We start from the raw sequence: 70,330 nt of genomic DNA on the forward strand, positions 1-70,330 counted from the left end.
TAATCTCCCATAGAAGGATTAGTTCCTCATGGCTTTCATAAACAACACGGAATAAACGGAAGAATTAATCATAATGAATAAATTAAAGTAGAGAGTTTAAGAAAAGTCTGATTGATATTGATAATAAGTTCGAATCCACAAGAGTTTATCTCATTTACAAATCAGATCTCTTCAAATAAAACAAAGACAAATAAACTAAACTCTAGAAAACCTAAAAAAAAAAACCCTAAATCTAAAGAAAGAATCAAGCTTTAAGTTTGATTGTGCAGACCAAAACGCCGCTGCTGTATTTAATTTTCATCCCAAGGTCGATGTCGCCACACTCCAAGACTTGTGTTAAGAAATTGAAGTCAGTGTACTCCTCCTTGGGGTGTCTTCAGGGGTATGTCACGACATCCAAGGCAGTTTCGTTCTCTCTCCATTCTATTATCTATGTTACGACATCGACTCTTTCGTATTGCGATATAGCATCCAGTATCGATCTCAAATGCCTTATAATTGTCTCATGCACACTTACGAATGACGTTAGCTCTCACTTAGGCCTCATTCGGCCCTTAAGGCCAACATAAAACTAAAGAAACTTAACTAAACTGTAACAGAAATGCTTGTATTCAAGCTCTTTATGTGTGAAAACTAGTTTAATTTACTACACCGAATTACGACATATCAAGCTACTGATTTCATATTGCAAAATCGATCAACTTCACATCCTTGTTCTTTGTGTTAGAGGATTGAACACAATACATGTTCACAAAGTGAGAGCATTTCATCAAATGCCTAAAAATGAAAACCAGTATTAAATATTGTTGTCTTGAAATTCATGTTGTATAGCATATATAACATTTTTGAAATCCAACTTCAAAGCCAAAAATTCAAAGCTTGATGCAAAACCTTTGAAGCACTGAAAACTTTCATGCAAATAATTCTAGGATTGAAAATTGAGGTCCTGCATTACCAAGTTAAAGAAATCGTGTAAAATTTTGGGTTAATTCAATTTTTGTTTTATTTTTTTCATTTTGGTATCTTTTTTTTTAATTTCACTTTTTTTTTTTCATTTTTATCGAAAAAGGAACTTTTAATTTTAAGAATCAAGACTAAATTGATAAAAGGTGTAAAGTTGAGGAATTTCTTGAATTTTTTTATAATTAAGACCAAACTGATAAAATTTGTAAACATTGGGGGCTAAATTTATTATTATGCCAATAAAAAAATCATGTTAGTATTCCGTTAGTAATTTAACGAATGAATGACCAAAATATTAAATGTCAATAACATAAGTGACTAAAACAATTATTTTAAACTTGAATAATTAAAACGAAGCACACTAACAATTGAGTGACTACTTGTGAAGTTTACATTATTATATTTTACAATGTTATTTTTGAGCTATGTTTTCATTGCTTATATTGATGGTTTTGTTTTTGTTTTTTGTAAAAAGTTTTATTTAAGAAAAGAATACTTAAGTACATATCATTAGAAGTAACTACAAACAATCGGTGCATAAATATAATAAATGATGCATACAATACATAAAACACTATAAGTTTATGCGCAAATATTACCGTATGTAGAAAATCTCTAATAAATGAGAAAAACAAATTGAGAATAACCACAAGATTGGAAAAAATCAAAATAATCTAGAGATGCATCACCTTAATCAATTTGTTAATATTTACATCTTAGTCTTGCCATCATCAAAAACTCTAAGAGACCCATTATATCATATATAGAAAAAGTCAAGTCTCAAATAGTTTATCTTTTTCTACATCTTAAAGTCTAATTTTACGAATACTCTCATGATGAGGTTCTTTGAGCTCCCAATAAATATGATAGCGTTACTTTCACAACTAGAACTAAAACCATCACCACCTTCAGTGAAAATTGAAAACATATTGAACTAAAATCATCACAACTTTAAAAAAATTAGAGTGCACTGAAACTAAAATCGTAACAATTTTTTTTTTTTTTAAATAATGGAGTGAAACTAAAAACTAAACAAAATTGTTGAAATAGCGGTGATGGGTAACTAGCCGGAGGTGGGTGTGGCTGCCGGCAAGACCAAGTTATTAACTTTAAATTAAGAAAAAGAAAGGTGGTAGTGGTAGGCCATTTTGTTTTATTTGCTTTCATTTATTTCATGCCTCCATAGTGGACTTTGTTTTTATATGTTGATTCATCTGCTTGATTTTGCAGCAAGTCAAGAACGTAAAAGGAGAAAAACAGAATAGGGCTAGCCCCACTTCCCTTTAAATTAAGAAAAAGAAAGGTGGTAGTTGTAGGCATAGTGGACTTTGTTTTTATGTGTTGGCTGATTATTCAATTGGTTAATTAATGGAAAAATGAAATTGCTTGAAACTTGCAATCTCAAAATTTATATAAATATTCATGATATAATCAATAGTACAAAGCTTTTCCTCCTTTCTTTTAAATATATAGTCGTACATGTTATTTATATGTACATCATAGGTAATTTTAATATAACATTATTATTTTTTATTTTGTGTACTTCAATTAAGATAATTACTTGAATTGATCATTGTTATTAGAAATTTTATTAATTTATTAATGGATTGTTTGCATGACATTTGTTTTACTTTCAACTAAAGTTTTGATATTTCCTATCTACCACATACCCCAAGTTCATGTTCCTAAGCCGAAACAAGAACACTCTAATCGTAAAGACATTACCCATCAGAAGCCAACTTTGACTATCATTAATTCTAGAATGAAGCAAGAAAAAGTAGAATGGTATTGTATAGTATCTGACCTTGACTAGAGGTGCAGTAACAAGAAACACTAGTAGCCAAGAAATACACCAATATCTAGATTAGAGGTTATTATGCTCGGATTGAATCCTAATAAAATTTTAAATCTATTTTTTAAATATAAATTTAGTCTGAAAAATGAATTTTAAATTTTACTTGAGTTGATTCAAATAAAAATGTTAAAACCCAAACTCAACTCGGCTTCCCATATTAAACATTTTTATATTATTATTTTCATATAAAAATAATTTTAAAAATATAACATATCAAATTCACTAAAAATATTAAAATAAATGTTTTCCATTAAATTAAAATAAATATTTATACTTAAATAACACTAAAATAGATATAATGTAACAAGTAAATGCCTCTAAAATAGTAACAAAATTAACAATAAAACAAAAATTATACAATATCCAAACAATAATAATAAAATAGTAACAATATAATAGCAAAATAACAACAAAACAGTGACAATAAAAGCATCATTTTTTTTTTACAAATTCAGCCCAAGCCGAAACAAGCTAACCGAGGTCGAGACCGTTTAGAAAATGAACCTTATTTTTTGCTCAAACGCATTTTTCGAATATATATTTTTTTCAAACTCTCTATTTTTTAGACAGATAGTTATAATCTAAGAGCAAGTGATACTATATATAAAACAGAGCAACTTAAGCAAATGCAGTAAATTTTTATATTTTAGTAAATCAAATATTTTAGCACATTATAAAAATTTTGCCCTTAAGTTGATTTTAAAACAAAAAGAGACGGAGCGTTTACTATTGACATTGAGACAAATTTAAAATAAAATAAAATTATAGTTAAAAGTATCTTTTATAATAAAAGTTGAATTATATTGTCTTTTATTAAAAAATAAAAAAATATAGCATAAGTGATACAATTATGTAATATGATTATTTTATCAACCACGTCAAATTTTAACAATATAAATAAATACAATTTTTAATAAAAGATAATTTACTCTTTTATCTAAAACATAAAAATTAGATAAATTTTTAATTAAATGAAAAAATATATAATCTTACTCTTACTAAAAAAATTTCCTTGGTATTTTTACCTTGTTTTGTGCGAAAATAATGCTACACTTATAAAAATTGATCGTGCTTGCCTCATGAGATTGCACACCTGTCCACCTTTCAACCCAAAAATCATGTCACCTGCTGCTAAATTGTGGTTAGCATCACAAATCCACAAATGATGAAAGAGTACCGATCGCATAAGATCATGACTAATCTATCCATTCTCCAAAAACTGACCAATCCAATTGAAACCCAACCAAAACTACTCAGTTCAATTTGATTGGTCATTTCGGTTTCTTACTCATGTTGGGTTGAGTCCAATAATGGTAAAAAGGATTAACAAAAACATAAAACCAAACTGAATGAACCAAAATTGATTGGTTTCTATCAAGCTTATTCGGTAAACCCACATTTTGTTCATCCCTAAACAATATCTCCAAAAAGGAATTGTAAGAGCTTAAAATGATTCATTCATGGTGAAATATGCAGAAATGAAGCATAAAGCATTCAAATATCTAAAACCAATATTTTTCTCAAATGCACAATGCAACTAGTTATCCGTCATATAATGCTACCACACCAAGGCATGTGGTCTCTGGTGGTGTTCGAGCATTAAGACCGGCAGATGCCGATGCTGCTCGGAGACCATGGCGCAGAGGTGCCCAATGGACAGCACTTAAAAAAGACCTTTTTACAACTCCCAAATCACCTTAGAACTATAGCTTTTCATAAATAAGATGAATCCCACAATTTAACCAGCCCTTGTAAACTTGGTAGCGAATGCTAGGATCGGGCAACAGCTACTTATTCATTGCCTTGCATGGAGGGAATGATCATATGCTGTCCTTGTGCCTGCATTATTAATAGAAAACTGAATCATTGAAATACGATAGGTTGCAACAGATCAACCTGCTACCAAAAATGAAAAACCAGGACAGTTTTTTCTTTCTTTTCCGGCATTTAGAGATAGATTAGCAAAAATAGACCAGACAGGTTTCAAGAGAGAACAAGGAGAAATAGTCCTTTCACAGCTAAAATTTTCAACAATTTTTGGTGAAAAACCTTTATCTTTTTGCACGGAGGATATATATCATGGAGACTACAAACTACTTCGTTGCCATTACAATGAAAAAACTTTTGCCCTATGTTATCCAAACATATGAAAGAACATAGAAAAAAATTGAGTATACTCATGTTAAATACACGATCCTGAATCCCAGACTCTCAGAAACATATCTTGTTGCAAATGCTAATATGTACATCTATTATTTTACTAACTAGATAACATATTGAAAATAGCATAAGTTTGAGCTCTTGACTACCATCGTGTTTTTTAATTTTGAAACAGCCCTTTCATCCAACTCAGGCAACGAGCAACATTTTCCCTATTACATAAGCAAAAGATACCATAAATCGTTTTCCTTCAAGAGATATGCTGATAATCTATAGGCTATAGGGCTATGGTACTTAAACTTGGGTGTAAGAATTGGATATGGGCATATTTCTGACACAGGTATATTCTTTTTCATTTCTTTCCCAAGTTATTTCCTTTTATTTGGGGAGTTTTTACAAGAACATATCCTCAGACCTATGTTTGGAAATGTGATGGACACCAATGTCATATATGAGTACTTCAGGAGAAATGAAGACTCAGAGCAACATAGCTACAGAATATCCTATACTAATCAGCACAGCTAAAAATAGGGTGTACTCTGGAATCTGCATAATATCCTGCCATTACAAATAAGCATTTCTTTTCAAAGCTATACAATTGACAACATCGTGTTTATACATAGGCCAGCAACTAGACAGAACACTAATGAAATTGGATATGGCTAAGTATTGATGATCTCTCTTATCACTCTGTAATGCTATTAATTGTTGCAACTAGCATGGGTTTAGGATGGGCTTGGCTTGCATGTAGCTAGCTTTTGTATATACCTAATACCTAAACGTAGAAACATGCACCATACATGCAAATGCAACATATGGACGTAATATCTAAAAATCTTTTACATAATTTTGCTATGAATACATTTTCCTCAAGTCTTCTTTATACCGGATTTATCAAATTTGATTGCTCTTTTTCTTACAAGACCATCATTATATTAGCTCCTAATTTGGCTAGACAGGGTGTCACACAAAGCAGTGGGAAGTAATAGCCTCACATGCCCTTGAAAGTGTGTAAAAGGAGTCTTAGCTGCTGGATGAACTTTTGCTGTCCCATATTGCAATCAAGACAGCAGAAAAAATGAAGGGAAACAGGGAAGACAAATGGGGTTGATAGCTTTGCAAAAGGCTTCCCAATCCAACTATCTAATTTACTTAGAACTAGATGTAAGTGTGCTGCACGAGTATGTGTTTATCATAGGCACTTCTAATTTTTCTAGAAATTTTCATATATTTGGCAGGCTCTAATAGGGTTGCATCCCATACCCAGGTCTGGAAATGCTCTGGAGACAGGTACTTAAAAAAACATGAAAAGTCGGAACAACAATACAAGCTGTTAATTCTTGAGTGATTAAAGATGGAACACTTTAGAATCAAAGGGTCAGTCAAATTGCGTATTGGCATAAAATGTGATCTACAATGTTTGATTAAATGACAGTAAAATTGAAGTAATCATACGTGCAAAATCATGCATGGAAATAGTTATCCAATCAGTTGATTTTAATAAAAACTATAATATTGTAATCCTATCATTCATCCATTTATCATTTAATGTACAAGTACTCGATCCACAATGGAGAAGAAAGTTTCCTAAAATAATCAAGATACTGGTGTGAAATGCTTTACCTAATCCAACCCTTTATTCATTCATCAAAGAGAACTCAGTGTGGTTATTGAAATCAAATCAATTTCACACTTTTTAGAATAGGAAACCAGGTGACTAGGAGCGAAGACCCACAAGAGAAAAATTCAATTTGTAAAATAAAGGTTAAAATGAGAGATAACCTTGAACCCCAAAGATACTTTACTCAAACTAGTGAAATTGTTGGAAAAAATAAATTGCATGGTGCTAAGGTAACCAAAATAAAATGGAGGACTTGAGGCACAGACGACAAAAATATTCAACTCTACCAGTACAATCTAGTGCTAATCAAAGCCTGATAAGTGAAAATGTTTACAACGAATTTAATGAGCAGTGAAACATTCAATAATGCATTCTTAAAGGAAAGATACATACATATGTATATACATAAACAACAAATGAACAACCTTGTAGAGAAAATAAAAAATAAGATAGACAGGGAAAAAGAGAGAATTACTTGGGAATTAATGTAGTTCAATGACCCCTGGATTGAAAACTGCAGAATTTATTTGCCGCCAATGCAAAAGAATATCGTAATGTCAGTTGAGGAGTTCACAAAATGGAAAAAGAAATGCCAGGTATATAAAAATTTTAGTGCAGAAATAATAATATGTACTGTTCCGACATTTCATATTTCTTGAAGTACTGATGTACAACACACATCCAACACATATCCAGACACGGTTATAGGTATCTGACTGTCTAAGGGCCTCGAATACATGGAAAAAACTTTGAAAAATTTTAATATACCCAATTTAGACTCATACCCATACCCGACATTCATAGCTGAGTCTTAGTAACAAAGACAAGAATCTAAACAAATCTTTGTTTCACCTGTGGATTTTGGGCAGGAAGAGCTCCAGCTGCGTCTCTTTTAAAAGATCCATCACCACCACGGGCTGATCCCTTGGTGTCCCCCTGTCAATTAGAAAGTTTGCAGTTAATGTTTACATTTGACATTGGAGACACTATCCAAGTAAACTACAAGAAAGTATATTAGTGGTGAACAAAAGAGCATAATTACCTCCAACTGTGCATCATGTTCATTCCGAATATAGCAGTCCCGGGATAAAGGCAAAAACGAAAGAAATAGTCAGATCAAATTAATAAAGACTATGAAAATGTCAGGAATCGAACATCAAGTTTTGGAGTTCTAAATCATGTCAATTGAGACTTAAGCCTAGTTTAATATTGTTGTTAAAAATACTTGTTTTAAGAAAGTTTGGGCTTACAAATGTGGTTTAGAAATTTTAAAGGGTTTGACATTGTATTGAAAAAGTGCAGTGAAAAATCTAAGAGTAGAAAAAATGTTTAAAATAATCAAAAGTTGAAAATGTGAGGATAATAAACTTATTTTGTCCAAAAGTCAGCTTCCAGACCACAAAAACTCCATTTTCTTGGCTTTTTTATTTGGGTTATCAAATTATGATTTGAACCACAGAAGCCAAATACTTTTACTCATTTAGCATTGTGTTTGCGGTGAAATGCAGTATTTAAGGTAAACTGGGCCTAATGATTCGCAAGACAATGATGATAAACATAAAATTTTAACTCCTAATTATGATAAATTGACAAATTGGATCAATTGAAAAGTACGTCAAAAGTTAGAGCTACAAGCTAAGAAAATCAAGCAGAAAGTGAAGTAAATAAACAAATAGGTCAAAAGTCAAGGCCCGCTTACCTCCCTGTATCTGGCAAGATATATTTTAAGTGGCTCGATATAGTCTTCGAATCCTAATGTTGCCATTGCCCACAACAAGTCATCTCCATTAATTGTCTTCCTTTTCTCTTTTTGACATTTATCACTTGCCCTACAAAACAAACAGCCAGAACCAAGTTCACAAAACTTAACCTGAATTCTGACAAAAAGAATATTAACATAAAGAAACCTAAATTTCCATTAACACTAAAATTGAACACCAAACAGAATAGTCATTAACATAAAAAACATCAACAAGCAAACAAATGAGCTTTCACACCAGGCACAACGAATTTCTTGTTCACAGTAGAGAAGGAAAAAAAGGCTCATTAAAAGGCAAAAACCCATCATTCTAAACATAAGCCTTGTCCAACCCAGAAATCAACAAAAGTTGGAATTAAGAACAAGGATCCTACTTTCTCACATAAACTAAAAATTCCCTTGAAAACAAAACTAAAGAACAGCAACAAGCATCCAGCTTTCAAAAACACCAGAAAATTAGTATGTCAGAAACAAAAGGCAATGTCTCAGTCACATCAGCCACGTCATGGAACACCAAATTCACAATTTACAATTCATATAAAACATAACCAAGTTTCACAAATTACTGAGAAACAGTAAAAATGAAATAAGCACCAATATAAACCACCGTTTGTCAAAGAATCTCTAGCTCGTACAAAAAGGGCTCAGAATACATCATAAGGTTGTGTTTGAGAATTTAGAATTCAAATTTTACATTCATGATTATTTTTTCAAATTCATTGATTTGTTGAATGTTTATTTAGTGATGAATTTGAAATACATATGGATATTTGCAAATCTGAAATTCATGTTTTATACCTTCCAAATATATAAGCATATCGAATCATAACTAATCTATACATAATGTAGGCATTTCATTGTCACAATTTATATATATAACAAACGAAATCCAAATCCAAATTATGAATTCATGTTTCCGGACATAATATAATTTTATAATCCAAAATCCTATGACCCTACTTTATAGACACCAAAATCGCATCCAAGTAAAATAAACTCTAATCAAGTCACTCCCAACTTTAGTAATTTCCTAAAAAGTCACCAAATGTTGCAATCTAAAACACATAATCTACTTTCTCATACATGCTAAACTATGTTGCTCCGACTCTTCATTTTTCTTTAAGTATCATGTCCAAAGTATATCCAAACATGGACATAGAAATACGATCTTTCAAGGCCCTCCAAATACATGAAAACCTTGGGAAATTGAAATTAAACATACACATACCCAAGTACAACACTAACCCCATGTGCGAGTAACATATATGCTAAACATCACATTTGAAACAGAACTCTGAGTCTCAAAATGACATCCCCATAATTTTAAAATCATCAAATTCTCAGTTAAACAATTTGAAGAAACATAAAAAATTCCCAAAAGAAATCAATAAAACCAAGATTAGAACTTAACATACTCGCTAGTGATGAAGCTGATGAACTCGGAAACACATTCTTGAACAGTATCTTTAGCATCCTTAGCAATTTTCCCATTAGAAGGCAATGCTTTCTTCATGATTCTACTTATATTAGCAATTGGGAGGTAACGATCTTGTTCCCTCACAGTTGACTGAGGACTGCTGTGCTCTCCTCCGCTCTCATGGCTCCCTCCTGCCGGACTAGTTGGCCCTCCTCCCATACCATCCGCCATGTCCCCAGAAAACCTAAATCACAACTAAAATTCACCAGAAAAACAAAAACCCATTAATGGTTTCTCAATCTTTTTACAAATAAAGAGATACCCAGACGCATATATGCTTAAAGAAACATCAATCCATCCATACAAATAGGAACATGTCAAGCCATATATACAAAAATCTCAAATTCAACCAAAAAAACAAAAACTATTTATCAGTATTTTAACAAATTTATACCCAACTGCAAATCTACTTAAACACACATAACCACCTGCGTAGATCCATTCATACATAGAAATACAATCATGCCATACATAAAAAAAAAAATCTCAAAACTTCCAGCTTAAAAAAAAAAAAAAAAGCGAACTGCAATTATTAAATGGTTTATCAGTATTTAACAAACAATGAGGCGCCAAGATGCAAATATGTCAATCACAAATTAAAAAATTTAAAAAAAAGGCATAGGTGCTCGTATACATGCATACATGCATACATACATACATACATACATACATACATACACACATACATGCATAAAAAGCATGCCAGTTACTGATTTTTCATTATTTTCAAAAATAAATCCAGACGCAGATGCCTAAGAGATACATACATACATACATACAACATTTAGGGGTTTTGAAGAAACAGGAGAGAGGAAAACCTGAAGGGAAAGGAAATAGAGAAGAAAAAAAAGAAGGGATTTCCCTCTTATTTGGCGCGAGAGGATTTGATTGGTTAAATTATTTGTTTTATTTGGTGCAAGGAATGAAAGAGAGATCTGACGATGGAGAAGAAAGGAATGATAGAAAAAAAAAAAATGAAAATTTGAGAGAGATTTTTTCTCTTTGTCGTTGAAGCAAAGTTTTAATTTTTTTAATTTTTTACGGCATCTGTATTCTAAACCATCTCTAATACACATATATTGTTTCATTTAATAATAAATGAATGTTCTTTTAATTAATTTTAAAAATAAAATATAAAAATTTACAGTGATTTACCAATTTTATTGAAATTTTAAATTATCTTATTATTTTAACTTTTTAATTTTAGTTTGGTAGTGACCTTTTAAAAATTTAAATATTACATTTTAAAAAGAATTGTCTTGTAGATTTAATAATTTATCTATTTATTAATTTTAATGTAAAAATAATATATTATAAAAAAATCGAATGGTTATTATAAATATTTGTTATCTGATAATTAAATATTTAAAAAATTTAAATTTTAAAATCTAAAATCTAACTTCATTATCTAACTTTATCATCCGGTAATTAAATAATTAAATGTATATTAAAATTATTTTAAAATCAAATTATGTAGTTCAATTAGAAATAATTAGATTATCACCAACAAATAATTAAATATAATGGTAAGGTATATTGTTCTCCTAATTGAAGAATCTAAGTTTCAACTTTAAAAATAACATTATTAACAAAAGTAGTCACGAACTCGAATATAGACCCTAAAACGGACATGAAGAATATAAAAGAAAATTTAAATTATTTACATGTTTTACTTTATTTTCCTATTACTTGATCATGCCTTTCTTTTTCTTTTTTTTTTCTTTCTTATAATAAAATTGTTGTAACACTTTTTTAGTTGTTCTGCTTGGGATGATGTTTCTGTTGGGGTTTGATTTTGCTTGGATTGATCTTGTGGAGATTGTCTCCTACTTAGAGGTGATCATGGGTCGGGCCTAGCCGGGTTCGGGCCAAGCTTAGGAAAAAATTTTGGCCTGGTCTATTTTTTAATAAACACAAAAAAATTGTTTTAAAAATAAAAAATAAAAAAGGTAATTTAAAAATATTTTAAAATTAAAAAATAAAAAATATATATTTATTATATTCAGGCCGGGTCGGGCCCGGGCCAAAAAAGTGGTGCCCGAGACCCGGCCTGTTTTCTAAACGGGCCTCTTTTTTTGCCCAAACTCATATTTCGGGTCTATATTTTTACCTGAACCCTCCCATATTTCGAGCAGACCATCGGGCCGGGCGGCCCATGATCACCTCTACCTACTCAATGGTTGTTAACGGTAACTCGTATGATAATATGTTCGTACGTGTGGAATTCGATAGAGCTGTTTATTGTCTCTTTACTTGTTCTTCCTTTGTAGCCAATCTTTCTTTATTGCTTCATAGCGCTCACGTTTTAGGTACGTTTATTGGTGTTAAGGTTAGTCGAGGTGATCCATCTATTTACCTATCTTTTTCTTGCGGATGACAATATAATTTTTAGGGAGGTTCCAGTTCAGGGTGTGATTCATATTTCGGATATTTTGCGTGAATATGGCTTGCTTTAAGTAGTTTATTAATTTTGACAACTTGCTCTTTTTTACTCTAATGTGTCTCTCAAGAATCAATAGGTTGTTTTATAAATTTTATATGTTCGTATGATTTTGAATTTGGAACTAATTCTTACTGATTTGATTTCGATGATATATGCCTTAAGACTTTAACACCTTATGTCTCGAGACATGTACCTAAAAATACAATAAATTCAAGTTTTTGTTCTTGAGATCTCAAGGCATGTTATTGATGTCTTGAAGCAAAAAAAAAACACTACAAATCATGCAATTGTGTCCCTAAATACACCTAAACATGTTTAACATACAATCAAACCAATAACAACACATTGGATACGCCAAAACAATTCCGCAACATGAAAAAATATAACACAGTAGATAAAGATTTCAACAAGCAAGTATTCTAAAACAAATAAACTATGCTTAAACCATATAAAATTATCCTCAAAATTGGTCTCCATTATGGTATCAACACATATACCACATATCAAAATACTTTCAAAATACCAAAGTTGAACATTAAAAGACATAATGGTCACCTTATTAATATCTAATTACTAACTAATGAATCTCTAATCCACTTATGTAATTATTCTTAAATATTTTTATGTGTGACTTTTAGAATGACTTGATTTAAAAATTTAGCTTAAAATAGAATTTTTAATACCAATAAAATTGAGTTATAATAGAATTATCGAAATATTTATCTACAAATACAAAAAAGTAGTTAATATCAATATTTCAAACTTTTAATTTAATATATATATTTACCTGTAGACTATACTCTAACATCAAAAAATTATTGTTTATCTATATTTAAAGCTAAAATAATTTTATTAAGTTAAAAGAAACATGTTTTTCATTTACTTTAATATTTATTATTTTGAAAGGAAACGGAAAAGAAAAAAAGCACATTATATTCAATGTTTTAAATGTAATTAATAGTTAAAATAGTTTAATATAAGCATAGTTGTAACACCCCTTACCCAAGACCGTCGCCGGAATCAAGTACGAGATGTCAACCAATTTAACTTACCAATTCGGAGCATAAAGATTTGCTTTTAAAATTAAATTTACTGTTCACAACAAAACTGTCCACCTGCATGACTGTCACTAATTTAATCATAACTTGAGTTACGAGACTCGAAATTTAAATCCATAAATTTTCCCTAAAACTAGACTCATATTCCTACTTACCATAAAATTTTCAGAATTTTTGACTTAGCCAATTAGTACAGTTTATTCATTAAAGTATCCCCTGTTTCACGGCTCAACAGGTCTGACCTCTTGGCACTAAAAATCAATTATCTCATTAGACAGAATTCATATAAGGTTATCGTCTATTTCTTTTGAAAATAGACTCACTAAGGAATATAGACATATAAATTATGACTTATAATTCTTTCTGTACAATTTATAATGATTTTCTAAATTCAGAACAGGGAACTTCAAAAACTATTCTGACCCTGTCTCACTAAAATTCAAATATCTCAAAATAAAGAATTCCGTTGCCTACCACCGTTTCTTTCATATAAAAATAGACTTGATAAGCTTTAATTCCATATATAATTCACTCTCTAATTACATTTCTACTATTTATGGTGAATTTTTACATTCACGTCACTGCTGCTGTCAAAGAAACTGCTTCTTTGAATTAGTTATCATTTACACATACATAATACCAAAACATAATCTTTACTAACCATTTCAATAGCTAATCTTAGCCATATCATATGAACATACTCAAAATGATTAAGACTCTATACATGCCATAGTTTTAAATATTTTGAAAAGCACACAATACCGAGATGATTATGATAATGTGATACGAGCTCCGATGATCCCCAATTCGATCAAGTTCAAATCACTATAAAACAAAGGAAAAGAAGGGAGGTGTAAGCTACTAATAGCTTAGTAAGTTACATGTAAACAATAATTACTCATTTAATAATTAACACTTTTATCATATAACTAATCAAAACATTTCCTAGCAATTTCAATCACTTACACATGCACAATCTTACCAATTCACTTGCATATACATTTTCACACTTAACCTTTATCACTTATGCTCATTCTTTTCAAATGTACCTGCATACACACTTCATTTCATATTCACTTTAACTCATTATTAATCCCGTTGAACACTGGAATATACACAGATACGTAGAGATTTAGCACATAAGTGCAACACCGATATGTAGCCGGCTACCACTGTTATGTAGCCGGCTACCATCATTATATAGCCAAGCTACCACTGATCAATAACACTGGAAATGTCCACGAGCCTGCTCACACAAGCTGTCAGGTGTCTGCAACACATGCTAGATCACCCAGCACCCGGGACTCACTGTAACACTGTAACACTGATCTCTAGTGACATGTCACTTGTATCCATTTCTATTCCTAAGTTCAACCGAGAATTTACACTTAACATTTTATTTTTAACACTTTAACACTTTAATAATTCATGAACAATTTTCCTTCCACATTCAATATTAATTCACATATCAAATATAATTCACAATTTATAAAAATATAACTATTATTTACACGTAACTTACCTCGGATGCAAAACGACTATTTTGTAATTTAGTCGATAACTTTCTCTTTCCCGATCACTTCCACTATTTCTTCTTTCTTGATCTATATTAACACAATTTAATACATTTTATCAACATTTCATTCAAATACAATTCATACACAACATTTTGGCAAATTTACATTTTTCCCCGAAACTTTTCAAAAATTCCACTTTTGTCCCTAAGCTCGTAAAAATAAAATTCACTAAATTTTTAAATTTCAAACTTCACTAAATCGTATTTCATGCTCATAACAGCCCTCAATTTCACAAAATCACAACTTTATGCACACTTTACCATATTTCACAATTTAGCCCTTTTTCAACATTTTCATTGAAATTCATCTAGTAAAACTTGTAATTAACACTTCAAACATTCATTATCTAACATCACTAATCAATTTACAATTATATCATGAATGGGTCAATTTTTAAACTTTAATTTCATTTAAATTAAATGGTAGAAACATGAAATTCAAGCTTCAATAAGCATAAAAATACGAAAATAATTAAAAACGGGGCAAGAAATCACTTACAATTGAGCTTAGGAAGATCAAGAACCCTAGATATCGTGACATGAAAATTTCGGCAGCAAGCTTCTGATTTTTAAGAAGATGGACACTTATTTTCTCTTTATTTTGTCTTCTTCTCAATTTGGACAAAAATGCCCTTGACCTATTACTTAGATATTTTTCTAGAATTACCCTTTTGTGTCCATATCACTAATCTATGGTCTAATTGCCACATAAACACTTCCAATTTCATGCAATAATTCAATTAAGTCATTTAATCACTAATTAGACACACTTTGCATTTTTCTCAATTTAGTCCTAAAAATTGAATTAGGCACTAAATCATTAAAATTTTCTATCCATATTTTCACACAATATTTCAATCAATCAATAACTAATAAAATTTATAAAATAAAACTATTTCACTTGGATTTGTGGTTAAGAAACCACTATTCCGATTAGGCCCTATTTCGGCTATCACAATAGTCATATAGTTAAACGATCTTAAATTATTTGAAAATTTTGTTAATAATATATGGTTCTCTTTCTTTATAGTCTTAGATATGGATATATATATATATATATATATATATATATTGAGTTGAATTTAAAAATGTAAAGTTATGTCATATGTAACTATAATTTTAGTGCTATAATTTATTTTTATTATTTATTTGTAATTTTTTATTTTTAAAGAATTAAAGAATAACATAATATCTCAATTTTATAAGGTAATCTAAGAATTCGCTTTTGTTTGGTAAGTATTCTCCATCTTGATCCAATCAGAGTGTTTTTATGGATAAACGTAATTGTTTCTACACTTCCACACGAAACTCTTAAATTTTATCAAATATTTCACTATTGTAGTGCATTAGCTATATATACCCATATTTGAAATAATCATTTATAAAGGTTACATAATAATTGTAATCACCTCATGCACTAATGTTCATGGGGCAACACACATCAAGTTCTAATGATTGAACAACCTTCGTCTCTTTTGCATTAAAAAAATTGCTTAGCCATTGTATCTTCCAAGCAATATTCATATTGTAAAAGATCAACTTCCTTAAGTGTACTTCAGGTGTCTTCTTTTACAAGTTCTGTGGTTCTTTCTTAGTTAATATGACCCAATCTCAAATGCCAAAGGTACGTCTCTTTATAGTGAGAGGTTTTAAGCTTCTTATTCATGATTTCAGTTTTAAGCAATATGTACATCTTTGGTTTGATAAAGTAAAGATTGTTTATCACTCATCCATTACAAAAAAAAAGAGTGGCCATTTTTAAATAAATATGCAACTAAAATTAAGCTTCTTTTAAAACTAAGTACATAGAAAATGTCTTTCAAAATAATCTTTCTAAAATTATTAAAATATAGATGTACATCTTCCACTACTTCAGTCGTAACATTTGTCTCATCTCTAATCCGCAACAAGAGGCCTTTATTTCTAAGATATTTTATTTCCTTGAACCATGTAAAGAAACAGAAACATGGTTAGTGACTTTAAAATCAATGACATAGCGGTCTATTGAATCTTTCACCAAGCAAGTTTCAATCATTAAAAGTTTTATACCTTTGCCTTTTGTACCCAGGTAGTTTTTCCACTCTTTACAGCTAACCTTGAAGTACCCTCTCATATTGCAAAAGAAAGATTTAGACTTAGATAAGTCTTTAGGCTTTCTAGTTCTCTTCCTTTCCAATTTAAGTGGCAAGAGGACTTGCTTTGTTTCTCTTAACTTGCTTTCTCTTTCCTTTATAGGAAGAAGAAATAACTAAGTTAACTTATGCTTTTTGGATAGGTTGATTGCCATTCAACATCAACTCATAAGATTGTAGTTTCTTCATGAGTTATGTAAGTGTCAACTGCTTGTTCCTGAGGTTATATGAAACCTTAAAGCCAATAAAATCTTTCAACAAGATTTTGAAAACAATTTCATTCTGTATGTTCTAGTCTAGCTCAGCCTTCATTGTCCCTATCCTTGAAAAGTATCTCATAAGAGAAATCATATGATCTTTAACTAGAGTGTCAGGTTTTTGCTGGGCATTCATCAAACTAGTTATCGCTGACTGTTGAGCCAAAGTAGCTTGGCCTCCGAACATGTCCACTAGTTTATCTAACGTCACTTTTGCAAAATCACAACTCTCTAGTTGTTTTAGTAAGGTACTAGTTATGCTTTCTAGTATGTATCAAAGAGCTATCTATCAGATTCCTTCCAATGAGCTCTTACCTCAACTTTGTTAGTCGAAAGACATTTATTATCATAGACCAACTTATGTTTCTCACAACTTAAGACAATGTTATGATTCTTCTTTTATGTCTCATAGTTGTTTTTGTTCATTTTGTTCTCAGTTAAGATATTAATTAAGGGAGTTGGTATCATTTTTCGACCTAAAAATAGAACTTTCATCAATTAATTATCTTTGTAATAAGTAATATTCCTAAATTTGTTTTGCAATATACAATATGCATATAAATGATGCATACGTCTTACATTAAACTTTGAATGCATTTGTAAGCATTCACACATATTAAGAACATGAAGTTTCATCTAACTAATATGTAAACATAATTCATTAAGCATTCATACATATTAATAATCGTTTTATATTTAGTAATTATTCTAACTTAAGTAGAGCTTTATGGGAAGTTACTTAACTAGAATAATCTTGAGTGTATAACTATCAACCTAACACCCATCATAATATGTACTATGAATAAGTTATCGTAGGCAATATCAACAAGTAATATATATGAAATAGTTGTCCACTTAAAAAGAAACCTTCTTAGTAAAATCCAAATGATAATACTTATTGTAGGGTGCGGTCCTGGTAAAATTGAGTACTCCAAGTAATATCATGCCATTACACAGAGACCGTTGATAGAGGTCATAGGTCTTGTTTAGAAACCTTCTCCTATTTAATATTTTAAAAGACATGCAAAGTTTTTATTTTCAATAATGAATGATTAAATATGCAATGACAAGTACATACGACATTCTTTCTGTAATACCCCAAAAATTTTTACAGTAAAATATTATCTTTGATATAATAAATAAGGAAATAAAGTGAAAAAAAAGGGAAATTTTGGAGCTATGTCAACATTGGGAAGTATATTATGACATATTAGTTCAAGAAAGGATTAAATCGCAAAAGTGAGAAAAGTTTTGTTGCCCAAGAGTAAATGCTTAAAATTTGAGGGGTTAAAGTGTAAATATGAAAAAGTTAAAGGACCAATGGTGTAAATATTTTAAGAGTGGAATGATCTAGAAACTAAGTAAAATGGATGGATTAGGACTAAAATGAAAAAGGTGAAGAATTTTGAGGGGCTAAATTGCAATTTTACCAAATTAAATGATGACTCAAGGATGGAATTTTAAAAGATTATAAATGGCAAAATGGTCAATTAGAGAGAGAATTCTAGAAGGTAATGATGATGTTGGTGATATTTTTAATTAATTAATTAGATAAATGTTATTTAATTAATATTTTATTAAGATTTTTAGTATTATTTTATTATTAAATGATTAATATAAAAGGGAGGAAAGATGAAGAGAATTCATCATCTTTCCCATGCACCAACTTGAGAAGAAGAAGAAAGAAAGAAAGTTTTCTTTTCTTTACAATTTGGTCCTTTTTACCAAAAATCCACCATTTTCACTTAGAATTCAAAGAAATTTCCATAACCACCAAGAGAGAAAATTGATAAGGAGACTATGGGGAGCTAGAATATCAAGTTAGATTCAAGAAATAGAGGCTGGATGAGAGAGAAAATCAAGCTAAAGATTGAAATCAATAGAGCAAGGTAAGAACATCAAGATTTCAATATATTTTTGAGTTTGATATTATTGAAAAAGTATGAAATTGATGTTAATGTAGGATTTTATTATATAAGGTTCTATGTTCTTGATATGTTAGTGAAGAAAAATAAGAGAAATTGATGGGAAATACTATAGAGAAAGGGAATAAGGGTGTTATAAATTTAGTAATCAACATTTTGCACTAAAACAGTTTTGGACAGCAGCAGTAGGTTAACTTTGAAAAATCACCATAAATCATGGAAATCGAATTAGAGGATGAGAAAAATATGAAATTAAATCTTATTGAGTCTAGTTTCTCATAGAAGAAACTGTGTAAGTAATGAAATTTTAAATCATGAGATATAATGAATTTTGTGAGACAATATCAGAATGAATTCGGGTTCCCCTGTTCTTACTTTGGAAAATAATAAAAAAATTCATAAAAATAATTAGGGGTTAAAATTTACATGATTAAAATCCTTAATGAGTATATTTTTAATAGAAATAAATGGGAACATCATCCAAATCCCGTACAATGAGATAATTAATTTTTAGTGAAGAAGGGTCGAAACTGTCAGACAGCAGAACAGGGATGACTTTAAAGAATAAACTGTACTTATTGACTAAACTAAAAATTCTAAAAATTTTATGGTAAGAAGATATATGAGTCTAGTTTTGGGAAAAATTAGCAGATATTAATTTGGATCTCCGTAGCTCAAGATATGAATAATTTATTGATTATTACTCAAATGGACAGCTTTGAATGAATATATAAATAAATTGTGAAATTATAGGTAATGTTACATATAAGCATATTATATACATTAAGGATGTGGAATGGAGAGGAGGAGGAGGAAAATATATGATTATTCAACTAGCATGAGTTTTCGTTAAAAATGGTCAATTTACCTGTTTTAAGTTTAGGGACTAAATTGAACAAATGTGAAACTTTAAGGGTAAATTTGTAAAAATGTCAAAAGGTGACCAAATTGCATGAAATGGATTGTTTTATTATTTAAATTAGTAAATTGAATGAAATGTTAATTTAGATCAAGATTGGGTGGAAATTTGAGAAAAATAGAAATTTTCCAAAATGTCCCTGAATTTTGCTATTTCTGCAATTTAGCCTAGTAAGTTCGTATGAACTATATTTTGTATAATTTTAATAGAAGTGAATGCTATTTGGCAATGAATATTATATATATGTATGTTTTATTATTGGAATTGAATTATTATTGGTAATAGGTATAATTATTATATGTTTTGAAATGATTATCGGAAGCTCGATTGGGTTGGAAGCTTGTTGGAGATATATCTCATTATCCATTGGTTCTATTGGTAATTTTGGATGATTTGATTCTGGTTATAATGACTTGTATAAGTTAAATTGGTTAATGATACCTCATAAATGTTTTGATTTTGATTGGTTATAAATATGAATGCTTGATGAAATGAAATGTCTGAAAATTAATTTGTAAACTCCGGTAATGCTCTATAACCCTATTCTGGAGAAGGATACGGGTTAGGGGTGTTACACTTTCCCTAATTTATATGCCATGCTTATATCATATATGTATGAACATACTTTTTTCAATTTAATCTCATCACATTTATATATAGCATCTATAATATTTGCAGAAAATAAATTGACTCTGACCAGTCAAATGTTTCCCTGATTCCATCCTAAAGAAACAATAAAATAATAAAATTACAATATTTCTCCTAAAGCATTATTTGGGTATTTTGGGTGAAAGTCAAATATCTTTTTGGTTTCCAAAAAAATACTCAAATGCGCTAAAAAGATCCCAAAACCTGAAAACACGAACATGTGGCCGTAAAGGGATTACCGTAGGCCACTTCATTTGCCACCACCACTAACATTGTCACCGTTGCTAGCCACAGGAGCCATTGGCCCCATCATCTGCCATTTCTGGTCAATTCTTTCAGGTTTGTCTTGTCTTGTTCAATTTTGGTTACATCGTTGGTTGTCTTGTTTCTCCGGGTTTCATAAAAAAAACTTAGGTTCCATATATTCCTTGTCCATTTTTGATTCACACGATTTTTTTCTATTTTTTTTTTAAATATGTGAGGATGATAGTTCACGATCTAATTACATAATACAAAATTTATGCAAAACCTAAAGTACACCCAATCTAATTTTTAGGAATTACAACTTTTGGCAAAATTATTTTATTATATAAATAAAATAAATTCATAATCCAAAACATGCATAAAATTTTTAAATTATGTTATATCTTATTGCAATTTAATCAAATAATGAGAGAAATAAATAAAATTCAGTATCAGTTTATACTATAACATAGTACAACTTAATTTTGATACCAATTGTTGGAAAAATCAATTTATAGAACAATTATTTTAGATACAATGGAAGTTCTAAAATATTCTAAAATCGGCCCTGTTGTGTTATTTATTGCAATAAATTTACTCAAAATTATACATGTGCTTTGTAGGAGGCAGACTAAAATCGATCCCAACTTTCTACCAAACGACTTTCTCTACCATTTTCAAACTACGAATTGCTTGAGTGTGATCTAAGTTTACCAAACCAATCACAAAGAGTGAAAAACTTTATTAACTTTCAATAAGAAAATTTTTTGTTTAACCGAAAGCTATGTACTTTCCCCAAAAAATAGGATTTATTTTGCAAAATAAGTTTTCATTATTTTATGATAGAATAAAAGCGTATGATAAGTGTTGTGTATTGCTTAACAATATTTAAAAGTAAAATAATATCTATTTTCTCATTCTTTAAAATGATATTTATTTATCTACTAAGGTAATAATTTCATAAATAAAATACTTTAAGGGAAAAATCGTGAAGAAAACTTAGCAGGTTCAACTTTTTTTCTTTCTTTTTTCAACGATAATGGCCATTATATTTAGGTTGGGTCAAAAGCTACATCTTGAGGTAAAAAAAGGGGTAAGGATTGATGTCTTTTAAGTTGTTGTAATATCAAGTTTGTTGTGTTTGGGGTTGTGCTTGAAGGTGAGCATGATTGGAGATATATAGGTAAAATGAGGTATTGGAGACCCAATAGGTAGAAAGCCATGTTAGTAGCTCCAATCGATTCTTAATTCAATGATATAACAATGAAGGATGTGAAAATCGAGAAGTTCGGAGAAAGGGTTATTGATGCCATTGATTGTGGTCGAAAGTAATGCTCAACACTCGGAAAGTTTAGCAATGATTAAGGAACAAGGCCAAATGTATAATAAATAAATTATTATTTATAAAATAAAGAAAAATTCAAATATCATTTAAGTCTGGTTCATGGGTGTTTTTAAAAATTATTTTATTTATAAATTTATTATTTTAAGAAATTAATTTCATGTTAGAAAAGGAGAAAATGAGTATTCATTTATTTATAATTTTATAAAAATAAGAAATTTTAAATAATTTTTGAAGTTTTATAATTTATAATTTTATATGTACTTTTATAAAAATAAACTTTTAAATTTTTTATCTTTTAAAAGTTTTTTTAATTTTAAGAATCATGACTAAATTGATAAAATGTATAAAATTGAGAGCTAAATTTGTTGAATTCTTTAGAATTAAGACCAAATTGATCTGTAAATATTGGATGCTAAATTTATTATTATACCAATAAAAAAGACACATGAATATTCAATTATTGATTTAACTATGACCAAAATATTAAAATTCAATCATGTTAGAGACTAAAATAAGATTTTAAACCTAAAGAAGGGCAAATATAGAAATAAGCTAATGGTGGGTGCCTATTTGAATAGTTTTTAAGAAGAGGGTTAATATATAATTTGGTCCTAAACTTATCCATTTGTACTTATTTAGTCCCTAAACTTTTTAGGATCTAATAATTTTGAACTTATATGTCGTCAACCAAAATGATACCCTTACACTAATACCATTAGTTGTGTTGATGTGATATTGTTAACTAATCTCACGATATTACATGATAGATTCTCATTATATCACGTAACAATCATAAATTTGAAATATATATATACCATGTGACGGTGTGAAAGGTTGTCACATGCATCACCAGATTGGGGCGTTAGTGTACATAAAGAATATTAACTAGATAAAAAAAAAAGAGTTAAGAACCAACTAGATATAAATGGAGATGTTGAATGGGCAAATTATATATTATCCCTGAGAAAAACAAAACAGAATTTGAACTTTTGTCATTTTATTCATCCTACTGTTAATTTAAACACATAAACGGTGTCGCTTAAATCCTCAAAAAGAAGCGGCCAGGAAATCCCTATGACAAACGAGTGATTTTCAGAGGAAGAGGAAAGCTAAGACTGAAAATCAGAGATGAAATTTCACGCATCAACCATTTCCAGGGTTTCTCAATTCAGAAATAAAGCTCCCTTCTCCTTTCACTCCTCTTCTAAGCTTAGCTCAAACCATAAAAAACGGTCATTTTAATTTCCTTTTTTCTTTTTCCCCCCCTTAAAGAATCTGAAATTTGCTTCAAATTCTTGTTTGGTTCCCTAGAAAATGTATGAAACTTGAGGTTGTTATTCTTTTTCAGGTGTAATTTTGGAATAGCATTTGATATCGATGGCGTTATTCTTCGAGGCCGTGTTCCCGTTGGAGGTTCTCCACAAGCTTTAAGAAGATTGTATGGAGATTCTGGTACTGTTATATATATATATATTCTCTATTGATTTACTTTTCAATATCATGAATCTTGTTTGGTTGGACTCAAATGCCAGGACATTTTGAAAATGATATTGTTACTCAGTGTGTTTTTTTTTTCTTTTATTACTTCCACAGGTGAATTGATTGTCCCGTACTTGTTCTTGACTAATGGTGAGTCACTCTGAAGTGAGCCTACTTTGTTTCATTGATGGGAACGTCACTATTTCCATTGATAGCAGTATTTTTTTTTTTTTAGCTTTTATTTGAAGTGATTATGTGTAACTTCAATATAATTACGGTAGAAATTGGTGTCGGAAAGTATGAACTTAGTTGGTATTGTTTGGAATCCAACTGCTGAAGCCAAAATTAACCTACAAAACATTTTGTGTGAGAGTAGTATGGGGAGTGTTATTGTATGTCATTGGTAAAGTAAGATGGTCGTTTTATTTGAATAGGAGGTGGCATCCCAGAAACTAAGAGAGCCAAAGAGTTAAGTGAACTTTTGGGAGTAAATATTATGGCTTCTCAGGTAATGGCCTAGCATTTCCATATGAATGCAGAGTTTTTCATCTTTGATGTTCATGTAGTTGATAGATAAATTGTCATTTTCTTGTGGTGCAGGTTGTACAAGGTCACTCATCTTTTAGAAACTTATTAAAGAAGTGAGTGGATACAGGTCTTCACTGTGTTTCGATTTTAACATCTCTGATTTTAAAATATTATCAAGCCTTGCAGCATATTTTACTCTAGCATACCAGCTTTTTACTTGGGTCACCATCTCTTTTAGATTTTGCTTTGGATGATTGCTACTCGCCAAAGATTTTAAGGAGAGGTATTTGAATGGATTAACCAGATGCTGTAACTTGGTAGTCAATAAATGAGATCTTTGTTTCATGAGGTGCGAATTTGGATTTATGCAAGTTCACTTTGGAGTTTGATTGGTTAAAAAAACTGAACATTTGTGCTGGTTCTGGTTGCATCAGTGCTTACCTTTTGCTGGTAGCTTCAATGAGAATGACTTTGTTTCTCTTCTATGATAATGACTGGCGGTAAAGTAGAGCTAAGTTTCCATTGTAAAGATTTCATATTTGTACCAGACACTATAGGTTGTTGTTGATTTAAGTGGGTGAATCCAACATCATCCTGTTTTATGAAATATTTCTTTAGCATGATCTGTCTGATTGAAAGGAATTGATTTGTTTAATTTCTATGTCTAGGATGTGGAATTCTTTTCTTTGGCTTTCAAATTTCTTTTCTCTTGAATATTGACATTGTTAACAAACTATCCTATGCATTACTCCGTTCTTTCTGCAGCCGTTATCAACTCTAGATGTTATCATGATTTTGTTAGCTGATATTTGATTACGTCTTCATCTCTAAGTCAGATTTGAGAACGAGCTTATTATTGCCACCGGAAAAGGTGACCCCGCTTTGGTGATGTCTGAGTATGGTTTCAAGTAAGGGATCAAATTCAAATTTTTAAGTCTGGAACAGTCCTACTGATCTTTTTTGTCTCATATATCTTATATTATTTGGAATGCTATATATCTGAATTGGTGCTAGAAAAGTTCTGTCATTGGAAGAGTTTGCTTCTTACTTTGAGAGCATTGATCCTGTATCTCAATATAAGAGATGGACAACTATGCCACAGTCAGATAGGAAGGAACCGGCAGTGCCAAGATATAATGTTCTCTCAGAGAGGATTAAGGCAGCATTTGTTGTCAGTGATCCTGTAGACTGGGGCAGGGACATTCAGGTTTGTATTCTACTTTTGAATTAAATCGTAATTCTATATGTGTTTGAATCTCATTGAAAAATCTCTGAATGATCTTAATAGAAATGATCTTGCCATACCACATCTCAAAAATTGATTAATGAATTGCGTCAGGTGCTATGTGATGTTTTAAGATCTGGAGGCCTTCCTGGACGTGCAAATAATAACCAACCGCCGTTATATTTTGCCGCTGATGATCTTGAATATCAGGTCCGTTAATGTGCTTATTTATGCCTAATGGAGTTTCATGGAATTCATTGCATACATTTCATGGGGACTCTGCACTGAACTACATTATGCAGATAAAAAGAGCAGTCCTGCTATGTTGCTCTGGCTCTCCATTTTTCTTGAAGTACCTATGTCCAACATCTTTGTCCACTGCATGTCCGATGGGTATGGGATATGATCCTCCAAGGACTTTCCAAATACTTAGAAATCTTGAAAAAAATTGGACTGACCTATCTCGGATGCATTCGTGTCTGACACTTGCATGCAAGTCCAAGTAACATAGCAATCTTGAATTCAGGGAGCTCTTATCAGGACCCTTTTTTCTTCTTTTTGCCTATATATATCTGTTACCTGAGAGTTTGAGACTCAGTTCACTAGATTACATTTAGAAGCATAGTTATAGGCTTAGCTAGCAATTTGGAACTTCATTGGTTGGAAATCATCTGGCTATGTTGTGTTCTTGGCATCAGGCATCTTGATAAATATAATGTTGACTATTTTGCTGTAGTTACTAGAAACTCCACTTCTGTGGACTTGACCATAAGCAAGCTTCCATTTTGAGTTGTGGAAATAGGGTTTGATCCTTCTAATGCTTCTTGCTTTCCCTTACGTGAATTTGGAGCTAAACTTGCTAATAACCTGATCTGCTAATTATGCAATTCAGGCTGCCTTTCCGTCTAAGCGTCTTGGAATGGGTGCTTTTAGAATTGCACTGGAGAGCGTCTTCAACAGGTAAGGTTAGTGTCTCATTGCATTTGATAGTTCTCATCAAATGGAGAATTCAGATTAAGCTACCTTTCCAAGTTGCATATAATTAAAATATTAAAATGCTTTTATTGAAAAATGAAAATGGAAATGTTTCTTCATTATACTCTTGAGAGTTTAATTTTTCTTTGAATGTCCTTTATTCATTTACTACCCACAGCATGAGATAGCAATCGATGCCATAACTCCTTTTCATTTTAACAAACTAAGAGCTCGTTTATTATCATTTTTCATCTGTTGAAAAACTAATCCTTCTAAAATCTAAACAAAGGAGATATAATCCTCCAAAGACATGGCAATCTTGAAAAAAAAAAAAAAAAGGGTATACATTCGTTGGACATGAACCTATATCCTACTCTGACAACTAAGTCCGAGTAACATGGTAACATAGTTAGTAGAGTTTCTTATCTGAAGCTTAATCTGTCCTGCAGGATACTTAAAAGAATCATCTGGCTTAAGACTTGTAGAATTCTATGTAGTTACGTCTTTAGGACAGTTGTCTTATTTTACTATAATGGTACATCTGTTCTTGCAGAATCAACCCGAAAAGGCTGGAGTATGTAACATATGGGAAACCAAATCCATTTGTCTTCAAGAATGCTGAAGTAATATTGAGCCAACTTCGGTCATCTTCTTGTCAAGATCATTCCAAGAATAATAGAGTCCCTGGATCACATCCTTTTGAAATGCTTTACATGATTGGTGATAATCCTTCGGTTGATGTCAACGGTGCACAACAGGTTTGTCTACATACTCCTTGACGTTTTCCTCAATCGTGTTCATAGATCCTGTGCACCCAGTTATACAAAGTTTAGAACATCTTTACATCATTCGGTTTCCAGGCAGGGCATCCTTGGTTTTCTATTTTGACAAGGACGGGAGTTTTCCAAGGAAAAGATAATCATGCTGAATTCCCAGCAGATCTGGCAAGTTGATTAAATCTAATCTCAATACTTGAGAATTCAACTATGATTCTACCAGATTGTGCAAATTGTCCCAAAAAGATCTGCCGTACTTCTTTGCTTTACCTGATCAGATTTCGCCGTTGGTTGTGCAGGTTGTGGATTCGGTCGAGGAGGCTGTGGACTACATTCTTAAAAGAGAGTGCATTGAACTTGGAGCTTAACTCAATTGGTTCATACAAATATCTATCAAGGAGTTGACATCAAACATGTCAAATATATAGATTATTTTGGAAATGGTATTCATATTCACATTTTTTTTTACATAAATGGAAAATCTAAGAGGTTCTTTTGAATGTCAAATAATGGATTCCACCAGTGTGCTCTACTTTTCTATTGAATCTGGCTTCCCCACTTTTTGGGATCTGATAATTCTAGATGACATGGATGTTTAAATAAGATTAATATGTGGTGGGTAATTCTAGTATTAACAAAACAAATTTCATTTATGAAAGAAAATGTTTATCCATTTTAATGTTATTTGTATATATTTTTTTGTAAAATTTTAGAACTTGAACAATAATGTATGAAACTTAGAACTAGAGCTAAGGATTAGGCTGAACTCATCGGTTAAAAGTTTGTATTTTATATAAAAAATTTAACAATTTTATTATAAATTTTGATTATATTTATTTTTTTACACAATAATTGCAACAACTCACAAATCCTTCACAATTTATAAGGAGCAGAAATTTTTAAAATTTACAAACAGATTAAAATTGTGAGAAGTGTGATTAATCATAAAATGTAATTGATCGGAGTGGAAATTGGAGCTCTTTATTTACCTAAAAATGAAAGCAAAAATGATAAGGGGTTGGTCGTAATTTTACCCTTCAACCCCCTTATCCAAGAACAATTCTTTTCTTTTCAGTTCTGAGTTCTTCAAAAACAACTAGATAAGCCCCTTTCAACCCCAAAAACTCTCACTTTTCCCTCTCCTCCTCTCAATCTTCTTCTCTTATTTCCGCCATGGAAATAGCTCTCCTTTCCTTCCCTTCCTCCAAACCCCCGCTTTCCCAAACCCTAACTCTAAAACCCACCGCCCCATTCCTCCGACCTTCCAAACCCAACCTCCCTTCTTTCAGACCATCCCCATTCCCTTCCATCAGAGCCGCCATTTCCCGAACCAAGAAGGAAGAAACCGTCGAAACTGTCAAAACCCAGTTGGAGAACTGTTACCTCTTGGCAGCCGTCGAATACAAGGGCTTCACCGTCCAGCAATTCCAGGACTTGCGCCGATCGCTTCCCGAAACGTCGAAACTGCTCGTTGCTAAGAACACTCTCGTCCTGAAAGCCATCGAAGGGACTAAATGGGAGGCCTTGAAACCTTGCATGAAAGGGATGAACGCTTGGCTTTTCGTTCACACCGAAGAAATCCCGGATGCCATTAAGCCTTACAGGACTTTCCAGAGGGAAAAGAAACTTGAGAATGACTTCACGGGGGCAGTTTTCGAAGGCAAATTCTACGGGCCTGGAGATTTTAAGCAGTTGGAAAACATGCCTACGAGAGCTGAGGTTTATGCTAAGCTTTTGGGAAGTTTACAGAGTCCAGCTATTGGACTTGTTTCCACACTTCAAGCTCCCGCAAGAGATGTTGTTATGGTTTTGAAGGCTTATGTGAAGAAGCTTGAAGAGGAAAGTGGTGGAAATTAATGGCTTCTTTTTTGAAGATTGCTCGCTGTAAGTGTAATTTAAGAACCCTCCCCCCCCCCCCAACTTTTTTTTTGTTGTATTTAAACACAGCATTATGTGCATTGTGCTCATATGTTGTTTTAATCTTGTAGAATCATGTAATACTGGAATTTGAATTGCTGATATTAGAATCACATTGCAAGTTGATTTTTTAAGTGATTCTTTTGATATTTTTCGTAATCTTCTAGTGTGTAATAGGTATGTTTAGTTCGAGCTCTCATTGTTAATGCTTGTAAGTATATGTTAGTACTTGAAAGAAAAATGAAGAATGAGGTTAACATAGATGCCCTGACATTAATGTAGCATCTGAATATGAAGAACTTAAAAGGAATGGTGTGAGATTTAGGCAATATAAGGGAATTATATATATGGGGGATCGTGTTCTCATACCTTTATCCGAATGATGTGACTGGAGTCACTACTTTATGTTAGTATAGCTCAAGATTGAAGAGATCGAGCAACATAGAGTTAAGAGTGGGAACAACTCGGGTTCTTTTGTATATTCTTAGTGAGTTTTGCTTCTGCTTAAAATCTTGCATTTGGTTTGAACTGATCTCTGAATGGTAACTGCTTAAATTGGTAGTTAATTATTTTGGTAAACTCGAATATGAATTACACAATTTGAGTTATCCGAAAATTCGAATAAGAAAAGACAAAATTATGTCGCTTTGATAAATAATCAATCCATGTAAATGCAAAATTGAGTATAAATAATATGATTTGTTAACTTGACTCGGAAATTTTTGACCCAATTTGACTCTATTCGAAAAAAATTCAAATTGAGTTCGATTGCTAAAATAGGATTTGTCAACTCGACGAACTCAAAATTTTTTGACTTAATTCAACTTGATTGGATTAAATTCTCACTCATATTTCTAATATGATATACTTTGTTATTCTTCATTGTATGTATAAATTAAGGTGGATATTTTTTATGGGAACATCACAAAAGTAAAAGGACTTGCATCTAAACTAGCTCTACTATGAAGCTTGATAGTCTTCAACCAAGATTTTATTGATGATGATAGAGGATTTTAGTTGTAAATGGAAGAGGTGCAGTTTTTGATGACAAAAGGTGATGATGGAATCACTATATTCCACTTGTCTTGGATGTTTCGCTTGGAGTTGATATAAGAACTGCATTTGTGTATATAATCTTTTAAATATTTATCAAAAAAGTGAATGCTCTTTCATTGAATATTAATCAATGAATGAATCAGGAACAATATTTTTGAGTAATTAATATAAATATGGTGTCGTCTTATAATTGAATATTCTGCAAAAATCCAGTATGAAAAAGATTTGCCCTAAATTCTCTCTCACTAAATCTAGGCGACTTACATATCATTGAAAATTACTGAATTAAAATACTCATAGATAAAATGTGGGTCGACAAAGATTGCACTTTCCAAACATGGATTTCACCGTCCAAAGCTACGTTTAGTTAATATCCAACACAAAAAATTAATATTAGGGTACTTTTGTTTGTCTCAGATTATATTTTAATCATTTATGTTTGAAATATTATGTGTTAGTCGCTTACGTTATCATTTTGTTATGAAGTGATTATTGTACTCTTAAACTCCGTTACCTCTCTAACGATAGTCCTACATGAAAGTCCAAATGGGTTTTAAATGCCAACTCGGATGTCCAGTTGCTGGGATGAAAATAAGTTTTAAATTAAATAAATTTAATTTGGACTACCATGTAGGACACCCAAGTTGGCATTTAAAATCCATTTGGATTGCCACATAAGACTGCTGTTAGGGAGGTAACGGTAGAGTGATTATTTTGTAACAAAATAATGACTAAAATATAACATTTCAAACATAAATGACTAAAATGTAACTAAAGCAAATAAAAGTGATTATTTTATATTTTACCCTTAATATTATACATTTAGATTTTAAAATTGTTGGACCTCATTTTAAATATATTAAAATAAGTCGATTAATTTTTATAGTGTTAGTAAAGTTTGATGACTCAAGTCTTAGTGTTTAGATTGAGTTAAAAATTAAGTATTGAAATTTTAGTTTAAATTGTATTTTAGGTGTGGTTTATTAAACTCAAAAATAAATATTAAAAGTAAATATAGAAAAATTAAAGTAAAAATGTGTTCGATACATTATTTAAAATTAATTGTGAAATATAATTAAATTGTTTGATAAATATAAATTATAAAAATTTATTTTTTTCAAATTATCCTTAATTTATAAACTTTTACTTCATCCTGATGAAATTTTAAATGTAAAGTTTTATAGAATAATATAATATTAAAATAAATAAAATCAATTTAATTTAATTGTAAATATTTTACATTAAGTAATAAATAGCTCTTATCTATTTATCATTTTTACATTTTTATAGAAAAATTTTATCGGTTGTTATTACATTGGATCATCAAACATATATAAAAGAAATTAAAGCAACTGAAAATATCAAAATTTAATTATTATTTTTTATAATTTATCAAACAATACATTAGATTAAGCTCCACAATGTATGTATTCTTTCTAGATTTTTTTTTTGGGTATAAATTAAGATATATTTGGATCATCAATCCTCCTATTTCTACATTGCAATAATTTGATTCTGATTGTAGTAATATAAATCTATGGATGATAATTGTAGTTTTGCTTATGTGCTATAATCATATATTTTGTACCTTAAAAAACATATTAAGATGTTTATACTTTTAAAATTAAAAATATTATTATTTTAATTTGGGTTAGATCATAACAAATTGAATTATTAAATTGTTAAAAATATATTTTAAAAAACAAAAAAGCAAGCCCTATTTAAAGAAAAAAGAGGGTAAAAATATGTAATGATAAAAGAAAGGAAAAGCAAAATGTAAGTGTATTATTACAAATTTATCATTTTAGGTATATCCAATCACATGTTATTTTATGCATTTTCACCATCTAAATCAATGAATATTTTCAAGAATTGGTAAAAGAATGAAAAATGTTATGGCATGAGTAACAATTTTCTAAAACCCAAAGGGCACAATTGCAAAAAGAGAGAATTTAGAGAAAAAGAAAAAAAAAAAAAAAAAAAAACTTCTTGTGAATTTTAACCTCTCTCACACTTTCTTCCCTAAAGTGTGTGTTTGGGTCTGATTTTCCTTTTCTCTCTCTCTCTCTCTTTATGTCTGTGTTTATCTCTATCTCTAGTTGTCTTAGCCGTTGGAAACTGAGGTAAGAAAGTGGAGAAAGAAAGTTCAAAAAAAAGGTGTATTTCATATGGGTTGGTTCCCTTGTGGTGGAAAACCAAACAAAAAAGGAAAGAAAAAGCTGCCCAATCATAATAATACAACCACCATCAATTCATCTGATGATCAGATCCCATCTACTTCAGGTTCTTATTGCTTTTATATTCTTATGATTTTGAATACCACTTCAAATTTTTATTCTTCTTTTTATGCCCCTCACTTAAGATTTGTGCTTTTTTTTTCCTTTTTAAAGTGAATTCCCATTTATCTTAGCTGCAAATTGTTTAGTGTAAGACCCATCTATTTAGTTGTTTGAATTTCTAGTTTGCTGGGTTTTCAATGCTTTAGTTTGATCTGATGTAGGATTTTTTTTAAAGGTTGGTAATTTTCTTTTTATTTTTGTTTGATTATTTGTTTGAAATACCACCTTGGGTTTGTTTTGAAACTATAAAGGTGAGAATTTGATGGGATTTTGTAATTCTAAATTTTATTGATTCTGGGATTCATGTTATATATATGTATGTATGTACTGATTTGGAATCTCAGTTGTTAGCTTGACTGTGCAATTTAACTAATTTGATGCTAAGTTAATTCTTATGGAGGAATTTGGGGTTAAATTGTAATCATCATTGAACTTCTAGAGTTTAAACTATGTTATATTTTTTTGTTCTTGATGTGATTATAGTGTATAGATTAGATTTTCTTTGAAAGCCTAAAGAATTATTGCTATTTCAAGCATATTATTATTTGTGTGGAGAAAAAGAATACTTGAAATGAAACATATTCTCTTTATTCTCTATCCATGTTACTTGGATTTGAATGTGAGTGTCGAATTCGAGCATGTTCAGTCTTTACCTATGTTTGGATATGCATCGGATATGGATATTTAAAGAAAAATGAAGAATGGAAGTAACAATTTTTTTTCTGATAAAAGGGTATGGAACTTGAATCTTGTTTGCGTGGTTTTCAGTCTATTGATTGTTTTTATGAGATTGATGATAAAACCCGTCTTTGGCTTCTGTTGCTGTGATAGTATCATAGTTGTGTGTGTTTCCAGATCAATTTCTGGAAGTATTATACTAAGTTTGTTTTTCACGTCATTGTAGAAAAGCTGAAGGTGAATTCTGTGCCGGATGCTAAGAAGGAGGCTAACAAGGATGGAGGGTCGGATCACATTGCAGCACACACATTTACTTTCCGTGAATTGGCAGCTGCAACGAAGAATTTCCGGGCAGATTACCTTCTGGGTGAAGGAGGTTTTGGCCGAGTGTATAAAGGGCGATTGGAGAGCACTAATCAAGTATGTGTATTAATAAGATTGTAAATTTTGTAGGAAATACAAATACGTGAGATCAAAATGACATGGTACTCCTCTCAAATGATCTCATACACCTTTAGTCGATAATAGGATCATAGAAGTCATAAATTTCATTGTTTTGTTCTGCTAAAAATATGATTAGGTTGGCTTGTGAAATTTCATTCTTCATGAATATTTTTAGTTTAGGAAATATATGTCCCTTAACCATACATAACTTTTAGTCGACCATAAGTTTGTCACCTGTATTGCATAGGTTGTGGCAATCAAGCAACTTGATCGTAATGGACTGCAAGGGAACCGGGAATTCCTTGTCGAAGTATTGATGTTGAGCCTGCTTCACCATCCTAACCTTGTCAACTTAATTGGATATTGTGCTGATGGAGATCAAAGGCTTTTGGTGTACGAGTACATGCCGTTAGGATCTTTGGAAGATCATCTACATGGTATGTATGTATTGCAATTATCAAATTCTAAACTCGTGTTCTGTATCTTGGTTTCTTACACAACATTGAATGTCATACTTCAGTTGTCATGGTTAATACTAATTTTTCCTGTTCTGAATTTCTGTTTGTTCGGTTGGTGCCTATTTTTTAGTCCGTTCTTGCAATTGTTTTATATACCTCATCTAATTTTTCTCGTGTGCTTTTATATTCTAGAATTACCTCCAGATAAAAGGCAACTAGATTGGAATACAAGAATGAAAATAGCTGCAGGTGCTGCAAAAGGTTTGGAGTATTTGCACGACAAAGCTAGTCCGCCTGTTATATATCGTGATTTAAAATGCTCAAATATATTGCTTGGTGAGGGCTATCATCCGAAGCTATCGGATTTTGGCTTGGCCAAACTGGGTCCTGTTGGGGATAAGACTCATGTATCCACGAGAGTGATGGGCACGTATGGATATTGCGCACCAGAATATGCAATGACTGGTCAGCTTACATTGAAATCGGACGTTTATAGTTTTGGTGTTGTTTTGCTTGAAATCATTACTGGAAGAAAAGCTATCGACAATTCGAGAGCTGGTGGTGAGCAAAATCTAGTTGCCTGGGTAAGATTGCTTTGGCTTCTCTCTTTTACCGTATTGATGAGAATTCAAAGACACATTTTGTTTCTGTGGCTTATATTTTTGCATTATTGTTCTGAAATCTGAAATGTCTGAGAGTCTACATTACTTGGGCTAGGATATGAGTATTGGATACAGTTATATTCAATTTTTTTTGTAAGTTTTTCATGTATTTGGACGGTTGTTTCCCCATAGCCCGAATATGCATCAGACATGAGTGTTGGATACTGAGACATCAAGAAAATCAAGAGCCAGAGCATCGTAGAAGAGAATTATTTGGTCACTGAGGCAGAATCCTTCTGATGAAGAAAGTAAAACTAGAAAGAAGCATAATAATTTTTGCAAATCTTTTCAGTTTTTTTCCCCCATATATTCTCTAATTGCATAATTGTTTGTTTTTATTTAACAGGTTCATTCATTTTTGTTTAACAGGCTCGTCCTTTGTTTAAGGATAGAAGGAAATTTGCGCAAATGGCCGACCCATTACTTCAGGGACAATATCCGGTAAGAGGTTTGTACCAAGCTCTAGCTGTGGCTGCAATGTGTGTTCAAGAACAGCCGAATATGCGACCACTGATAGCCGATGTAGTCACTGCCCTCAGCTATCTTGCTTCTCAAAAGTATGATCCAGGAACTCAGACGGTTCAAGGATCTCGTACCGGTTCTTCCACTCCGAGAATGAGACGGGAATAGTTTCAGGTAAGGGAAAGTAACCATTTACTCCAATGAGAAGAATTGAATCTCTTGGCAGCTGATGATTGAGATTAAGAAGTAACAGGTTTTTATATGTTTGAGATTTACAATTCTCGGGCCCGGAGTCCCTTGCCAATCTATCCCTGGATGTGGAAATTTGTGAGTCTGGATGGCCGGTCCGATGCCCGATCTTACCTGGTTTAATGTAACAGTTTTCCCCATCTTTTGTTTTTGCTTGAAACCCTTTTGGCCTCTCATTTACTCTTTTTTTTCTGTCCAAAAATTTGTTCTTAAATGTACAATTGAGCTTTGTATCTAAAATGTCTTTGATATACAAACTGCTGTTCCCTTAAAGATGTTTCATATCTACTTGTCAATATTATTTGGTTTAATTATAAGAAAAGAACCTCGAACTAAAGTTAACTAATCAATCACGACATTATCTTTTTATTCGAATCAATTGAACCCTCAAACATTTGTATTCATTCATTTTAGTCCTTGAGTATTTATGTTGTTGATATAATTTTCACTAAATTTGAAGATCGAGATTTAGCATTTACAAATATAATTTATTAATCTATATGTATGTATGATGATGCAAATCAAGCTTTAACCTTTACAATTGAAGCCTTCGATATTTAATTATTTATTTTATCAACCAATTTTAGATGGCATAAATTATTGACATATAAATTAATGATCGAATTCTTAGTTATTAGAGGTTAAAAGTTATTTGAGTGCAATAAAAACACAGTTGATTTACGAAAATGTAATTGCCAACAAATAATTTATTTACGAAAATAAAATGTACCAGTTGACAACCAACTTAAAAGGGCCAAGAAACACTTGTAAACACTTTTTCCACCCAATCTTTTCTAACTAAAACAATACTAAATTAATCCGAAATACATAAATGAAAATTATTAACTAAAGTTAAAAAAATAAAAATAAAAAGAAGTGAAAAACAAATACTTACAGTTCATCTCCTATTTTTATCTCTCGTTATTACATTTTCTTTATTTCTAAAAACAAGCATTATTAGTTACTAAATAATAAAAAAATGATAAAATAATTTATATGAGTATTATATTGGTTTTCTGATCAAAAATTATTACAACAGACTATAGAGTTATCTACTCTCCTGAATCGCCGATACTAAATTTGAATATAGTATCTACCGTGGCTTATGAATGGATGAACTGCAGGCTGCAAATGATGGATGTGGCAATGTATGCAGGTATCAAAACAAGACATACCTGTAATTCTCTCATTCCTTATCTTGAACTTCGACGCTATTCGTTTCCTTGCCATGAACTTCGACGCTATTCGTTTCCTTGCCATGAACTTCAACACTGTTTGTTTCCTTGCCATTTGTTTCCTTAGCGATTGTGTCTTTTTGCTGGATTTCGGTATTCTGATCTGCGTTTGGGAGCTTTCCGTCCTGCAACGAATCTGGACTCGGCTGTCCCTGTTTTGTTTGATATTGTTAAGTCATCCCAACATTTTAAACAAGCAAAGCAGTCATCTGATCATCCCACAACTTCTAAGAAAGTAAATCTATGAAAACAAACCTTGTTTCTGTCACGCCAGCCAAGTCCAAATGGTCGGGCAAGTAAGCTAATCTTACGGGCAGGGATTTCTTGTTGAGGCTCTTGATTGCTTCGTGCTGGTGAATCTGGATGCGGCGATCTGCAATCTTATTTTTATTAGAAGGGAGAAACCAATCCAGAAGCATGATGAGCAAAACGAAAATAGAAGCTCATAACAGCATAACATCTTTGCATTGGGCGTAGCTTTAGAATGGTATTGCAAGAAATAGAAAGAATAAAATCAGAGAAAAACAATGTATTGCTTTGCCGCCAAATCTTTGCCTCCTGACATACATAAGACATCTGGCACACTGACTAAAAAGTTCTCATGCAAGCATAAAAGACTTGAAATTGGCAAAAGGTCGATTACACACCGTGGAGAAGATAGGGCTTTAATTTGTCCAGACTGGTACTGTAAGGTAGCCTCCAACATCGATTCTGCCATTACCACTCTTTTCTCCATTTCAGCAAGTGAAGCAATGGCCTCTTCATACTTTTCCTGCATTAACATAAAAGTTAAACCCACAAATGGCAATGAAAAGATATAAGAACTCAAAATCCCCCCCACACCCCCAGAAAGGTATTGTGAGGGGCAGAATTTTATGCAGAAATGGAAAAGAGCATTTTCTTAACCAATTTTCTAGTTAGAGTACTTCAATAAACATTGTTATGAACGTGTCTCAGTGCTTGGTTAGTGACAGCTTGACAGGTGCCTAAATTTCTTTTCCTAGTTTGCAACTATATTGCATAGTTGGTCTGACTCTTCATTTTTTTTTTTTTTAAAGTACTTGTATCAGACATCCATGTTCAATGCATTTTTGGACATGGATATGGAGACATGATCCTATAAGGACCCTCCAAATACATAGAAAAAATAGGAATACTTGTGTCAAATAAGTACCCTTATCCAACACTCACACCCAAGTCAAAGTAACAAAGGCTTACAGCAATAAGTGATTAGACCTATAGTTTTTAAACCATTATCATTAATTCAATGATTTCCACTCAAGAACAAAAGGAAATATTTACTGATGAAAGTTTCATGGCAAAACAAGAGCTTTGAGCACGATGAGTACCTGAAGCACTTGAGCAGTATGTCTTTGTGCAGCGGCATCTTGTTCGGCATATCTACGAGCATCTTCAGTTACCCTTTGTTCTTGCTCCACTCGCATTAGGACCTGTGAAATATGTAATGCATCTTCTAATTATCAAGATTTATATTAAGATAAGACAATCTTCCACTAATTGAACATGAGGAAAACAAATCAAACCTGAAGCATTGCATTTTCTTGTTCTTGCTTCTCAGAAAGTGCTTTACGAAGCTCAGCAACTTCTTGCTCTAATTGCTCCACCTAAACATCAGAAGCAGATTCTTAGTACACATCAAGAATCCCAGCATACAGCTCAATTAAGGAACACAAAGTGCCAGGTAAAAGCAAGCAAATAAGTTGCATGGAGATGACTTGTAGTTTTACAATAGTGCTAAGAAAAAGCTAGAAAATCAAATGAAAAATCTGGGAAAAAAAAATGCAGGAACAACAATGATAAATATTCATGTCAAAGGAGCTGCCACTAGTAAAGATATTCCAATTTACCCTAGCACTTAATTGCCGCCGGTTATCGTGCTTAACCATTTCCATCAAAGCAGTCTCCAGCTCTTCAGATCTGATACAAATGAGGAAGAATCAAGATTGTCACTGTAACGTTCATAAGGGGGTTATTTTGGCATAAGAAAAAGGGATTACTTTAAAACTATTAACCAACAATTTCCAGAATAAATTGCAAATATTACGTTGTTAGATATATCCAATTTGTAAACCATTGAAATGTGGCTAGGATATGTCCATGTATAAAACAGGTGAAGAACAAGTGAGTAAACAGATTTGCAACCAACAACATAAATTGCACTGCCTCTATTAAACAGTCTATAGCAAGGTGAGGGTAGCAAAACTTGAAAACCATCAAGATGATATAAATTATTAACCTGAGGACAGCTGATCTTTTCTCTTCCAGCAACCTGCATAATTCAACCTTTAGCCATACAACCTGCACATGATTGTTTACAAGACATTAGGATTATGGGAACAACATAAAACAAGCTAACAAAATCCCATGCATGAACACAAGACATGAAAAGAATACGTTTGAGTATGATCTTCCAAATTTCAACTTGCCAGTGCCTATAAATCCACAAGATAAATAGATTTTCGTTATTGAAAGTTTATGAAACATGGCAAAATAATAGTTCTGATATGAACTTCAAGATCAATTTGAAATTAGGTCCTATAAGACTCTAAAAATTAGATGCTAAAAAGAGAGCTCATGCCATGATCTAACATATGCATGCAGTCTTGTCAATAAAGAATTATTCAACTAACAAAGCACACATTTCAACCAAATGTGATTGGTAATAAATCCTTCTGAAGCTCCTTTTTAGGCAATATCTTGTGTTAAATCCTGTACCATTATATGTATTGTAGGCCCTAATATATGGAATTAGAAAAAAACTCTCCTAAAATCAGAATACATCAGATTATTCAAAATATAAATATATTTCTGATTTACTATGAAAATATGTAAGTGGTCGTGCAAATGGGTATATTCTACTGGATAAGGTAACAAGATCATCCACACACAGACAAAATGCAACATTGAATAATGAATTGTTCTTGAAAAGTGAAATGCAAATTGACACCTGCTCTTGAAGATCTGGAACTGCATCTAGCTCAGCATCCCCATTCAGACTGATAAGAACTTTGTCCTCATTCCCGGACCCAGACTCGGAACAAGAGCGATCCACATTTTTTTGTGAATCAACAAGCTGCACTGTCTTATTTGTTTCAGTAAGCACTGATTTAGGGTCATGCTTAAAATTATATAGCTTAGTTGCCAGGCCCTGACAATCCTTCCAATCTTGAAGCCCCTTTGATCTTTCCTCAACTGCAGTTATTACAGCTGAGCGGTGCTTCTCTCTCAACTCCTGTAATCTTTTTTCATTGACATTTTGGTAACCCATACAAGCTGTCAATACAAGTTGACTGCTGTCGAATGTTGAACCAGCCAATGACTGTAGTAAAGTAACTGCATCTCCCGCATCCTTACTTGTAACTAGTGCAGGGCCTATAAGAAAATTAAGTTGCATTTTGTAGATTAAAGCAGCTCATTTGTCACTACTTCCACACTTCCTCTTCCCTAATAATATAAAAAAATTCAGAATGCTCGTGTCTTTTACCCCATACCATATAACTCCATTAAAGCAAGTGCAGTCCTAAAAAGCATGACACGATTTCCTTCATATAGGAGCACATCCCAGACTCGAAGCACTGTAGTGAGGAGAAACCCATCAGGAAGCTTGTGAGTAAGCACAGGTTATTCCAATTACTAAAAGAGAGTGCCACACTAGTAAACTAGCAGCAAAAGCAGCAACTGCAGAAGGAACTTTTTGAATAGTGTGAAAAATTGTGCAACTAGTTAAATATAGCTACAAGACACAGCATGAAACCTGACCACTTTCCCATGGAAGCATGTTCATAAAAATGGAAAGGAACCATGGTCCAGTAACCCATGCCACTTGCACTCCCAGATAATCTAGGTGATTGACTGCAAAGAACATAAAAATGTCTATCATAAACTGCTTGCCCAAAATACACAATGGAAAGAGACATGTGGAAAGTTCAAGCACAAAAGGAAGAATATTGGAAAAGAAAAACAAACCCAGTTTGGGAAATCTTTCGCGCATCAACTCCTCAAAAACAAGTTGGTCAACCTAACAAAAGGCCACAAGTTACCAGGATAATTATCTAAAGCAGAACCATCAATCACTTTAACGTTCTCAATTAGGAGAAAGCAGATAGTAGAAATCAATTGGCAAGAAGAAAGTGTTAAGCAAAATATTACCTGAGACTCAATCATTTCCTCTGAGTAATAACCGTCAAAATTGTCATCAATAATGCCCACCAAAGTCCTGGAATGTATACCACCACTTAGAAGAATAGAAAGCCAATGATGCACTTATTTTTAAAAACTAAATGCCTTTCTTGCCACTAAAAATAGAGAATCCCAACAAATAAGAAAGATAGGAACATGCAAATCATGTGCATGAAGAGAGTAAATACATTCCAGTAACTTTTAAAAACGAATTTCATGAATAGAACAAGGAATATGGGATATGCAAGGAATTTTCTCAACTGAGTCTCAACCTACCAGAAGGCATTTTCTTCAGGCATCAAGAGGAGTAGCAAGGCAGCAAAGAAATTCATGGCCTGCATGAGAAAAACACATAACCCAAAAAGCTCTAAAACACTCCAGACATGGCCATAGGAAACATATTTCTGAACCTAGTACCTGACAGTACCCAACAGAGGGGTTATGTCGAGCATACGCTGTAAGCAACCGTCTCAGAGCATTTCTACCATCATCATCCAGAGCAGGGTGACCTGGGAATGTTCTGGGCAAATCCTGTTTTTAGAACCATTAATCAGTTATGAAACTCAAACTAATAACAATAACACCAAACAAGGCAGCACCACTGCTGAAAAAACTGCACGTGAAACAACCTTCTCAATCTGCCCCTTCCATTTCTCAGGCTCACATATTGACTCTGTGGTTGAACCCTTACACTCTGACAGGAAGCTCAGTTGTTCAGTGTTGTTGCCAGAGTTACTTTCATTAGCAAGCAGACCCTTGTAATAATTCTCCAGTCGGCGGGTCCTCACACCAACAAAGGCTTGCCAAAGCTGTAACGACCAAGTTCATGAAAGAAAGAGAGAGAGAGAGTGGAAAATCGAGAGAGAGAAAGAACATCAAATAAAATACCTCTCCCCTAAGAGCCATCGGTACTCCACCACGAACAAGAACTTCCAACTCCTCTTTCCAGGGAAATAAAGATTCTATAGGTGCAGCATCCGCAGCAGCAGCACCTGTAGTGGTACTTCCACTGTCACTTGTAGGGGAATCCTGAACCGGGTCAGATCTCTCTGCATCATAAAATTCATCCTCAGAATCCTCCTCTGATGCTCCCTTTGGGACTCTAGCATCTTCAGTAGGAGCTAATGGTTTCCCTTGACCTGTTTCTCGCTCATCTTTAGATAAATTGTCTTTCTTCTTTACACGGATACTCATCAAATCTTCAATGGCTCGAAGGGATGGTCTAATTTCAGTCCATATTTGGATCCGATGAACTCTTTTCTCTGGTTCAGATTGTACCTTCTCTTTTTCTGTATCATTCTCAGACACACTATCCAAACCAGACTTCTTTTCACATAAATCATCTCCTTCAGCTCCCTTCTGGACTTCATTCTTTCCATCCTCTGCAGCTTCAGTGTGTGAGACCTCCTTGCCTTCCTCTGAGGATATCCCTTCTAGAGGCAATTGAGGAGACTCTGACTGGCGTTCCAAAAAATCACTCCACCTGTCTGATCTTTCCTCCTCTTCTTCCTAAAATCACATGTATAGATACAATATGAACCTGTTATTAATCTTAGTTGAAATTATTTCTTTTGATTACCATTCAGTCACTCAAGAATTAGTCAAAGAAACTATTAAAGTTCTGAATCATTGAGCTTGATATCATTCAGGGCCCATAACTGGCAAGAAAAAGGATTAAAGAAAATATGCTAATTTAAGTCTTAACAAAACTTATAAGCTCAAGTTATTCTATAGTTTCAGAGAATACGACACATTATCAGTATTACGATGATATATGAGTTAGCATTTAAGTATCCTTTTCTTTAGCAACTGAAAGAAAATCAGGATAGAAACAAGAGAAGTACCTTGTAAATATTAGCATATTCTCGGTAGGTTTGCACATGTTGAGGTCTCACCGCAAATCCATAGGTATCCCTGTCAATAGCAAATAGCTTTATATTAGCAGAAAAGTTCAATGACACCTTGATCATTCTATGAAAAAAATCTCAAACAAAGTTTCCAAATTTCCACGATATTCTATGTAAAAATTAAATTACTTGCATTACCGCAACATTCTAATAAACAAAGTAGCAATATTAACCTAAGCTTATCAAATTCAAGTCAAGACAACTCATTGCGAAATAAAATCTAGAGCAACAAATAAGCAGAAACATAAAACTAAAGGTGAAATAGCAAGTAATGTTATCCGAATACAACCTGCAATCGACATTCAAGCTCTGCCTACTTTCACAGTTTCACTAGAAAACAACATATCCGAGTCAAATCTAAATTAGTCTACTTTCCATTATCACTCAACTTCCAGTCAATTTGCTCAAAAAATCAAACTAAGTTCCATTGAAACAAAAAGGTCAATAAAAGATCACGGATTTCAGCAACGTTCTCAGTGAAACTAACTTAAATCACTAGCAACAGGCCACCGCATTCCTCAGTTACTAAACTAAACTCTGATTGTAGGCAATTAGGTCTTGATCATGAAAAAATCTAACTAAAAAAGGATCAATCAAAATCGAACTTGAATTTACCTGCAATTGACATCCAAAGATTGCCATGTTACACTAGGAAGCAACATATGCTCATATTCTATATTCAAATTAGTTCCAAGAATTAAATCACATTTCACATTATCAAGTCCAAATCGAAGTCAAAACAGTGAAAAAAAAGTTACTGAAAATAAAAAGATCTGATCAAGATGTTGAAGGATCAGAGACAGAGATAGAAGGGACACGTGGCGAGAAGAGAGTACCTCTTGTGGTCGAAGGTTACAAGGGGGTTCACCGCATTGGCGGTTGCGGCGGAGGATCTCATTTAGTTCCTGCTGAAATGGAAAGATTTGATTGGACTGTGAGATACTGAGGATGTCGGTGACGGTGACGAGAGGATCTCCTGTATTCTGCAACGGAAAAAAACAGTGGAAGAGAAAAGAAAGGAGATATATAATAAAGAGAGATGAAATTGGAAGGAGGGTGGAGTTCTCTGTTTGGGCAGAAGGGAAGTGTGGGGAGAAGTGAGAGGGAGGAAAGTGAGGCACATGCAAAATGGCGAGATTAACGTCACATTATTACCATGTGGACGGATTTCTTAGCACGGAAATCGATGTCGGAAAAAGGCAATGCTTTGAATATGAGAAATTTTAATAATATAAAGAGTTAGAATCTAGACCATAATCCTTAAATTTATAATAGGTAAATTTCATATAATTAAATTATTAATAAATTTATATTTTATTTATTTAATTTTAAAAAGTTACAAAATCGTAATCTAATTATTCGAAAGTTTTCACTTAAATCACTGAATTATTTAAAAGAAAATTGAAGTCACTAGGTTATTAAGTATTTTTTTAAAGCTCAGTAAGTGAGATCCAAGTGATGATTCGATGATTAGAATGATGGATCAATACTCATCAACGAGTAGAAGAATATACCTTAGATTCAAATCGATTTGACAATCAATGTCGAAAATTGGATATTAAAAATTGTTTTGATTTTAGTTCACAAATTCATGATGTTAAAGTTGTTTCATAAACAAATTTAAACTATAAAAAAGAAGGGAAATGAGAGCTTTCAATTAGTGCATGCGGTGTAAATAGAAGATGTCATACAACAACAACTTTAACAACTCGGTAACTCAAATAAATTTTTTTGAATGGTTTAATAACCATTTTGTAACTTTTTAAAATTGAATATCTAAAACATAAACTTATTAATAATTTAATGACCTTAAATGTAATTTACCTTTATAGTATTTATATTCATTTCTTTACAAGACCAACCTTAAAATATGCTCAACTCAATTACACTCGCACTTAAAATATCAAGTCCTACATTGAATAGGGTTTAAGTCCACAAGACGAAACAAGTAAAATATATAAATATTAATATTATTTTATATTTTTAAATAGTAAAATTATACATATTTTTAAAGGTAGATTTATATGATCCTCCAATTTTTTTTAAAAAATAGCCCTTCGGTTATTTTTTATCTCTTTTTTTAATTTTATTATTTATAAAATCACTCTAAAAATAGATGAAAAAATTAAACATAAATTAATTTTATTGACCTGACATACATTGACTGTTTTGTAGATACCATGATAAAATATATTAATTTTCCATCTATTTGAGATGATTTGATAAATAATATAAATTTAAAAATAAAAGAGATGAAAATTAAATGAAGGACTTAAATGAATATTTTGTAACATTGAGAGGTAAATAAGTTATTATCATTTTTTTTTTAAAATGAGTTAGAATATTAAAAGAAGCAATTCTTTGTCACCTTTTATCATATTGTGTCGGCAATGAAAAATAGTTGCTTGAAATTGTAATGTTATTATCTGCATGTATGAAGTGAATGTTAAAATATCACCATACCAAGTGCAATAGCATGCCAAAAAAGAGTAGGGCCTTTTGGAAACATGTAGGCCATGGTCATGATTAATTATTGAGCCAAGATACGAAAAAATATATAATTTTTTATAAAAATAATATAAATTTGACAAATCCACTGATTATTCACCTAACTCCTTAATGATGGAGTCGAAGTTTAAATTCGAATCATCGAAATAGAACATATTTTATAATTAATTATTTACTTCTTTAAAAACATGTGATTTCGACCAAATATATTAATACATAAATAAAATATTTACAAAAAATGCAACAAAAATTTAATTTTGAATTGTGAGTCCTCTTATTGCATTATCATTATTAATAGTACGGGTACGGGTACAAAAAGTTTGCACTTTTGCCTTTTTTATCTTTTATTCTGGAATAAATATTCCATTTTGCATTAATCATATCCACTTAAATAAAGATTTTGTGTTAGAACAAATTTTATTATAATCTATTTTAAAAATATTAATATTAATGTAATTCATTTTATTATTATTTGAGTCTATCAAACTTTTTGTTAAAATATACAATTACTTTTTCGAATTTAGAAATGAGAGTTTGAATTTTGATACTGTTATAATTTTTTTGTTAAATTTGGTTAGTTACAACAAGTTTTTTAGACACGTGGCTATTAAGTTAGTATTTTTTTATTTTAAGATGGCATATTAATGAATTTAATGGAAGCATTTTAATGATTTTAATAATTGGATCTAAATTGTAAAATACAAAAATAGGAAGAGTAAATATCTGTAAATAAAAGGACTAAATCTCATATATATGAAAAATATATAGATTTCATATGATCCGACTATAAAATTCTACTATTTGAATAAAGTTTGAATTTTAATATCATTATTATTGAAAGAATTTTATTTAAGTAATTATTATCTCAAACATAATTAAGCGCAAATCATAAAATAAATGAAAATATAAAAGAGATATAACTATAAAGTTTTAAACTGCGAATTAAATGGAAAAGCAAATCTCTTCCTTTCTAAATCTATACAGGCTTTTTGTTTTTGGTATACATACACGTGATATACCCAAAGTTTGGTTTAAGTCATACCGGACCCACAATTTTACTCCATTAATATTTTTATTTAAACAAACGCCGAAAATACATAAATAAACCCTACGTTATGCAAATCTAAATACATTACTTTATATATATATATAATTAAATTATTAGTTTATCTATATTTTAGTTTTTCAACTTTGAAAAGTTACAAAATAAATTTTGAATTATTTTAAATTTTTTTTAAGTAATTAGACTGTTAAAATCATTGTTATATACCTTTTTTCTGTTTACATTGTTTGTACCAATCAAAGCTTTTCTTTCCCTTCTATTTTACAGTTTATTTTTTTCCTGACAACTTTGAACGTCAATAATCTACAAACTAAAATCAAAACAATATTTTCTTCGATTCCCAACATTAATTGTTAGATTGACTTAGATGTAATATATGTTCTTCTACTTATCGATGGGTACTAATCCACCATAGTAATCATCGAATCATTATTTAGAGCTCGCTAGCTGAAATTAAAAAAAAAAACTTAACAGCCCAGTAAGTTGAATAAAAATTTCTAAATAATTTAGTGACTATTTTGTAACCTTTTGAAGTTGAATGATCCAAACACAAACTTATTAATAGTTTAATGACCTTGGATACCATTTATCAAAAAAAAATTATCTACTTTTATGGATTTCATGGCTTGAAAAGAGTAGTATAATATTATGCATATTTAAGTTTACCATTATAAATGAAATTTTTTGAATTAACTATAATCCATTACAAAATACTCTTGATTAATGATCAAAATATATCCAGAACCAAATTAGAATAGGTGAATAGTTTTATAAAAAATCGCACATAATAAAATTTAAATCAAAATAAATGATATAAAGATAACCTGAACATAATTTACGTAAAGTGAAAAGAATTTGATTATCAGTAATATTATATTCATACTTTTATGAAATTTGAATTTGATGGCTTGAAGAGGGCACGCAAAGTTTTATATATTTTCATGAATTATAAATGAAACTCCAAAATTTGCGTGATATATAAACCAATTTTACTTCAATATTACAACTTTTTCATAAAAGTTTGACTCTTGAATTTGATGCCATTTTATTTCTTCTTTCAGCACAAACACTACATTCAAGGCATAAAATGGGGAAATTTATATCTAAATTATGCTTCAACTATAAGAAATATAGGTTCAACATTTAGTTAGTTGGATTTTAAATCTTACAAACCCACTATATTTAATTTAATTTATTTATAAAGTTGGTTTAATTGATTGATAAATTAAAAATATCAAAATTAAATTCTCCATTTTAACCATTTGTTACCACCTTCTCAAGTTACCTAAGCTGGGACTTGTCCTACAAGAAAGGAATTCAATTAAGAGGTGTTAGAGTTGGTATTTCAATCTTTCTTAATATAATGTCCAGAACTATTCATAGTCTCTCTTTAATCTATAAATAAGAAGATAATGCGTTTCAACACACTCAAACCTGCATCCTTCTCAATATTAAATCATGATAAAAATGATAACAAGAGAGATCAATATATTTAAAATAATCCAAAAAATGTATATATATATATATTATCATTTCCCTTAAAATATTTGTCTCTTATTTTTCATCAACTTAGGGCCTAGGGTCCTTTCTTTGTTGACTCACCTCTCGTTCTTTTTCGTCAATCCTTTCGTCCAAACGTAGCACGATTGATGCTAACCAAATATTACAAGTTGTATAGAAAATTGTGGTTTTTTCCCTCCTTTACTTTTATGATAAGCTCTTTTGGACTTATATTTTATATGGGCTTCGGACTTTAATTATGATCTTGGTGTAACAATAGTTCTTCTCTCAGAATTCGACAATGGCTTGACCAAAACTTATAAATAAATTATAGGCACCAAAGAGTGGATGAATTATACCAACATCCTTTGTCAATGGCTTATCGCTTCTCTTTTTTTGCCAATCCCCTTCTTCATACGTAGTACAATTGTTGCTAACTAAACATCGAAAAAATGTGGCTTTTTCCCTTTACTAAAGGGATATTTTGACACATATGGCCAAACATTAGCCTACATAAGTAAGTTATACCTTATGGGGGTTTTCTTATTCCGCGAAGATAGCAAAGTAGTCATCAACCTTTTAATTTTATCATTGTAAAGTTTTGTTTTTATTTAGACAAAATGTAGGCTGTAAGATATACTGTTGGGGCGGGAAAGTCTAGAGAGCTTTTAAGGCTAATATTGACAGCATGTTCAGAGAGATAAGATGACGCTTCTTTTACTGCAATTAAGCATGTAAAAAGTTGTACGAGAAATATTTTTTTGTATTTTTCTATGTTTATTTTACAAAAAATAATATGGTCAATAGAAAATGATTTATAGGTCAACGTACAGTAAGCTATTTTCCGTAAAATGACTTACCCTTTTAAAAAGCCTAAGTTATTTTCCAAAAAACTTCTCTATAGGTAATTTAATTTTATATAAAATTAACTTAAATCAAGTTTAATATTATTATATTGAAAATCAAATTCAATTGTTGACATTGTTAAATTTTTTGTTAATTATGTTGGTGTCCCATTTTAAATAAAAAATTCACTTGGTAGTCATGTAACTAAAAATGACCTTTTAATGAACCTGAATTTTAAAAATATTTTAATATATGCAAAAACAATATAAATTATAAAATTATAAATATAAAATAAACTCGATTAAACAATGAAAAGATAAAAAATCTCAAATGTATATTTGTTTCATTGAAAACAACTTTTATGAAATATTTTAAGAAATCTATCAAACAAGAGAAAATATTTTACATGATTCATCCAAACACAAAAATATTAACTATTTTAAGAAAGTAAGTCATTTTCTAGAAATTATTTTTGAAATCATTTTCAATGAAACAAATAGATCCTTAATGCATGTAAAATCTGAAGCAATATAACATAATAAAGATATGATGATAAATGGTATTGATTCGAAATAAAATAATTACGTTTATAAAAATATAGCTGCCCTTTTGAAATGTAAAAGGAACATCTTCTTCTTTGAAATTGTTTCATCTCCATCTTCTTCTTCTTCAAGTCATAGAGCCTTACACGTTCCTTTCGTACAAGTTTTCTTCATCGTACAAGTTAGTAATCTTCAAAGTATATACTCTTCATCTCTTCTCTTGCTTCTGTTATTGTTAGTAATTTTCTTGGTGTTCGCGATATAGCCACGTGCGAAGTCGAAAACATTAAGTGTAAAATTCAAAAAATAGGTTTGGATATTTAGAAGAAGATTGGCCAAATGTGGTTAGGGATGGTGGGGAAACATCCATTTTATCTATGTATCGAAGAATGGGGTTCCATCTGCCTGTCAAATATGGCTTGAATCCAAATCAAGTAATGTCTAGGGGATGGGCTTTGCTTACTACGTTCTTTGGTATATACTAGTGTCACGGTAGGAGCTTAGCCTAAATGCCTTATCTAACATAAATTAATTACGAAAATAGGTATTTGTTATAGTGTTTGACGATGTCATCTGATATATTATGTGATGACTTAAAATATTCAGGGGCCTAATATGTAAATATCTCATTTTGATTAGTAGCTAAAAAAAACCTTTAAAGGTGCCCTGGCACACCGAACATTAAATGGATAAATTCTTCATAAACCTCTCTTATTTATTGTTTTCTTTTATTCTCTTTTAACATAAAAAATAGACTGTCTCTTACCTATTTAAAGTAGTTTGGCGGCACCCTAAACGCCTTTTCCAACTGTCAATGGAATATTTACATATCAGGTTCTGAATATTTTAGGTCATCACATTTTAGCTTGATGTTTTGAATATATTAGATTATATCGTCAAATATTATAGCAAATACCTATTTTTATAATTAATCTAATTTTCATACTATTTTCATAATTAATTATTAATTTTATATTATTTAAATAAAAAAACCTTGTAGTAGAAATTTAGAGTTGAGGAATGGCGGTGGATGGCGGCATTTGGTAACCGGTGGCAACAAAAGTTCATCAGAGTTTGGATTGCCATGGTGATTTTTTATAATTATTTTAAATGTCAAGGAAAAAAGAGAAAGAATGGATTAACCCACATAAAGTTGCGTACTAGAGAGACTTGAGTAATACTAAATATGATATATATTTTATTTAACATTAAACATTAAATTCTTATTTAATTAAAATTTTACAATCACCTCTGAAAATATTTAATTGAGATAATGTTTGGTATTATTTAGATTAGAAATCTTATCATAGGTATATGCATGTAGAAACCACAAATTCAAAATATAGATTGTTTTAAAATAACACGTAATAAATAATGAAATGTATGGTTTGAAATTAATTAATCATAATAACACATGAAATATATATGATATTAAAACAAAAGAAAATTAGATTAAATTGTGTATATTAAAATTAAAATATAAAGAAATATATTCAAATAAAGTTTTGGTTGTGTGATAAATTTAAAGTATTATCAATCCAATTGACATAAATTCAAATCAAATTATATGTATGTATTTTTTTATTTTTGTTAAAGTAAAAATATTAAAGTACACTCAAATAATGTAATTTATTTTAATTACGAAATGCCATTTTCATAATTTTTGGTCTAAATTAATATTCAATTGACTTGTGACGTTACCTCAATTAAAAGCTTAAATGATAGTAAATATAAATAAAAATTATATTTTAATTAGACAAAAAACTGGTATTATTTAAAGCTAATTTTGTATTTGAACCTTTTATATTTCAATTAGCGTTATTATTATGTTTGTAGTGTGACTTTATATTTGATCAAATTCAGTAAATCGTCCCGATACTATTAGGAACTTGTGAAATTAGTCTTTTACTCTAATTTGTTCTAATTTGGTCCTCTATTTTTTTTCATTTTTAAAATTTCAACCTGAAGTTAAATTTTGCGCTATCTCCCTTAAAGAAATCTGATGTGGCAAATTTTTTATATAAATAATGATGTGGAATTATAAAAAATAATGCAAATATATTTCCACGTAGGATTTAATTTAAAAACAGTAATTAAAGGCAAATAGTAAAAGTAAAAGTTTGAATTTAACTTAAAGTAACACATTAGAAGTCTGGATTAGGGATGAGCGTTTGATCGAATCGAGTAAATTTTTTTAAAATCAATCGAGTTGATGAGTGAAATGAAATTTGAGTCGAGTCGAGTGAAATTATTTGATTTAAATTAAAAAATTAACATGTCAAATTAAAATCTTGTTGCGGTATAACTAATTCCATATTAGAGCATATAAATTTGAAACTATATATATTTGAAAACATTTTCAATGAAAAAAAATTAGTATGATAAACTTAAATCATTAAGTAACTTATTTAGGTCCCAACATTATTATTTTAATTTTTAGAATTTTTTAGAATTCTTTTAGAATTTTTATAAATATATTTAATTTTAAAAAATATTTTATTTTTTGTAATTTTTGTTGGGAGACAAACCAATTTACTCATTTTCAAACTTGACAGTAACTTGGGTATTTATGCCAATCTGTAATTCAAATTATTCGAGTTATTCGAATTGTAAAATTTAACTTGATTCGAACTCAAAACTCGAATTACTTATTTGAGTTGATTCGAATAATTTGAATAACTCAATTTAATTAACTTGAAATTTAAAACTTTTAAATTTTTCAAGTAAAATTAAATTTTTATTTCAACCCTAATCGTAAAAGTTTGATTCCTCGATCTTAAAATAGACAAGTTCATAAACAGAAATCCCAAAATCTTAATGGAGAAGAAGACAAAAGGAAGATGAAAGTAAGTGTAGGATCCTTTCCAATTCAAAATTCAGCTATCTATTTATTGAAAATTGAAAATTTTGATTTTACCAAAATACAAGAATTTATTTAAAGAAAAAGTTCTCACCATTTTTGTAGATTGGATGAAGTGAAGATTTATTTATTTATATATTTTAGAGTAAATCACATTTTATTTAAAAATAAAAAATAAAAAATCTCTAATAATCTTCAAATATGTGCTTTCGAATCTTTTTTCTTTTTCTTTTTATTATTTCCTTCTATCTTTTTTTCGTTCTCCCAAAAAATTAACCCTAGCCGTCCCTCACCCTCAACACTGCCGGCACCTCCTCGTTTGTCTCCAATCAAAGGTCACCGGTCATTCCTTCTCTTTCTCTTCTCTCTCCCGCTTCTGTTCTCTTCTTTTTCTTTAGCCCACACCCCCTACCCGCCGTTTGCTTCTCAACGCCGTTGTTGGCACCGCCGCAGTCCGACGTCTTCGACCTCTTCTCGGCCTCCGTTGTCTCCCTTCTCTTCCACCTACTTCTTTCTCGTCTTTTATTTGAAATCCCTAGCGTCCCCGCTCTGCTAAGCCTTCAGCGATGGTCACCGTCGCCGTCGTTGTCCGCTCTCCAACAGAGTCACCGCCAGACTTTTTTCCTTTTCTTCTCCTTCACTAGCCTCCGCGGTGCGCAGCTCTTTCCAAGTCCAGGACCCCAGTGCCACCGTCGCCGTCCGGCCTCTTCATATATAGATAGATAGAACTATTCAAAATTATAAAACTAAAAGCTAATGGGCTAAAGCCCAAAAAAATTATTTAAAATAAAAAGAAACCATCTAAGCCTAAATTCACTTTGGGTTTAAACCCAATTCCTTCAAACCAAAATTAATTCCAAGTTAAAGAGCAAGTTTTTTTCCCCCCCAAGAACAGTATATTGAAGGTCAGTATTCTTACTAGTTCTAGCAAGTTTTTTTCTTCTGCCAAATCCCATTTTCCCCTGTTCGTACGAATGACAGATAGAATTTTTTACTTTTACAGTCTCAGTGTGGTTTGCTGCTAACTCACCGGCCCTGTTGCTGCCATCTGAGGGTTGTGTTCATTGCTCAGGTATTCTCTTGCTGCCTGCCGTTTCTTTAAAATTTTAGAAATTGAATATAAATACATTGTTTTGGTTTGTATCTTTCACTTGGTTGGTTGATTTTACTTAGCTCAAAACAAATATAATTTCCTTTCTGCCATTAGTACTTATTTTTTTTCTCAATTTGTTTATGATTTATTAATTCTTTTATATTTTTTCCTTATTTTTTTTAAATTTTTTAGTGAATTTTAGTGATTTTTAATCTATCTAATGATGAACGGGTGATTAGATCAATTCGAACATCTATCTAGTTTTAACAATAAGGTATATGGCTATGTTCAAGTATCAGCATGTTACCCGGTTAATTGCTCAATCTTTAATCGAGATCATTTTGCTACTACTACTAATAATAGTTCTACTTTTCTTTAAGGAGGAAAGAAGCGAAAGCATGGGAAGGAGAGGAAGAGGCGGCGGCAGAGACGGCGGAGGCGTGAAAAGTGCAGCAAATACGCCATCAAAGTTCCAAAAGACGGTGTCACTCAGAGAAGAAGCGAGCGGCAAGAAGCAAACAAGGGGAGGAGGTTCCACAAACGTCAAAGCTGTGTTGAAACACGAACACTTGCAAAACCTAGCCGTTTGGGCTAGCGGCGGATCTTCAATCCCTTCTTTGGCTTCCTTCTTTGGGCACAGATTGGCTGCTGATGGAGAAGCTTCTGCAATCCCCCAGGACCCTTCTTTCTTTCCCTGCCAGAGGTTAGTATTTTCTGGCATTGGACTACATGATATGGGAATTTGAGATCTATTGGTTGCCTTTGGATTATGTGCGCGTCAACTTAAGCAATTTTTAATAGAAGTCATGTAAGATATTCCCAGTTAGAAGTGTAATCGAGCTAAATCAAGTAGCTTGAACTTTATTTGAAGTTTGAGGCTCTAAGTTCATCTCTAGTTATTTAAGTTTCACTAATAAATTTTCAAGTTAACAATCTGCTCGAGGTCGCTCGATTTGTCTTGTTTATTTATTAAATATTGAGCCAAATTCAATAATATTTTAGAAATTAAAAAAAAAAAAAACTCAATTAGGTTCTCTAGCCATTTGAATAAAGTATCAGAATACTTACTTTGCCTCGTACTCTAGCTTGAACTCAACTCAACAATGATGAAGTCGAATTTGAGTTTTTTTATAGCAGAGTAGCACAATTGATCTTAATCCAACAGTTATATATTAAAAATAAGAAAAAAAACTCGATTAGGTTGGGGAGTTATTTGAATCAAGTATTGGAATACTCGAATTTGGCTTGTTCCATAGCTCAAAGTCCCTCAACAATGATGAAGTCAAATACTGAGTTTCTTTTTTTTGTGGACAGAGTAGCTAGTGTGCACAATTGTCTTGTTTACAGCCCTGTTTCATGTATATCGTGCTAGTGGGTCCTATAATGGAATACAATTGACTCCAAACACTGGATAAATCTTTCTCTTGATGTTTTGCCTTTAGACTGTGATATTTAGTGCTTGGATGCGTTTTTTGCATGAAGTTAATGACTAAAAAATAGTTCTTTGTTTAATGTAGGTTTACTTGTTATTAATCATGCACTTTGAATGTATTGGAATCTTAGCAATGTTAGGCATTGGGAATGGATAAAATGTGGGGAGAGTCTTTTGAGGGGTCATGTCATCCAAACTGTTAAAAAGTATTGCCTTGTTGCCTCGTTTACTTCTTGATTCTTGCTGTAGTTGTTGTTTTTAAATGTTTGTTTGAGACTAAATTCTCTACATGATGACTTACATTGAGTTTTCTCTCATGCCTGTCTCCAAGCTAAGGAATTAACATGTTGCTTTAAGCAGCTTTCGTATCAGTATCTGTTTCAATTCATCAACCAACTGGGTCCGTTTTAGAGAAAACTGTAGATAGTACAAAATTTAATTATTTTCAATCTTAGCATTTATGACTTATGAGCAAGAGAAATGCTATCCAGTCTGTTACCAGACTTGAGAGGTTCATGTCGGATATGGACGCTTTGAACATGGATTATTTTCAATCTTTTTTTTAATCTTTCTCATATTTTTGAGGATTTACCCTCATGTCCGAATATGTGCCTGACATTATCTCAGGCATGGGTACTCTAAAGAAAAATGAAGAGTCCGTGTATAAGATGCTATTCAGATGTTTCTTTTGACCTTTTAGATGTGATTGTGATTTGTGATTGACACCTACTGTTTAGTTCTAAGTAACAAAAGATAATACAAACATTGGATTGCCAAATCTATTTGTTTAGTTCCATAGCTAGTTTGATAATTTTGCTTAATCTACTCTGTTTTACTCTACTGTCACATTATATGCAATAGGAAATATGGCGCTCTGTGTGATTTCTATTTAATGTTTTGCAGATGTGAGACAATTCTTCAGCCTGGCTTTAATTGCACTGTTCGTATCGAAAGGAATCGAGCAAACACAAGGCATAGACGTAAGAAACCTCATATTTCGACACAGAATACTGTAGTCTACAACTGCCACTTCTGTTTGCATCGGAATCTAAAACGAGGCACTCCGAAAGGCCACATGAAAGAGATGTACCCTCCCAAGTCAAAAACGTCTTCAATCTCCAAAGTTGTCAAGTCTAGAATTTTGAAGCCTATTGTCAGTTCAGATAAAGAAAAAAGCAAAGATAATGAGATAATTGTAACAAGTTCACCTGCAATGGCTGCTGCTGAAAATCCGAGCACAGATGGTTCAGTGACTCCGGTCAGAGGTAGGACTTTGTTGGATTTGAAAAAGAGAAATAGGAAGAAATCCGGGTCCAAAAGACCGGCTGAACCCGAAAACAATCCGATGACACCTGATGCAGAAAAATCTGTTGGAGCTTCAAGTAAAAGGAGAAAATCTTGGATGAGCCTTAGAGAAATTGTTGAGAGCAACGAGGACAACCGCTTCTAATTCTACAATACCATTCTTGGTTTAATTACATACCGGACCGAATCGATCACCGATTTTTGGTACGATTGACCGGTTTGATTTTTTTTATTATTAATATTTAGTAGTAGAATCACGGACAACTGATTATGCAAACGACTGATGCCCCTTGTGCATAATTAAAGCAATCTTATTTGATACGAAGGTACTCCATTGTCTTTTAAAAATTTCAGATACGGATATGTTCAATGCAAATATTCGTTCTTCCCATATTTCTATTAGTCTAATTTTTCAAAAGTCACTAACAAGAACAATTCTTGCCGAGGAGTCATGGGAGGACCGAAGTAGCTAAAATATCTACAAGAACAATGAAACCCATACCCATAAATTTGGCACCCAAAAACCCTTCTACTTGGATTATCAAAGAAGCTAGTAATTCACAATAACAAATCGTTGGGTACTTGAACTCTTGCCATTGATGAAGACTGTTCTTCCATTTTCTTCATCATATGCATGCTTACAAAAGAACTAAGGAAATGAAATTGATTCCCGGTTTATGTTTATTTATATTAAAAGATAAATTAATTACATATAGGATACTAAAGAAAACAGGTGACAAATCAGAAACACATGTGGAGTGGATAATAGTACCTCGACTAAAATGAGAAGTTTATTTAACGAGTCTTAAAATTGAGAATTTTTTACCAAAAAATTATATTTAAATTATACAAAAAAAGTTGAGATTTTTCCTATTGACCATGATGAAAATTTACTAAAGTTAAGTGATTAATTATGTAATTTTCTGATTTTTTGGTATTTTAAATAATATTTAAATTGTACCCAAACAAATTGAGAATATTTTTCTTTGATCAAAATGAAAATTTACTAAAGTGGAATAACCAATTATATAGTTTATCCTGAATTCGTTTTACCCATGGCCATTTTTGATCTTATTTGTGGAGTTTTTAAACTCAACTATGATGTCCTAAAATTGAGAAATTTTTTACCAAAAATAATATTTAAATTGTACCAAAATATTGAGAATTTTTTTGTTACCAAAATAAAAATGTTTTAAAGTTAAGAAACCAATTATGTAGTTTATTATTAGTTTTTTTAGCCATGTCCAACTTTTGATCTTATTTGTGGAGTTTATGGAATCCAAAAGAGAAAACTCCTAAAATAGAAACTTTTTTACCAAAAAGACATTTTTTGAACATTAATATCATTATAGGTTCTTACAATATCATTACATTTGATATAAAACTTAAAACTATTCATAACCCTCCTCAACCTTTAAATAAGAGAATAATACATTTTAATAAACTCGAATCCACATACTCCCACACAGGAAACAATGTTAATGTCAATCAACTAAGACTCAATAGAAAAAAAATGATATTTAAATTGTACCAAAAAAATTAAAAATCTCTTTTCTATTGACTAAAATGACTAAAACGAAGTGACTAATTTTTTTGTTTATCATTTTTTTTACCCATATCCATATTTTGGTTTGGAGTTTTTAAACTTCACTTGTCCTAAACTTGAGAATTTTTGATAAGGGGTTGCGCGTGGACCAAGATTGAGTTGTTAAGTCACGGGAAAAATCCTACGAAAGCTTTAGACGCTTAGATCTGAAACGAAACAGAAAAATTAAATCTTAAAATTCCAGGTCTGAAACAAAAAACCCAAAACAATAAAGAATCAGCCAAAAAACGAAACACTTATTAATAGGGAATCTTGGAAACCAAGAACACGAAATTAAGCTTCAAGAAGGACTCCAATCAGCCGAATCTGTCAAGTAAACACAAAACAGAAACAAATCAAACTCAGCAGATCACAAAATCAAATTGAATTAGATCTAGGGTTTGGACGGCAAGAAAGAGGAGATTTGTGAATCAAAAGCGTTTCTTGTTGTCCAAGGATGGTGCCGAACAGATTCTTGAAGGTTGAAAGGGGCTGGAAACGCAACAAGAGAGTTTAAACAAGTTAGTCAATGAAATCGACACAAGCAGAAAAATTAAGAAGAATGAACAACAAGAAAAATAAAGAAAAAGTCCTAAGAAGCCTTGAAATCGAAAAGATTTCACAACTCCATTCAAACGGCTCTAATCTCCCCTCCAATGTGGAACAATGGCAAGAAGAAGGCTGAAGATGGCTCCCACAATAAAAAAGATTGTTAAAACTACTTCTAAGGAAAACTCAAGAGAGAATTCTTGGAAAAATACTCTAAGAGAATTTTCACTCAACAAAAAATCTGAAATTTAATGTAATGTATTGTGTATGGATGGCCGGCCAAGCCTTACATATATAGGCCTCCTACTACTTTCCTAACCTATTAGGAAAACTAAAAAAAAAAACCTAATTGTTTGACTTTTAAAGGAAAATTCGGCCAAGGCCTTGGCCTCTTGGGCTGAATGTTTACATATAATTTAATTCATAAAGTCTAAAAATTAAACTAAGTATTTAAAGAATTAAAACTTAACAAATTGGGCCACTTTGACAATTTGGCCTGATTTTCAACTAAGTGTCGTATCTTCAATAACTTGGGCTTGTAATTTGTTCTCTCCTGAAATTGGTTTGTTGATGCTCATAAATGAGATCCACTGGGCCTTAACTGCAAGATTTGGTTTTTTGGACCAAGATTTTCAAGATTTAAAATATTGATTTTCTTGATTCTTGAAATCGCTCAAAATAGCAAAATTAGACCAAGATTCAGTTTCTTGATTTTCTTGAAAACAAGAAAGTGAAATCTTGATTTTCTTTTTCCTTTGTATACGTGTCTAAGGTTTTGCTAATGAAGTCTTGAGCGGTTCCATTTAGTTTCATACGCATTTGTCTGGCCTTTGATCTCGTTATTGGGCCTTGTGGTAATTTGAGCCCATCACGTTCTTGAGCTTGAGTTGGGCCTTTGTGACTCGTATCAATTTTTTTACCGAATAATAATATTTAAATTGCAAAAAATAATTTGAGACTTTTTTAGGTTTTTAAAAAAAAAACCCTTAAAAATAAAAAAAAATCAATTCAGCCCTTAAAAAAGTGAGCCTAAATCTTAATTTATTTTTAAATTAAAAATATTAAATTTTGATTTATTTTTCATTTTTAAAATAATTATTAATATTTTTTATAATTTCTCAAATTTTAATAGTTTTTAACTCATTTAAAATGAATCTGGACAAAATTGATGAACCTAGACAACCATATGTCCAAGTTCATTCCAGATGTATTTTTATTAATTATTTTTTTTATAATTTTTAAAAAAATATTTTTTAATTTTTTTTTGACATGGAATGCCATGTGGTGGCTGTCATTAGCCATATCAGCACTCTTAACGGTCAAACCGATCAACTAATTTTTGTTAACAAAAGGAAATAATAATAATTATTTTGGTTATTAAGGACCAATTGTTTGTTTTTCATTTATTATTAGGGAATATTTTTGACTCTTAAACTTTTTTATTGCTCAAAATGAAATTTTATTGAAGTTAGGTGACCAATTATGTAGTTCATCCTTAATTTTTTTATCCATATTCATCATTATATCTTATTAATTGAGTCGAACTTAGTTAACATGTTGTTATTACAACAATCATGAAAATTTAGTTGAAGTACACTTAAATATGTTTTTTCTTCCTACATAAAAATAAAGAATGGAATGTTGGAATAATTCCCATTTACCAATTTAAACATTTTTAGTTGCAAAAGTGAAGTGAAGTGAAGGACCCACTTAGAGGAATCTTGATAACCCAGAAGCAAAGTTAAGTTTGAACTTTAGTTTAATGATAGATTCCATAATTTGGCCAAAAGAACCGACAACTTTAGGCCATTATTATATTGTATACAAATCATTAAGAGAAAATCCCAAATTTGATGGACTCAATAATATAATACATATTGAGCATATGATCATTTATCATAAAACCCAACTAACCTAATACTTAAGTTAGGAATATATATATATATATATATATATATATAAACTATTATTCTTCCGATTCTTGAAAGTGCTCACTACTATATTCATTTATATATTTTTCGAATGTTAATATTTTATCTTAAAAAAATTAAACCCAAATTAAAATCTTAAAATTCAGGTTGAAAAGATAGAAAACTATTGCAAAGTGTTCCATACAAATTTTTTCATTAAGATAATTCACACACTTATACATATTTATGTGAATAACGTACTCAAGTTTAGGGACACTTGATGCTGAATTTGCATTAAAATATGCTGCGTTTATCCTAAGCTGAGAATCCTACTCGATTTTATATATAAAGACATAATTATATATATGATGTTTGATCATATAAAACTATTAAATAGATGTATATGAAATGTATTTGTATAAGACACTCAACTTGGTAACCTAAAGCTAATACAAATCTTGATTCAGCTTCATCTCTGATGAAACCAAATCAAATGCGGGAAAGTGTGACCAACAGTGGAGACTTCTACCACAAAGAGATGAGCGATTCTCCTCAAACCTCGCCTTCACGTAATAATGCTTATCCACCATCGGGGAAACCAGTTGGTGGAAGCCATGCCGGCGCCGGCCAGGATTCTCCGCAAAGTGCCAATACCCGCCATGCATCTCCTCCGTCGGTGATGGTTCTTGCAGAAAACGATAAGCCTGACAAGCAAAACAGTCATGCCAACTCCCACCTGGAACATCAGCAAAGAGTTCCATCGGTTGCCGTCCCTTCATCATCATCCGAGTTTCATCAAAAAGATCAAAGTTCAATCCAGGATCCTCCCAAAGATTCAAGTTCAACGTTGAGTTATCCCTCGGAGAATCATCTTTCACAGAAAAATCATAAGGTAACAGAGCCAAAAGCTGCTTATGAAAAGAGGACTTTTCATCCTAGGCAGGATCCGCCACTTCCAGAGACAGGGCTTATAAAGCCAGATGGGTACCCACCGCCTGGACAGCCAACTTCACCGTCTAAGCTGGAGCCTCAGCCTAAGAAAGGAAAAACATGGTTAGAGAAAATATGTTGTTGCTGCTGCTGCTGTTGTTAAATCTGATCACCTGGAGTTCTTGCTTCACTTCAGTTCTCTTTGCGTCGGAAAAGGAGTCGAGTCTTTTTTTATTCTTTCTAATTCTCGGTCTTTCATTAATTAATTTCCTCTTTTTTACATAAAAACATTTACTTCTTGTCCAGCAATAAATCTTCAGCGGTGGATTTGGTTTTTCATTGCAACAATTTCCATTAACATTAGCCATCAAAAAAACTGAATGCATATGTTCAAACTTCCAAGAAATGCATCATAATTATTTTTACTCCCAACTTTATAAAAATATCATTTTACTCCATTTGCTTTCATATGTAATTAATTTTTAAAACTTAAAAGTTATGATTTTTATACTTTTAATTCTTTAAAATATTCTTTAAAAATATAAACTCATTTCTAAGCATACAACTAAAATACCCTCATAGGCACCATCACGCATATTAGACACAAGCAATTATAATTCATACTTAATCCATGATTCAATTTATAATATAAATAGACCATATGCATGCCACATTCCAAACTTTACCATATAGATCCCAAATTACATCATTTTATAAAGTTAACATATAGAGATATATGTTTATAAACAAAATCAACCTAAACCAAAACATATATGTATATGTCATTACTTAAGCTTGTCATTCTCATTTGTAAATATCATTCAACCTTTACTTAGGCACATGTTCACATTTATCCAAGCTCAACAATGCCAAAACCCAAACACATTCATTGGATTACAGTTATTTGACCATTCAAAACTCAAACCACAATCAAGAATCAAAGTACCAACATTCAAGATTGACTAAAAATAAATTGCATATATACATGCCACGAAACCAAGTTTTAGGTGATAAAAAGACTATTAGACCAATACCGGGATAGTGTGAGCTTCTTGACGATCCGCCTAACACGTTCCGCAAGTTGACACTATAGGGAAAAAGGAAACAAGGGAGTAAGTATTATAATTGCTCAACAAGTTTAAATGTATTAAAACCAAATAACTTACCTTAGGTTATAATTATACACTACATGCTACTTAGCTTGATAAAGTTTCCCTATCATGGAAAATCACATATAAAAAAGGTGAGTTCAACATTTATCATACTATATAATAACTCAATCATTTAACATTTCAATTCACTTAATTCAACATTTCATTATCATTCATAAAATAAGCAATCATTTAATCAATTCACTATCTTAATCATATGATACAATCTATATACCGTAATACATCCCATTTCAAATTAGTGTCAAACAAATAATTTTCATTTCATAGTTTGATTTCTCAATCAAATTCATATTAAATCATATAAACTTCATTTCATAATACGAATTATGAATCACATTTCATCTCAACTTCCAAATTCATGGATTCATTTAACATAATCAATCAATGTTCTCAACTCATTCCACAATTTCATATTCCATTTCACATAATTTTCCATTTCAAATATCATATATTTCATTTTTGTCATTTTTTCCCTATTAACACGAATTAGACTCAGACGGTACACAGATCCAACCAATACATCAGTTTGACATCTAGTGCCTCATTGGATAAATTCGAAGCAAATAGTTGCACCCAACGCTATCAATAAGTTTGACACACAATGTCTCATTCGTATAACCAAAGCAAATTGGCACCCAGTGCCTCATCGACACATAGCTGAAGAAAACCTAAACTCTTTCTATCCTATAGCATGCCAACTATATCTGATTTTACCTGAACAGTTAATAGGGTATTCATTTCATATTTCATTATCAACCAATACCTCAATTCACATTTATTATCATCATAAGCACATTTATCCAACATATGGCAGCAATAAACCATCTCAATATAAGCTCAATTTCACATTATAACATTATATTATACTTTCACATATATTCAATTTAGTCATTATCATTATCAATCGCCTATATAAAATAAATTCAACTCATTTCATCACATCATCACATAATATATTCTATTTCAATTCAATTTAAGATCAATTTCATAATTTTTCAATTTTAATTCATTGTATTCAATTTAGTCCTCTCACTCACCTTTTGTATTGAATTGTAAACAATTAAAATTTCAATTAAATATAATTACAATTATAATTCTATATGCATAACCATTTAATAAAAACATACTGTATGAACTTATCTGGTCAATACAGCAAATGAATAACTCTCTAAGAACTAATCAGCAAATTTTGCCAATTCCCAAACTACTTCAATTTGGTCCAATTTTTGATCTATTCAATAATTCGATTAAACTTATCAATTCCAACCCTCTTATTTCATCCAATTGTAAACATGTATTAACTCAATTTCATTATTTGACTGCCCCTACAATTTTACATTTTATTCAATGTAGTCCTTAAAACTGAACTTATTATATTTTCCAAATTTGAACTCCAAATTTTAAAACCACTTCAATTATGTCCATATACAGCCTCATATTATCACAATTTACAAAAATTATACCAATTTCAAAATATTCACAATTTAATCCCTAACTTAAAACTAAAAAAATTGCTTAACAAATTAATCCTATTTCATTCCTATGCTCCAACATCTACATAAACAATCAAAACTTCACTTAATATCAATGACAACTTTAGAAATCTTTTAACATTTTTGAAAATGAAGATACAAATTAGTGAATCTAATTACAACGATCTTAAAAATATAAAAATTACGTAAAACAGACTTAAAAAACATTACCATGCAAGAGAATATGTAAGTCGAACCATGAAGGTTCTCCCATGGTGATTTTGATTTCTTATTCGGTAAAGAAAACAAATGAAAGTGATGACTTTCATTTTTTCTTTTATGTTTTAACTATTATAATATTAATTTAACATTAAAATTAAATAAAAATTTAATTATAAAATTCAATTAAAACATTTAACAACTGGCCACCAACAATTAAAAGGGTATTTTGTAACTTAAAACCCTTAACGTTAATTAATTAAACCTTTTAACTAATAAAAACCAATACCGATTAGCTTTTACTAATTTTATGATTTAGTCCTTTTTTCATTAATTAGCCATCCAATCGCTAACATTTTATCACCAAACTTCAATTCACCTATATAACAACTCTGTAAATATTTAATGAAAATATTCAAGAGCTCGATTTAGGTTTCAATGCCTCATTTTTCAAAACCATTTGACTTTCGATGCACAACACTTGTACTTTAACTAACTGACCAAATAAATAAAATTTATTAAATCACGATTCCTTATTATACTATATTTAACTCATAAATACTAATTAAATATATCTATGGACTCACTCGTCAATATTGTGGTACCGAAACACTGTTTCCAACACTACTGAAAAATGAGTTGTTACAATGCCCTTATTTGTCATTTTACACACATAAACTTTTAGCTTTATCAACTATTAACTATATTTTATCAAACATTTTAAATAAACAATTAAAAGAATCAGTTGATCAAACAAGTCATTGCAATCAGCTATCAGCCAATTGCCAAATAGGGACTTAATCAAATTATCATTGTTAAACTTTATAATTAAATTTGTTGAGTTGAAAGAAGATAAACACGTTTCAACACGCTCGAACCTATATCCTCCTGCACTGACAACAATACCAATGTCAATTGAGTTAAGGCTTAATCGACTATGGGTAAATATTTTTAAACTATTAAAAATCAAGGAAAGTATATAAATTATTTTTAATCTCGTTTATAAAATTAAAAAGAAACTAGGTTATTTTTTGTTTAATAAGGAATTTTGACTCTTTTCGACCCAGGTTTCTTTTTAAAATTTAATTTTCCCATTTTAGACTGATATATTTTTGAAAGAGAAATTATTTATCATAATTTTAAGTAGTTTTACATGTTTGTTAACCTTTTTTTTTCATTTGGAGAAGTTTCAAATTTTATTAATTTATGTAATTATATTTGTTTATATGAATTTTAAATTAATTTATATTTTTATTATATTAGCTTTTAATGGTAGATACATTGTATGTGCTTTTATATAGTTAATATTTAATTATTTTTAAATATTGTAGTTTAATTTTAATTGCAGTAGTTAGCATAAAATGATATTTTTTTAATTTTAACTAGCATAATTAATTCTAATATTAATTAAGTGATAATTAATATGCTTAGAATTCTATTCAAGTAATAATTTTATTTTACAACAATAAAATTAACACAATATAAAAATAATAATAATTTCAAATTATAATTATAACAAAATTTTTATTATATTTTATACTTAGAGTTCTATCTGAGTAATAAATTTATTTTAAAAGTAGTACAATTTTTTAACTAATAATTGTAATTTAAATTCTAATTATTTTTAATGTACAATTATCATGACTTCTATTTTATTTCAACTTTTAACTAATAATTCTAAATTAAGTATTATAATGATTTTAAATGTGAATTATATAATATGATGAAAAATAAAAGGGTATTCTCATTAGTTAAAAAGTTTCTCTAAACTCGTGCTATGTATAAATATATATTATTAATTAATTCTCAAAAAGATTTATACTATTATTTAAATCATTGATTGAGTTGATGTTTTATAGGGCACCAACTCAATTAAGAAAATTACTAAAATATCCTTTTGTATTTAAAATAAATTATATTATTTGAAGATATTTTAGTCATTTAAATTAAAAAAGAATAGAAAATATGGATATGGTGGGATTCAAGCCCATGACAAATGGGTTAAAAAAGTCTTAAATTGACCACTCAATCAATGATTTATTTGAACATTTCTTTATATATTTTTAATTTTATTATGCTCACTTTTTTACCTCCATCAATTGCATATATAAATAATATTAATCGAGTCCAACTCAATATTGATAACAACACCATGATAAGCAATCGAATACATTTAGTTAGGGGTGAGCAAAATCCGATTCGATTTGAAAAATTCGATAAAAAATTTAAATTTTGAATTAAATAGTTCGGGTTATTTGAGTTAATCAAATTATTCAAATCAACTCGAATAAAAAATTAAGTTTTTCGGTTTAACTCAAATATGAATTACACAATTCATGTTATCCAAAAATCTGAATAAGAAAAGGCAAAACTACGTCGTTTTGATAAATATTTACTCATTAAGTAGTTGATCGGTCAATGTAAACGCAACATTGAGTATAAATAATAGGATTCGTTAACTCGACTTGACTTGACTCAAAATTTTTTGACTTGATTAGATTCGATTCGAAAAAAGTTCAAATTGAGTTCGGTTGCTAAAATAGGATTCGTCAACTTGACTAACTCGAAATTTTTTAACTCGACTCGACTCACCCCTACATTTAGTATTCTAAGTCTATTTAAATTTTACTTTATTCACAATTTAATCTAATATTTTCATTTTAATATCGTACATATTTCATGTGATATTATTAATTAGTTTCAAATCATACGTTTTATTATTTATTATATGTTATTTTTAAACACATTTTTGTGTTCTAAATACATAGTTTTACATGCATACACAAGCGATAAAATTTCTATTTTCATTGATACATTTTATTTATTTATTTAAAATATAACGGATTTTAAAAATAACAATCCTCTAAAACATCAAGAAAATTAGTAAAATTATTTAAGTTTTAGATTATTATATCAGCAAAAGTATTATGGAGGTCATTGTACTAGTAGTTAGATTACATTTTGCCGCCTTCATCTAAAAAATAAGTAAATTAGTCCTTATACTTTCAAAGAGGAAACTAATCATTTCTGTTAAAAATTGGTGTGGTTGACGGAATAATCAAACAATTACACATAGCGTGCCGCATGTACCTCATATTAATATATAAGGACTGGTTTTTAATAGTAGAAAAAAATATAATAAAAAGATCAATTTACTTTTTTGATCTAATATATAAAGATTAATTTATCAATTTTTTAAATAAAAATAAATTCTAGTTTTACTCCTAGAAAACTCAATTTCTATTATATAGCTCCCTATGTTCAAATATAGTCAGCATATTTATGAGTAGACAAATCAATGTTGAAAACAAAATCAAAGTTGAAACTAGATTTGAAAACTTCGAATAAGAAAATCAATGCTGGGTTGCGGCGTTGCACGTGATCAAAACTATTGAATATGCTGCTTCATTGCTTATAGTACATATATTATATGGCATAAAACGTTTTTACTATTTAAACTCTCCATCTTAAATGTAATTGTATATATGAGTTTAAATTTTTTATTTAAGTCTATTTATATTTGTAATTGTTTAGGCTCGCCTATAACTTTCTTTTCTTTCCATCTCTCCGTTTTCTTTTTTTTTTCCCTTGTATTACAGAGGAGACCTAAGTTTATCAATTGAAGCATCGTTCCTTTTAAGCTAATAAAAGCCTTTGGTTGTAGAGTTGCAACCCTTTTTTTTCCTCCTTTTTTTTTGTGCTTTTTCACTGCATTTCTGATAACCCTATTTGATTTCACAAATGCTAAAAAGATAACAAGGCGAGTTGTTGTAAAGTGAAGATGGAAGAGTGGAGTAAGTTTTACTTTTGGCCTGAATTTGTTGTTAATTCATGGGGTTTTGACTAATAAGTGATTCTATTTTCTTTTGTATGTTTTATTATGTATGAATTTGAATGTGGGAAATTTCTTTTTTTTAAGAGCTAAATGTTTATTGGGTTTATTGAAATTTAAGGCTTTTACTTTTTTTGGAGGTTGAGTTGAGATGTTTCAAAGGTGTTTGCTTTGAGTTTCCTGAGAAATCGGCTATGGTGTTACCAGACTAAAAAGAGAAATTTAGGGTTTAGGGTTTTTTTCTTTCAATTAAAAAGAAAAACTGCATGTAGTGGAAGATCAGTAATTGTGGCAACATCCTGGGAATCTAGTCTTGGCTTCAATTGATGGGATTTACTAGTTCTTTTCTTGAAACATTACCTGATGATCGTCTCGTTGTTTTATATAGGAGTTTTAAAGTGTAAAGAGACCTTAAAGCAGATTCATTTGTATTATGCATTTCATATGTTTTTAAGTTGTTAATAAGTGCTAAAGATTATGGTTTGTTTCCAATCTTAGTTGGAGAACCTATTGCATTATGGCATTCTTTTTATTCTTGGTTTCTTTTTCTTGAAACCCCCTTTTTTTTTTTTGCTCGAGAAGTTGTATGTTATTGTTGCAGAGGATGAGATTCCACCTCTCCCTGCAAAGGAACAATTTAAAAGCAAACGGGATGATGAAGATATTGATGACTCTAATATCAAGGAATCATGGGAGGATGAAGATGAACTTGCTCCGCCTCCGGTATGATGGGCTTCATTGTAACTTGTATTAGTTATGTTTACTAGTATTTTGTTGTCGGGACTCTTTGGTCCTACGAATCTTTTTTTTGCTTCTTAAAATTCTATACTAGAAAACATGTTCAAAATTGCAACCTTTTAAACCACCTAAATATAGGCAAATATGGATTTGCTTGTGTTATTTTGAAAGTCATTAGTTCTTTCTGGATTGGTCCTGATTTGATTTTTGATACATGTATCTCCTAGCATTGTCAGATGGATAAATCGTATCTAATCTTGATTTATAACTTCAATTTGGTAATTCAAACTATATTAAGATGCACCTCATTCTTGATGTGATAAGAATATAACTTAAATTTGGTAATTCAAACTCTATTAAGATGCGCCTCATTCCTGATGTGATAAGAATATCTCCATGTGATCCATTACCATCCTACTGCATCAGTTAAGAAATTTGATTGATGATTAATAGTGATTCATGTCTTCTATTCTTACCGTTTGGATCTAGAACCAAGTAGATATCTCCCTGTATCTTTTTTGATGGTGGCATAAGATTTGCTTTGAGGCTAATTATAGTGTCACTTATAACAATTTTGTGGATATTGACAGAATCATAGTGTTTTCGTAGATCTTTTGTTATAAACTCATTGGCATGAGTTTCTTATTACTGCTAGAACTTAAATTTGTTGACTTCTATTTAGAATTATTTCGTTGTAGTTTGTTTTTAAATTAGCTGAAGTCTTATTGTTATCCTTCACCCATTTTTTTGTTTTTGTGTGTGTATATATATGTGTATATATATCTAAAGGTGATTTTATTTTCTTCATTGTTTTTTTGTCAGTAAGGTGCCATGATCTAACATTTTGCTTTCTATTATAGGCTTGTGGAAGAAGCCGATTCATGTTTCTGATGTGGGGTTTTGGCATGATGCAGAGACCAATAGGACTGAAGGCCATAGGGAGTATGGAAAGTGATTCAAATTGAAGATACATCAATGGCAGTAGTAGGACCCTTTTTCTTTTTTGATATTTTTGGGGGAATATTTTTGGAATTGATGTTATCAAGTTGGGGAAAAATATAGAGAAGTTAAAATAAGGGTCTGCTTGCTTGGGTTTGTTTGGTGTATAGATGTTTGATATTTTCATATATATAAAAATGAGAATAATTATTATTTTTGAATCAATATTTGTAATACTGGCAACTATGATCCCTTGAGATTATGTTATGATTTTTATTAATTCATATTTTAATAATAATTATATTAAAATGTTATTAATTTATATATTTTCATTTTTATTAAATTTTATTTTATAATAATTATATTAAATTATGATTAAATTATTTATTATTATTAAATTTAATAATAATCCTAGTAAAATTTAATAACTAAAATTATCTTACTTGAAAAAAATTACTAAGGGTAGTTTGGTCATTTTAGTTTTTTGTCTTATGCTATTACAACATCATTCTATTCAACCAAACACAAGAATACTATTACAGTTCTATCCCATTTCATTCAACCAAATAATTGAATTATTGATTACAGTTTTATTCTATTACAACTTTATTACAGCGAACCAAACGTGGTGTAAAAGTCTATTCTATTAGAAGAGAGGAATGAGCTTTGAATGACCTTCTATTCCGCAAAATATTAATTATATAAAATCATTACAATATTTATAATGTTGTGTAATTACATAAATTACGATATGCTCAAAAGAAAAGATAATAGTAGCTTTGGTTGGGACGATCATAGGCAGATGATTGTTGTTGAAGATGTAGTGTGAGACTCCTATAGTTTAAGGTATATTTGTGATTTGAG

The 70,330-nt window shown here is 30.8% G+C and overlaps 6 protein-coding genes across 8 annotated transcripts; 4 read left to right on the forward strand and 2 right to left on the reverse strand.

Moving 5' to 3' along the window:
• Positions 1-4,252: 4,252 nt before the first annotated feature.
• Positions 4,253-10,869, reverse strand: LOC105771006 (nuclear transcription factor Y subunit B-1). The gene is made up of 6 exons (XM_052631641.1): positions 10,654-10,869; positions 9,774-10,030; positions 7,642-8,428; positions 7,452-7,535; positions 7,075-7,113; positions 4,253-4,657 (listed from the first exon to the last, which is right to left on the reverse strand). Exons 2-3 carry the CDS (start codon positions 10,004-10,006, stop codon positions 8,284-8,286), a joined length of 378 nt encoding a protein of 125 aa, XP_052487601.1. The 5' UTR covers positions 10,007-10,030; positions 10,654-10,869; the 3' UTR covers positions 4,253-4,657; positions 7,075-7,113; positions 7,452-7,535; positions 7,642-8,283.
• A 12,533-nt stretch (positions 10,870-23,402) lies between these two features.
• On the forward strand, positions 23,403-27,874 carry LOC105771010 (hypothetical protein). The gene is made up of 12 exons (XM_012592401.2): positions 23,403-23,613; positions 23,730-23,833; positions 23,975-24,010; positions 24,295-24,368; positions 24,461-24,501; positions 25,225-25,296; positions 25,403-25,595; positions 25,728-25,823; positions 26,506-26,573; positions 27,142-27,346; positions 27,449-27,532; positions 27,664-27,874. The coding sequence occupies exons 1-12, from the start codon at positions 23,510-23,512 to the stop codon at positions 27,730-27,732; spliced, it is 1,146 nt and encodes a 381-aa protein (XP_012447855.1). The 5' UTR covers positions 23,403-23,509; the 3' UTR covers positions 27,733-27,874.
• A 562-nt stretch (positions 27,875-28,436) lies between these two features.
• Positions 28,437-29,415, forward strand: LOC105771014 (50S ribosomal protein L10, chloroplastic). Its single transcript, XM_012592409.2, has one exon. The coding sequence runs from the start codon at positions 28,538-28,540 to the stop codon at positions 29,219-29,221; it is 684 nt and encodes a 227-aa protein (XP_012447863.1). The 5' UTR covers positions 28,437-28,537; the 3' UTR covers positions 29,222-29,415.
• Positions 29,416-32,347: 2,932 nt separating this feature from the next.
• Positions 32,348-35,902, forward strand: LOC105771012 (probable serine/threonine-protein kinase PBL7). Its single transcript, XM_012592406.2, has 5 exons — positions 32,348-32,620; positions 33,581-33,774; positions 34,046-34,235; positions 34,449-34,840; positions 35,288-35,902. The coding sequence occupies exons 1-5, from the start codon at positions 32,506-32,508 to the stop codon at positions 35,546-35,548; spliced, it is 1,152 nt and encodes a 383-aa protein (XP_012447860.1). The 5' UTR covers positions 32,348-32,505; the 3' UTR covers positions 35,549-35,902.
• Positions 35,903-36,506: 604 nt separating this feature from the next.
• On the reverse strand, positions 36,507-44,169 carry LOC105771011 (uncharacterized). 2 transcript variants are annotated; one of them, XM_012592404.2, is made up of 18 exons: positions 43,808-44,168; positions 42,909-42,978; positions 41,953-42,573; positions 41,694-41,873; positions 41,482-41,595; positions 41,341-41,399; positions 41,035-41,101; positions 40,852-40,903; positions 40,645-40,737; positions 40,377-40,460; positions 39,833-40,257; positions 39,122-39,183; positions 38,733-38,802; positions 38,409-38,489; positions 38,214-38,315; positions 37,512-37,636; positions 37,120-37,237; positions 36,507-37,016 (listed from the first exon to the last, which is right to left on the reverse strand). In XM_012592404.2, exons 1-18 carry the CDS (start codon positions 43,867-43,869, stop codon positions 36,816-36,818), a joined length of 2,586 nt encoding a protein of 861 aa, XP_012447858.1. In that variant the 5' UTR covers positions 43,870-44,168; the 3' UTR covers positions 36,507-36,815. The 2 variants fall into 2 exon arrangements, with proteins under 2 accessions (XP_012447858.1, XP_012447856.1); XM_012592402.2 differs by having other exon boundaries at positions 40,645-40,903; positions 43,808-44,169.
• An 8,285-nt stretch (positions 44,170-52,454) lies between these two features.
• Positions 52,455-56,513, forward strand: LOC105771015 (hypothetical protein). 2 transcript variants are annotated; one of them, XM_012592411.2, is made up of 4 exons: positions 52,455-53,195; positions 53,294-53,362; positions 53,764-54,086; positions 55,719-56,513. In XM_012592411.2, the coding sequence occupies exons 3-4, from the start codon at positions 53,782-53,784 to the stop codon at positions 56,263-56,265; spliced, it is 852 nt and encodes a 283-aa protein (XP_012447865.1). In that variant the 5' UTR covers positions 52,455-53,195; positions 53,294-53,362; positions 53,764-53,781; the 3' UTR covers positions 56,266-56,513. The 2 variants fall into 2 exon arrangements, with proteins under 2 accessions (XP_012447865.1, XP_052486505.1); XM_052630545.1 differs by lacking the exons at positions 52,455-53,195; positions 53,294-53,362 and adding an exon at positions 53,525-53,657.
• The last annotated feature ends 13,817 nt before the right edge of the window (positions 56,514-70,330 follow it).

Source organism: Gossypium raimondii, chromosome 5 (genome assembly GCF_025698545.1).
Source record: "Gossypium raimondii isolate GPD5lz chromosome 5, ASM2569854v1, whole genome shotgun sequence".
Classification (NCBI taxonomy): domain Eukaryota; kingdom Viridiplantae; phylum Streptophyta; class Magnoliopsida; order Malvales; family Malvaceae; genus Gossypium; species Gossypium raimondii.

Excerpts from the sequence above, each read along its gene's own strand:
- LOC105771011 (XM_012592402.2), bottom strand. The coding sequence starts at position 43,869 with ATGAGATCCTCCGCCGCAACCGCCAATGCGGTGAACCCCCTTGTAACC. Across the intron at positions 40,461-40,644 it reads CATGCTTCCATGGGAAAGTG|TGCTTCGAGTCTGGGATGTG; the intron begins GTCAGGTTTCAT and ends TCCTCACTACAG. Across the intron at positions 39,184-39,832 it reads TTCCAGATCTTCAAGAGCAG|GTTGTATGGCTAAAGGTTGA; the intron begins GTGTCAATTTGC and ends AATCATGTGCAG.
- LOC105771014 (XM_012592409.2), top strand. The coding sequence starts at position 28,538 with ATGGAAATAGCTCTCCTTTCCTTCCCTTCCTCCAAACCCCCGCTTTCC.
- LOC105771006 (XM_052631641.1), bottom strand. The coding sequence starts at position 10,006 with ATGGCGGATGGTATGGGAGGAGGGCCAACTAGTCCGGCAGGAGGGAGC. Across the intron at positions 8,429-9,773 it reads ATCAGCTTCATCACTAGCGA|GGCAAGTGATAAATGTCAAA; the intron begins GTATGTTAAGTT and ends TTTGTTTTGTAG.
- LOC105771015 (XM_012592411.2), top strand. The coding sequence starts at position 53,782 with ATGGGAAGGAGAGGAAGAGGCGGCGGCAGAGACGGCGGAGGCGTGAAA. Across the intron at positions 54,087-55,718 it reads TCTTTCTTTCCCTGCCAGAG|ATGTGAGACAATTCTTCAGC; the intron begins GTTAGTATTTTC and ends AATGTTTTGCAG.
- LOC105771010 (XM_012592401.2), top strand. The coding sequence starts at position 23,510 with ATGAAATTTCACGCATCAACCATTTCCAGGGTTTCTCAATTCAGAAAT. Across the intron at positions 23,614-23,729 it reads AGCTCAAACCATAAAAAACG|GTGTAATTTTGGAATAGCAT; the intron begins GTCATTTTAATT and ends ATTCTTTTTCAG. Across the intron at positions 27,347-27,448 it reads ATGTCAACGGTGCACAACAG|GCAGGGCATCCTTGGTTTTC; the intron begins GTTTGTCTACAT and ends TTCGGTTTCCAG.
- LOC105771012 (XM_012592406.2), top strand. The coding sequence starts at position 32,506 with ATGGGTTGGTTCCCTTGTGGTGGAAAACCAAACAAAAAAGGAAAGAAA. Across the intron at positions 33,775-34,045 it reads GATTGGAGAGCACTAATCAA|GTTGTGGCAATCAAGCAACT; the intron begins GTATGTGTATTA and ends TGTATTGCATAG. Across the intron at positions 34,236-34,448 it reads TTTGGAAGATCATCTACATG|AATTACCTCCAGATAAAAGG; the intron begins GTATGTATGTAT and ends TTTATATTCTAG.